Below are 59,887 nucleotides of genomic sequence, written 5' to 3'. Positions count from 1 at the left end.
TCTCCTCGAAAACTTGTATATTATACTAAATTTAAACATTAATGACATCATGAACATTTCCATGTGTGGTTTATGCAAATCGAACTTAAACTGTACGAAATTGTCCTACTGGGTTCTTAATATACTCTCCATGGTCTCTCAAAGGAAATATTAACCCGCCAGACCAAGACCTCGGTTTTGTGTCACAGTATATACTGGAAATAAACGGAGGTTATTATAGGAAAGGAAAATCAACTAAATACACTGGAACGTTTTACAAGGGGCGTATACATGCTGACATTATGTATACAACGACATATATTCTTTAAAATCACATGCTGTACACATTTTTACAAGGAGCATATACACATTGTCATCACATATACGACTCTACATATTAAGTCCTATGATGTAAAACAGACGGATTTTAAATATTTTTATTGAAAGTTAGTACCATTTGGTAAACTAGTAGATCTATCTTTTTCAAATTGAGAGAGAACTTACACTTGGTATATTAATCGATGTCTGTGTTTTGGATTTAGATATTGAGATGTTTAAATTCTGCTTGTGTTTTAATAGAAGGTAAAATAGTACAAATTTATAAAAGGCTTGAGAGATATCACTCTCTAAAAAATCGCAAACGAAATTGTGGATGTTGCTACTATCATGTATATGGTTTTTTAATATGACCTTCTGCTTATGGCGGGCCAATAATCTAGTTATGGTAAACTTACTATGCTCTTCTCAATTGACTCCATATGAATCAAATAATTTTCAAACTATTGACCATTATACCAGAAGGAGTTGACCGGCAAATCGCATCTTCGGACATCATATAGGTTTAGTATTTAAATTAACCTCAAATCTGTTACTCCACTTGTGAGTTATCGGGCGCACCGCCAATAAAACAGTTTTTTTTTTTGTACAAAGATACTTAAGGAGTTATTAATTTGATCCAAATTTCCCAAATCTGCATCAAATCCAAAAGAAAAAGTTTTCACTCCAAAATCTAGGTCTGGAGGTACTAAGCCCCCCCCTCAAAGGGTTACAATTTTGAAACTTCTTCAAGGATATTTCGTTATGGTATACCTCACATATTGTCCTTGTTTTGAGGGTATTAATCAACTGCTTACTTAGACTATAGTAGCATTTGTTGGCCAACACGTTCCTTCTCCGAATTTCAAAACTGCTGCCATTTTTTTTATTTATGGCGGTACCGAGGTTCCACAGTAGGTTCGAGTCTACTGGACGTCTTTCATGTTGATACCATCAGCTTGGTCTTTTCGCCATTTACTGCCAGACGCACATTGGTAGACTCCTTTTCAATTTGTTCAAAGGTGGTTGTTATCGCTCGCAATGTTCGACCCATTATGTCGATGTCATCGGCGTAGGCGAGTATCATATGCTGTTTGAGTGCAGAGTGCCATTTCTGTTCACCTTTGCCTCTTGTATGACCTTTTCCAGCAGGATGTTAAAAATATCACACGACAAACTGTCACCTTGTCTGAATCATTGTTCGGTATTGAAAAGCTCCGAGATGTCCTTTCCGACTTTAACTGCTGACATTGTACTTGCTAAAGTTACAGGAATGGCAAACACAGACATGGCTTTAAGCACCTCTGTGCGGATAGGGCTGCCGAATGCGGCTTTATATCGACGAATAGGTGGAATGTGTCGATATGTTTTTCTTGGGTCTTTTCCAAATCCTGGAAAAGACCCAGGTCTGATGCCGCATTGGTATGGTCCACAAATGTCATTGACCATTGGCTTCAGCTGTTCACACAATACGCTGGATAGCACTTTATATACGATGGGAACGAGACTAATTCCTCTGGCACATATCGTCTTGTCTCCTTTTTGTGCACGGGACACAGGTTGCTGAGGTTCAAATTATTGGGTATGCATTCCTCTAGTCAAATTGTAACCACCAGTTTGAATAGTTCGGCTGGTAACCCATTGGCACTTGTTGCTTTAATATTCTTCAACCGATTGATTGCTAAACTGACCTCATCTTGACTAGGTGGTATACACTCTATACCGTCATCTCTTATTGGTTCTGGGGTATCTTCTGCACCGCCACTATTTGCTACCAGATGCTTTGCAAAATGTTCCTTCCATATCCACAACATGCTAATTGAATCTGTCACCAGGTTTCCATCTTCATCTCTACAGGAGAATGTGCCTGCACCATAGCCTTCGGTTTGGTGTTTGCTCGTTGGTGAAATTTCTGGAGTTCATTCTGACTCCTTCTAAACCACGCTAATCATTGCAAAATATACGATTCGATACTTGTGCAATGGTTTGTCAGTACACCCCAATACACACCTGCAATTGCATTTGAGCTGAATGAAAGAGCCATAAGCAAAACAAAAAATACACTAATAAACATAACAACAACACTATGAGCATTAACAAGTTTAGTGCAATTTGTTGCACGTCCTTTTTATTGCTACAACTTTATAGACTATATTACACATACATGCACATAGTCACACATACATACATATGGGGATTTACAACATACAAAAACTTTCTATTTGCGGTAAATCACAATGAAAATGGTTTTGCATTTGTTTGTTCACGTTGTTGTTGTTGTAGTTTGATTCTCTGCTACTATTTGAGCATAACCAAAAGGACGTGGTTTTGTGATTGCGGTGTCCCTGGAAACCAGGAATTTGTTAATTCAATGGTCGTCATCATTTCGACAGCAAACTAAATACTCTTCGCAGGGTAACATCTACACAGACACATATGGATATATGTAAATGTGTTTTGGGGGGAATAAAAATTAACTTATGGAAATCGCTAACATATTTCGTGTAGCAATTTTTTTGTATTTTGATATGACTTCGAATTCGAAACAATTTTTTGGAGGTTGTTAGATAGTATTTGGATTTTTTTTAGGGATGGAGTTAATGAAATCCTGTTGTTGATTTTGTATGGCAATACTTGCAACAACTGCTATACTGGCATAGATCTATAGACAACATGTGCCCCCCATACCCCCACCATTCCTAGAATTCCAAAAATTTAGTATCGCAAAAAAAGTTATGTTTTTTGTGTGATTTTTGGTTTTATTTGTTATTGGGGAAGAGGTATCTATGCCAACTACAATAACAACAATAATAAGTGGGACTCCAAATAGCAACAACAACAACACGGAAACCAGACTAAAAAGGAAACAATGTGATACCAGAAAACGAGAAAACAAGGCGTTAAGTTCATAAAATCAGTTAAGAACTGACAAGTCCTCATTTTGAACTCGAACGGTTAACAACGAGTTCAAAACTTCGACGGTTACAACCAACTAACTAGCGAAACGGAAACGGTTTGAAATTTTTTGTATCATTTATTTGTGAGTGTGTGTGCAAATAAAACGGATATATGTTTGGAGAAAAATAACTGATATTTGAGAAAAAAAAAATACCAGAGAAAAAAAGTTTTTTTTATAAAAAATTAATTTGAATTAAAAAAAGTCAAGATTCCTATAGCATCCATTGGATATACGCAAAGGTTGGTTGATATTTTTAAACTGGGATACATAATTGAATAACAAAAATGTACACAATTTAATAAATGAATAAAAAAAGTCAGAATAACACATATTTTACATAATATCGCAAATTTATATTTTATGAATTTTTGCTGATTTCCTAGTAGGTCTGTCAAAGTATCTCTGAGATTTGTTAGGTCGAGGTATGGGAACGGAATGCTAATAAAGAATAAAAGAAATAAAAAACTGAAAAATAAAATAATTTCCAACATAATTTTCAAAATGTTGCTGACTGGGATGAACCTCTTGAAACCATCTCCATTACTTTTAAATACAAATGATTTGTGAGAAAAACATGTTAATTCCTTTTTGAAGAATTTTGCTAGCCATTGAGAAAAATATTGAAAATTGGAAATTTATAAAAAATTATAGAAAACTTCTAAAATACCAAAACGTGGATCTTCGCATCAACAAATCGTTTTTTACACCCCCCATAATTCACTTACAACACCTCGAAATGTTCACCGTGGAACTCTAAATTTATATATTCTTGGTATATATGGATTCACCCCCAAAATTTCGCTTTTTGGAGGATTTTGGGCATGCTTTTCAACCGAATTGCTTTTAATTTTAATTCCTATCTAAAAAGTCAATAATGGCCCACTTTTCGCCATAACTTCTATATAACATTACATTCTAATTCGTTATTTCAAGGTGTTTGGGCCAATGTGATTATAATTTTATATTTTTGATTCTTGGATGCCAAATTTTTCAAACGAAAATTGTCACGTTTGGGTATAGCCTCCACTGAACGGTACTCCAAATGTTCAGGAATAGTATTTTTTTTAACACAATTTTCCAAAAATAGGCGGGATCGGTATGTATATCTCCACCTCATTGTTCTTTACTTATTTGGCTGGCTTGTGACAGAACGGCGGTTCCATAAGGCGAGCTTAAAAAGTATTTCCAAGAGCATCGGTTTTGTACGCATCTCATGCAATTTCCGAGATAATTTCTTCAACTTGATCTTCCCATCGGATTGGTGGCTTTCCCTCTTCTGCGTGAACCATCACTTGGCTCGCTTTTATATGCCTTTTGAGTGGGGGAATCCTCATCCATTCTCACAACATGACCTAGCCAATGTGCGAGAATAGATGGTATAGCTCAAGGTTCATTCGACAACGATATTCACCGTAGCTGCTGCCTCATATGTTTGCGTAAGTAACCATGCTTCAGATGCATACATATAGTATGAGTTTGATCTGTTTATGAATAGCTTACTCAGACCATAGTACCATCTTTTGGCCAATACTATTCTTCAGATTTCAAAACTGCTGTCATTTTTTATTTACGGCTGTACCGAAGTAGATGAAATCTCTAACTACCTCAATGTGTAGTTTCAAGTTCCACAGCTGATCCGAGTCTTCGGGACGTCTTGAGCGTTGATATCATCAGCTTGTTCTTCTCGTCATTTACTGCTAGATCCACTTTGGCAGATTCCTTCTTAATTTGTTCAAAGGTGGCTGTTACCGCTCGCAATATTCGACCAATTATGTCGAAGTCAACCGCGTAGTCGGGTAAAATGTGTTGTTAGATGTACATAGTGTCATTTCTGTTCAACTTTCCCTCTCGTATGACCTTTTCCAGCAGGTCAGAACACAAACTGTCTGAATCCTCGTTCAATTTTGAAGGTCTCCGAGAGGTACTTTCCAACTTTAACTGCTGATCTAGTACCAGTTAAAGTTATCCTGCACAGCAGTATTAATATTGCAGGAATGTCGAACGCAGACATGATTTTAAACACCTCTAGCGGATTGGGCTGTCGAAGGCGGATTTATAGTCGACGAATAGGTGGAATATGTAGAATGTTTTTCTAGTGTCTTTTCCATGAAAATGTAGTCTATGGTGGATTTGCCAGGTCTACAGCCTCATTGGTGTGGTTCACATTGGCCATTGGCTTCAGTCGTTCACACAGCTCGCTGCGCTGGTAAGGAGACTTACTCCTCTATAGTTGCCACATATAGTCTTATCTCCTTATTTGTGCACGGCACAAAGGTTCTGAGGTTCCAATCATTGGGCATGCATTTCTCTAGCCAAATTGTACTAATGAACTGGTGCATGCTTTTTACCAGCATCTGACCACCAGTCTTGAATAGTTCGGCTGGTAACCCATCGACACCTGCTGCTTAATTAATCTACAGCCGATTTATTGCTATTCTAACCTCATTGTTTCAAAGAGGGTCGATCATTTTAAATTGAGAATAGGACTGCTCCTAAATAACTATTGAAAACGGATATTGCATGTTGGGCGCCACATAACAAATTTCTCTATTTACAAGGCATTATATTTATGCATTTATATGGTATATGAAAAGAAAACAGAGATTCAACGATTTTGAACCAATTTGAAGTATTTCGTTTTCTGAAATGCGTACATATAGCATGACAGAATCGACATAGACTTTTTATATGCCAAATTGTATGCTGATCAGTCATAGGTCATTTGAACCACATTTATATGAAATATAGCGAATATATATCCGATTGACCTATTCATATTAATTTCAAAAGGGTTCTTGGCTACGATAATAACAAGCCAAATTGGCACATCTGAGCTTGAAAAAACACGGTTTATGTTCTGAATGCGTCAGAAACAGTGACGTTCGATTTGATTTCAAGAAACCCATTTCAAATTTCAAACATCGACCAGGAGCTAAAAATCGACCATAAACCTGTTTTAAACTATTTACACAAAGCTGGATTCACACACCAAAAAACAGAAAAAAATAGGATCGATCGAATTTCCATCTGCGAAGACCTTTGCCCAACGGAATGAGATAGAGAAATATATCACATACGATAACTCTGTGCGAAAACGATCATGGTCAAAGAGCGGTGCTTCACCTCAAATGGTGACCAAACTAGGACTAACGGCCAGGAAGGTTCCGCTATGCATTTGGTCATGGCCAAACGCTAAATTCGATCTCTACTGTCAACAACTGGACCGTTTGAAGGTAGCAATTGACCAGGAACGGCCAGAATTGGCCAACAGGAGAGGTGCCGCGTTCCACCAGGACAACGCTAAGGCACACGCTTATCTACAGTGACTCGCCAAAAACTTCGGGAGCTTGGTTGGGAAGTTTTAATGCATTCTTCATACAGTCCGGACTTGGCCGCAAGCGATTATCATATTTTTCTTGCATTGCTGATAAAAATATTGTATCTAGGAAGGATTGTGAAAATCGAGTATTCGAGTTTTTTGCAAAAAGAGAGCAGGACTTCTATGAGAGATGCATTATGAAGTTACCTTTAAAATGGCAACAAAATAATACAACAAATTTGGCCCAAATCGGACATTCCAAAGCATGTCAAATAAAGTCCTATAGTTCATATAAAAAAGGATTGATTTTTCCCCAACCTAATATTAGACATTGATAAAAAACTATTTTTTACAGACCTTTAATTGGCTTGGATTTTTAAAAAACTATTTTTTACAGACCTTTAATATTTTTCAAACCAGTCTTTTTCAAATTATTTAGTATTAAATAATGTTTCCAAATGCCATTTTATTAGAACCTTTTTTGAATAATACCTAAGCGTGTAATTTAAAAAAATATATATTTTTCAAAGACAATAACTAAGCGGATTTTTAAGTATGTTTCGAGGAGACTTTTCATAATGGAGGATTTTTTATTAAAATATATATTTTCGAGATCCTTTCAGCAATAAACTCTAATAATTTTCGTAAATCGATTGAGAAAGAGAGGACCACATTATTACGATTTGTTTTTTTATGGTTTTTTATGGTCGTGCGGACTCGCATTACTAGATAGATTCAGCTAGTCTACATATGTCACTCGCTGGAGTGTAAAACGAATTTATGACGAATTTTTTGTGGCCTAACACTGCTGGTACCACCCTAATGTATAATATTGTCACAAGATTGTTGTATAGAAAATAATTACTTCGACCCTCCTAAAACGGATGTTGACAATCCACATAAGCAGTTCGTTCAACTTATTCAATATTCGATAGTAACTATTTCTGATTAATAGATTTATTTCACTGCCGTTTCTTATTAATAATAACTCATAAATAGATTGTTTATTATTTGAAATATAATAAAATAAATGTATTCATGTATATGTATGCATGTTGTTATGATATAACTAGGAAACCTAGCAGTAGTATGAGTTGCGTTTTTATGCTACAACAACATTATGACTCTCGCTTTTTTGTAATTTTGCACGAATTAATAAAATCAACAACAGCATATTTTTCCATAACCCTCCTGCAGCAGTAAATCATTTACAAGAACACAAAAACGGGGGGAGTTGAGGATATTCTGATGACGAGAACACGGTAACAGACGGTGTAATGCGTGTTACGACAACATAAAATCTATTTCCATTTCATCAAGCGGAAATCGAAGAAAAATCATATTTCGTTCATTTTTTGCTATGCATATTTGCTGCATATTATTTATTGATGTTGTTGTATTGTTATTATTTGTTGTTATTGTAATAATAATATTTATTGAGAATTCAATACAATGCTAACTAATAAATTGTAGTTACGGTTGAGGGGGAAGAATTGTATTATAGTTCGTTGTTGTGGTCGATTAGTACGAAAAAAAAAACAACAACAAAAACTCTATGGAGACCAATATTTATGTTGCACCTCCAGCCCCAATATGTATATGAGGTTGAGCGTGGTAACGCCATAATAGCAAACAAACAACCAAACAAATCTACATCGTCCTGTTACACATTTCATATTTGCAAAATTATTGAAATCTAATAACAAGTCGTCGTCATTCCATACTGGCGGCAAAGTTTTACCATACAACAACAGCAGCAGCAATTGTAAGTTTCAAAGTTATTACTATTTTTGTGGTTGTTGTTGTTGTTTGTTCAACGGAAGTGAAAATTGCTGGCAGTTGCTGGGTGAATTTGTGGGTTTCGGCTAAATAAGTTAATTGGAAAGGTAAATTTGAGAAGGAATCAATTTTATTTTTAATATTAAATTCATTAAAAAAATATTTTTAAGGACCCTCCATAGGCATTGATTTTTAAAACCAGTAAGGAAAGTAGTAAAGTCGGACGGGGCCGACTAGATGATACCCTTCACCACTACGGGTATATTAAAAAATGCATCCTAACAGAAGGGTCATTAATATGAAATTGGATGAACTAAAATATGTGACCTTTATCTAAATGTGAATCGACTTAGATCAATCCATAAACATGTCATTCGTTTGTTGCAATGGGACACAATTATGTAAATCGAGCCCAATTAACACGAAGTCGGTCGGAAATATATATGGGCTACATATGTACTTCTACACGCAATTACGCCATTCTATTATATAGACAAATATGAACGGATTTCAACGAAACTTGTCACAGGTTAGGTTAGACTAATTTATGCACGTTTTGTCCTTATGGATATATTTTGGGTCCTTGGGTCTTACTTAAAATCGGACGACACAATCGGTCTTAAAATCAGACAATTTTCAGGAAACTTTACACACATTCTAGACTCAATTCAGTACGTTATGTCAAATTAAAATTAAATCAGGCGAAAGTATATGAGAGCATTTACATTAAATCGGTCGAACATATATATGGGAGCTATATAAGTCTGAACCGATTTTCAAGAAATTGTACACACATCATTCTAGACTCAAATCAGTACGCTATGCCAAATTTCGTGCAAATCGATATATAGGGACTTTGACGCACCATTTATATTAAATCGGACGAATATATATATATATATATGGGAGCTATATCTAAATCTGAACCTATTTTCACGAGCATTTACATTAAATCGGTCGACTCAAGTCAGTACGCTATGCCAAATTTCATGCAAATCGAAAGATATACAGGGACTTTGGCGCACCATTTATATTAAATCGGACGAATATATATATGGGAGCTATATATAAATCTGAACCGATTTTTCCCAATTTTAATAGGGTTCGTCCTTGGGCCAAATAAATGAGTTGTGCCAAATTTCATCCAATTCGAATCAAAAATGCGACCTGTACTTTGTTTATTGAAGGACCTTTCACTATCGTGAACATTGTTTTAATTATTTTTCCAGAGCCGTTGATTTTTTATAAAAAATATTTTATGGATTTAAAAAAATATATATTTTCAAGTACATTTCATAAGCGTGGGTTTTGTAAACATATTTTTTAAAAATATTTCATAAGAGTGGATTTTTTTTTTTAATATTTTTCATGACCTTTCATAAGCACTGATTTTTTTTAAATATTTTAAGGACCTTTCAAACGATTTTTTTTAATATTTTAAGGACATTTCACAAGCGTGGATTTTTTAAAAAATATCAAGGACAGCTATCAAAATTTAATGTCGATAAAATACTAACCCTTTAATCCCTTTCTTACAGATGCAAGCGTACAGAGACAACTTCAAACAAACTCCTTGTCCATCGCTCCTGGATCAGCCTGGACCGCCTTCAACAAGACTGCCCTTTTCCAAGACAAATCGTAGTAGTCGGAATACAGCGACAAAAAACGATCATAACACAACAGGTTCGATAAACGGAGCTGCAACTACGCCCAGAATGTTAAGTCCAACACCGTCAGAAGATATGGGCACTTCGGCCCTATTACGGCAAAATCAAGAGCTGCGACAACGTTTAGCCGAGGAGGCGAATAGCTATCGACGTCGTTTGGATACCTATAAGCAGGCTCAACAGAATCAAACCACTCTGGTGAGTCGTTTACAATCGAAGATACAACAATATCGTCAGCGTTGTAACGATTTGGAAGAGCGTATGCAGGAAACTATTAAACCACCGACACCATGTCCAGCAGCGGCACCAAAAATTACCACCGGTCCCACGTCCAGTCAAGTTATGGTGAGTTATGATAGGTTTACATCGAAATTGAAATTGCTAATTAATAATTCAATTTAATAAAGTAGTCGAAGTCAAATTTCATAATAATTTCCAAAATAGAGAAATTGCTCTCGTATTCAATTTACTCAATCTGCCTGCTGCGAAAGATCTTTCTTCAGTAATTCGCTATTCCCAGCAAGTGTTACATAGTTAAATTTGATATATTTTCATTTTCAAATTTAGTTTCTCAAAATACTATTTTCTTCGTTTGTATTCCACAGTGTTCCACTTCATTGACCTTGGGCCACTCGAGTCAGCCTTGTTCATCTTCATTGGAGACACCACCCTCACCACCCACCTGTGGAGGGGGTCGTGAATTTGTTGTCCATGAAGATAGCGGTGAATTGTGTCGCAAACTAGAGGAGGAACATAAAAAATGTGAACAGCTGATGACTCAAAATAATGCCTTGCGACAACAGCTGATCGAATCGAATCGCACCAATGAAGCACTGACCAATGATTTACAAAAATTGACCAATGATTGGTCGAATTTACGTGATGAACTGTTGGTCAAAGAGGATGAGTTTAAGGAGGAAGAACAGGTGGGTAGAGATATTCGGAAAAAAGTCGCCATACATCTCGATTTTCCAAAAAATTCAAGTGTGCATTTTTTTTAAGAACCTACATACATTTTTTCAAGCTTGACTTTTTTAAAAACATTTTTAAATCACTCCACAAGCTTGTTTTTTAATATTTTTTCAAGACCCTTTAAATATTTTTGAAGACCTTAGTGGTGCTACCTTTTCCTTTAAATTATTTTCCTATCTGATCTATATTTTCTTCTTTTTCCCCTTTTTGTTTATTTTTATCCCGCAGGCTTTCAAAGACTATTACAACAGCGAACACAATCGCCTATTGAAAATGTGGCGTGAAATTGTTGCGGTCAAGCGTGCCTTTAAAGATATGCAAACAGCAATGCGTAACGAAGTCACCAAAATGGGTATGGAGGTAAACGGTGCCGTTAAGGACATCAATGCCACCTGTAACAACGTGGCCTTCAATCATCAACAAGCTAAACGGCAACTTGATGAACAACTGGCTCTAGCTAAACGCGAAAATGATGAGCTACAAAATCAATTAGCCACTTTAAAAGTTCAACATGAATCTGCTCGCCATGAAGTCATGGAACGCGATCAACGCCTACTTGAGCTAATGAATCAATTGAAAAAGCTGGAAGATCGTTGTGCCCAGGCGGAATCACAGGCAATGTTGGCATCACGTTACAATGATGAAATTGATCGTCTGAATAGTTCGATACGAGAAATAGCTCAAGCTGTGGTATTAGACGCCGAGATTGCGGATCGAGAGCAGGCGGAGGCAGCAACTCCGGGTGGCGATATGCAACATATGCACTTGTCACGTGACAGTGGTGGTGGCGGTGCATCATCTAGGGCTAAATCGCCGGGACGTTCATCGGCTAGAGCCTCTCAAGCCTTTGCTGAGGGTACCATCTCCGCGGTGCAGGCTGCCCTACACAAATACCAATTGGCTCTCCACGATATGCAGGTGAAATATCAAAACACCCAAGAGAATCTGACGGCCACCAAAACACAATTGGATACCAGTGAAGGGACCAAAGCACTGCTGACAACTAAAATACAACAATTAACCGAAAAGTTGGATGCAAGCAATTCAAAACTTTCAGAATTGCTGAAAGAACGCGATAGTTTGCAGAAGACGCTCGATGAGATCCGAGAACAAAAACAACAATCGGAACAGGGTAAAGCCGAAATAAATAATGCGGTAAGTGGGGTGTTAGAAATATTTTTTTGGAAAATTATGAGATGATGATGTTGTTGTTTTTTCTATTTTTAGTTTGAAAATCTGAGTGCAGATTTTGAAAAACTGCAATTCAATTATGGTAAACTGCAAAAGAAAATCGATGCCCTTGAGGAGGATAAGAAGGCGGTGGAATTGGAAATCCAAAGAATTCTAAAGGATAAAAATATCACCGAGTTGAATTTGAGGTAAGTTTACAGTTCCTATAAAATATCAAGAAGTATTTTGGTATTTTATGTAGAAGTTGGACAATCTAATTCACGGAGCGGATCGATCTTTCTAATTCCTTTTTAAAAAGTTCCTTCAAATATCTAGAGATCAAATAAACGAACAAGGAACCTAGTTCATATGGTTCCTTTATTGGAATAGTTCCAATGAACTAGTTCGTTCCGGAACTACCCAACTCTAATAGAAGCCCAATAGATTTTCTCATAGAAAGCCATTAAATCTTCTGATGAAGTCTTCGTATAAAAGCCAATCTTTCAAAAAAGTATTCGGAAAAATATTTTTAAATGCAATCGGAAGAAGTTATTCGAGTATATCAATAGACTCTTTTCTGTTCGCCTATAAAATTTACCTTCAGCTTGGCTTTACAGACTGAATTCACCCGCCTCTTACCTTACTTACGTACTTAGCTGGCTTGTGACAGAAGATTTGTTCCATTAGCCGAGCTTAAAAAATTATTTCAGGCGCGTCGGTCTTCTTCGAGTTTGAAAGTCCATACTCCGAGATGTTGTCTTCCACTAGATCTTTTAATCGAATTCGTGGCCTTTCCCTTCTACGTGAATCTCTGCAAATATGTGGTATATGGAACGTCAAAGCAAATCTATGGGACGATTTTTTTGAAGAATTTTTCTCTAAAATACTCAAGAGGTGAGTCATCCGCTTGCGCAAGTAACCATGATCCATACAACAGCACAGGTAGTATCAGCGTCTTGTAGGGTGTATGTTTGGTCTGGCAAGTTTTGATTGCTTACTTTGACCATTGTAGCATCTAACAACTTACGCGTTAATACCATCAGCTTGGTCTTCTCGCCATTTACTGCCAGACCCACTTTGACAGACTCCTTCTCAAATGTGTTCATCTGTTCCCTTCAGTTTGTCTAAAAAGACTTCCCTAAGTTCGTCTAAAAATACGCCCTTCAATCCGATTATAAAGACTCCCTTCAGTTCGTCTATAAAGACTTCCTTCAGTTCGTCAATAAAGACTCCCTTCAGTTCGTCTATAAATACTCACTTCACATTGTCATTCGTATAAAGACTTCATCCTTCAGCTCGCCTTTTTAAACTCCCTTCAATTCCACTTCTATCAGTTCCCTTCATTTTCCCTTCTAAAATTTTTCTATTTTTATTCAGAGCCGAAGAAGATCGTGGTAGCCGCCTGCGTGAAGAAACCATATCGCTGCGTGAAGAACTGAATCGTGTCAGCCTAAATCGTGATCTACTCGAACAGCAACGTATTGAATCGGAAAATTTAATTAACCTCCTGGAAAAACAAAAATCCGATTTAGAATATGATCTCGATAAAATTCTGCTGGAGAAATGTGATTTACAAGAACGTTTGGAAAAAGCATCCTCCAATAATTCCTCAGCCAGTGATGAACTTAAGAATATACAAACTACCCTGACTGAGGTCCAGGAGGAACGTAAAAAATTATCACAACAATTGCATGAGCAAAACAACGAACTGGCTGAGGTACGCAAAGAGCTTAGCAATTTGGATAAACTACGTTTGGAGCTGGAAACCGATAATTTGGGTTTTAGTGAAAAAGTCAAATGTCTGCAAATGGAAAAGGAAAAAATTCTCCAGGACTTGGCTTGTATAACTCGTGATCGTGGTGACATACACAATCAATTGACAGCGATGTGTCGTAAAAAGGAATCGCTTAATGAGGAACTAATGCGCACACGTCAAAGATTGGAACAGACCAGTGAGACAAATAATCGTTTGAATCGTAATCTTGAGGAAATGGTCAAGGATGTTGAGGAGAAACAGGTGGTGATTGATCTGCACGAAAAGGAAACACATCGTTTACAGGTAAGTTTCGAATCAATCACATTCAAAGAATCTATAATCTAATAACATTCACTCCTTCCCCAGGAAATGTTGGCTGCCTTGCGTTCCGAAAAGGAATCCCTCGATGCGGTTCTCTTCGATACCAATACCAATCTGGAAGCCACAGAAGAAAAACGTGCCCAATTGGAAAAAGAGCTGCAAGATGCGTTGGTCAGAGAGGAATCGATGAAAAATAACGCCGCTCGTCTGCAAAAAGAATTGGATCAATGTCAACGTCGTGCCCAAGACACGAAAACACAGCTTTTGAATGCTGCCCGTGAAGCAGAAAATGATTACAATCAAAAACTCAGTAATCTGAAATTAAATGCTGAAGAGGCTGCTAAGAAACATGCTGATGATATGCTTCAATTACGTAGTGCTCTGGAAAAGAGAATGCAACAAGCTTTGCAGGCCCTCCAAACGGCAAAAGATGATGAAATTGAAAAACAACAGGAACGCTTGGAGGGATTACAGGCCCATTTGGAAAGTTTGGTGCAGCAACATGAAGAGGCCTTAATTCGAGCGGAGAATGAGAAACAGCAGGCATTGTTGATAGGTGAGAATTTGCTTTTAGAGGTCCTTCCAGCACTTCTAAGAGATACCACTTAGAAATGCTATGGAATCCGAATCTATATACATCACCCCTATACAGTTCTTTATACTAACTATAGAGATTTTCTCTTCAGTACGACTTTAAAGACTCCCTTCAGCTCGTCTATAAAGACTCCCTTCAGCTCGTCTATAAAGACTCCCTTCAGCTCGTCTACAAAGACTCCCTTCAGCTCGTCTATAAAGACTCCCTTCAGCTCGTATATATAAAGACTCCCTTCAGCTCGTCTATAAAGACTCCCTTCAGCTCGTCTATAAAGACTCCCTTCAGCTCGTATATATAAAGACTCCCTTCAGCTCGTCTATAAAGACTCCCTTCAGCTCGTATATATAAAGACTCCCTTCAGCTCGTCTATAAAGACTCCCTTCAGCTCGTCTATAAAGACTCCCTTCAGCTCGTCTATAAAGACTCCCTTCAGCTCGTCTATAAAGACTCCCTTCAGCTCGTCTATAAAGACTCCCTTCAGCTCGTCTATAAAGACTCCCTTCAGCTCGTCTATAAAGAGCTCGTCTATAAAGACTCCCTTCAGCTCGTCTATAAAGACTCCCTTCAGCTCGTCTATAAAGACTCCCTTCAGCTCGTCTATAAAGACTCCCTTCAGCTCGTCTATAAAGACTCCCTTCAGCTCGTCTATAAAGACTCCCTTCAGCTCGTCTATAAAGACTCCCTTCAGCTCGTCTATAAAGACTCCCTTCAGCTCGTCTATAAAGACTTTCAGCTCGTCTATAAAGACTCCCTTCAGCTCGTCTATAAAGACTCCCTTCAGCTCGTCTATAAAGACTCCCTTCAGCTCGTCTATAAAGACTCCCTTCAGCTCGTCTATAAAGACTCCCTTCAGCTCGTCTATAAAGACTCCCTTCAGCTCGGCTATAGAGACTCCGTTCCGCTCGTCTATAAAGACTCCCTTCATAAAGACTCCCTTCAGCTCGTCTATAAAGACTCCCTTCAGCTCGTCTATAAAGACTCCCTTCAGCTCGTCTATAGAGACTCCCTTCAGCTCGTCTTCCTTCAGTCCGCCTATAAAGACACCATTCAGTGGGTCTATGAAGACTTCTACCCATAACCATTGGTATTAAATTTAGTACTAGTTAGTAATTTTCGTATAATTAGAGTACGAGAGTATTATATATCTCATAACTCCGCATAGCAATCATCACACTTATGGTATGCATTTTTTAAACCATTTAATCCCTTTATTTGTACTAAATTTAGTACCACTTTGTACTTGATGTACACTTTTAGTACCAATTTTCAGAACCTCCCTCTTTTCACAGCACTGAACACCAACAATGATCAAAATTCAATATTTTAGAGTTTACCCAAGACCATTGGTACTATATTTAGTACTAGTTAGTACTTTTCGAATAATTAGAATACGAATTTTCGAAAACGAATTTTAAACCACAACTAAACCATTTTTTATAGCAAAGGTATTAACATTATTAAATACGTCTTCCAGGGTGCATTCTTTGTATTCTATGGCCCTTTTACCTCATAACTCCGTTAGGTTCTCATTACACTCTGTAGCAACATTTGTCTGTAGGCATGTCGATATGTGATTTGTGCTATCCAACTTTTCTGAAATTTACTTATCAATAATAATCTTATACGGAAGTCGGAATTCTTTATTCAAGCCCAAATTCATTCACAGAATGCGTTCTGTGAATTTCCCAATCTACAGGGTGTTACGATTTCGTTCCTTCATTCCGATATTCGCACTTCAAGATCAAAAGTTCCGAAACTATTTTTGTCATTACTCTACTTCATCTAACGATCCCAATTCCTATTAATCTTCCTTCCAGCTCATCGTGACAAACAAGCCGTACAGGAGAAATTAGAAGCTGTTGCAAGAGAATTGAAAACGGAACAAGATGCCTTAGAGCGGGCAAAGAGAGAACACAATGCCCGTGATGAAAAACAACGTAACGCCATTGCCCAGCTAAAAGATGAATTGGTGGCGCTGCGTACCCGAGAAGAAGAACAAAAGTAAACAAAACTAAGCACATAACCTCAAAAACTACAATCCTCTAATAATTATTTCCCCTTTTGTTCTTTCCAGAATCAAACTTGAAGAATGTATACGAAAACAAGAAATCCAAATGAATGCCCTCAAAGAAGAACGGGATAATTTACAACGGCTAAGTGATGAATTAAAAATGGACATACGTTTGAAGGATGACAAAATGGAATCGTTGAATAGTGAACTGCAGGATACCATGCGTAAGGCTAAAGAGAGTAAGTGAAACATTTCGAATAAAAAAATCTTGAATATTTTTTTAAATTCTTTTTATTCTTTGCCAGACGAAGGTTACATTGAAAGTATGCGTAAAGATCTAACCGACACGAGACGCCAGTTGGCCGATAGCAATATCGAACGTGACAAGTATTCCACCAGCAATGAGGAACTACGTGATCATGTCAAACGTGTTGAGGGTGCCAAACGTGAACAAGCCCGTGCCATTGAGGAAGCTCTACAGAAAATAAGCAGTTTGGAAGATAGTAAAAATACACTGGAAATCGAACGTACCCGCCTCTCCACGGTACTCAAAGAAACCGAGAATAATCTTCAAAAGACTAGCCAAGAATTGAATACAACGAAAAATACTTTGCAAAAGACCCAAATGGAATTCGCCCAGAAAGATGAGGGCGGAAAAGAGTTACAAAATAAATTGGCTGCCGAAACGGAGCTCAAGGAACGTGCCACCCAAGAATTGAATCAAGTGAAAAAACAATTGGCAGATTTGGAGGCGAATTTGTGTGCCACTCGTCAAGAACTTGGTCGAGCTCGTTGTCATGCCAATCAAGAGGAACATCGTTTCCACAACCGCGAACAAGAGCTATTGGCCCGGTTGGAAGAGGCTCGCGGCCGGGAGAAACGTTTGGAAGATCAAAAACACAATTTGGAGGTATGTCTGGCCGACGCCACACAACAAATCCAAGAGCTAAAAGCTCGTCTGGGAGGTGCAGAGGGACGTATACGTGCCTTAGATGAACAGCTAGCCTGTGTGGAACAGCACAAACGTGAATGTGAACATAAATTAAGTTCCGTCATTCACACCCTACGTCGCATTGCCGGCATACAAATTGATGGTAGTGTCAATCTGTCCCACCGTCTTGTCAGCCCTTCGAGACGTTTCAGCCCTGTTCGCAGTGTCTCTGGTGGTGTAGCGCCCAGCTGCCATGATTTCGATCAACGTAGCACTTCCCATTGCCCAGATGGCCCCTCACTTGACATTGATCCCGATCTGATTCGCAAAGGAGTACGCTGCCTTATGCACCAAGTTGCCCAAATAGAACGCGAGAAAGATGATTTCAAAATGCAATTGATGACCACCAAGAAACAGCTGCAGGATGCCGCCGATCAGCAAATGAAATGCGATGCCAAAGTATCGAAACTGCAACAAATGATCCGACATTTACAACAGGAAAAGAGTAATCTGGACACCGAGCGCAGCATGAAAGTCTCCGCTTTGAATGCTCTCGAAGAGAAATTCCAAAAGAAGGTCGACGAATGTCAACAGCTGAGGGAGAAATTGGCCCAAACGGAAATGCAATTAAACTCCTGCAGCGAAGAGAACTCACAAAACGAAGAGCGTTTGGAGAAATGCCGACAGCATGGCGCCAAACTGGAAAATGAAAAACGCCACCTGCAAGAGGAATTGGCCAAACTGGAAGGCCGTGCCACAAAATTGGACTTGCAACGTGTTGCCTTGGAGGGCGATATTACACGTCTACAAATGGCCATGCAGGAAAAGGATTGTCACATTAGAGCTGCCCAAGAACGTTTGGATAATCAAAATAGAGCAATGGCGCAATTGGAAGATAGGTGTGCATCACTCAAATCATCCTTGGATCAAATGAAGGAACGGCTGCAAAAGGCCGCCGTCGTCGAAGCTGAACTAAGAGGTGAACTTAAAACTGCCAGTAAAGAAATATCCGAACAAGGTCACTGTTCTCAGGCCAATGAAGATAAACTTAAGCTTCTGCAAAAGTCCTTACAAACTGCCGAGAATGAGAAACGCATCTTAAGTGAACGTTTGGAAAAGGCCCAAGCTTCCATTAACGATCTGAGACGTGGCCAACAGGCCCAGTTGGATAGTGCTCAACGGCTACAAGATCAAGTTAATGATTTGGAAGTGAAAAACTCTGCCTTAGAATCGCAGCTCCGTATTGCAAAATGGAATCAAGAATCGGGCGATAAGAATCACAGCTCGAACAACCACAGCGAAGAGGATGAGCTGAGTCGCCAATTGAAATCATCACAGCGCGAAAAATCGGAGCTACGCAGCAAACTACAGGTGCTACAGGATAAAGTGAAACAATTGGAATCGGAAAGAAAGAGTAAATTTGCGGGTGATAGTGTTTTCGATAGATCAGAAAAATCGGCAATGGGTGGTTCCGGTGGTGGTGGTGGTCTTGGTCAGAGTTCACCATATTACGATGGCAATTATGATTCGAATCGTCTTGAAAGTAATACGACGGCCAATAGTAATTATCAAGCAAGTAGTAATTATCAACGTAAAAATTCTTCGGCACCGGGTGGTGGCAATAGCTTCAATTGTGGCCTAGATCACGCCGTTATTGAACAAGAAAATCGTGATTTACGTTTAAAGGTACGTCGCCTAGAGACCCTATTAGCTGAAAAGGAATCAGAGCTGGCCCGTTGCAAGGCACGTATACACGACAGCGCCAAATGTATGGATGGTTTGGATACGGAACGTTATCGCAGTGCCCAAATGCATGCTGAAAAGCTATTGGATGCCCGTGAACAAAGTCATCGTCAACAAGTGTTGCGTTTAGAAAACCAGGTATGATATGCAGATAACCACTATATATTGGGGGGTTTATACAATTTCAAGAAGGTAGAATAAAATACCAAATTACAGCGAAATCGAATGAAAAAATCACTAATTAGAAACCGTCATACCCATTTACTGCAAATTTGGTTCAAAAACTTGTTCAAAATCCTCATATTTTGAGGTTACCTTTATATGAGGGCTACCCCAAAAAATGGATCGATATTAATTATTTTTTGTGGAGAGATTTGGTAGCCAATAAGAAAACAAAGTGCCAAATTACAGCCAATTTGATTAAAAAACTTGTCCAAAATTCTCATGATCCGTATATTTGGAAATACCTTTGCATTGGGGCCACCCAAAAAAGTGGACCGTTATTGATATTTTTTAGTGTGGAGATTTGGTACCCAATAAGAACCCAATGTGCCAAATTACAGCCAATTTGATTGAAAACCTTGTTCAAAATCTTTAAGATCTGCATATTTTGAGGGTCTCTTTGTATAGGAGCTACCCAAAAAATTTAACCAATATTGATAATTTTTAGCGGGAATATTTGGTACCCAATAAAAACCAAATTACAACCAATTTGATCAAAAAACTTGTCCCATAAGCTTATGATCCGCATATTTTAAGGGTCCCTTTGTATGGGGGCTAACCGAAAAAAAATTGGCCGATATGTATCATTTTTAATGGAGAGATTTGGTAACCAATAAGAACAAAAAGTGCCAAATTACAGCCAATTTGATCGAAAAAACTTGTCAAAAATCTTCATGATCCGCATATTTTGGGGAAACCTTTGTATGGGAGCTACCCGAAAAAATGAACAGATTTTTATAAGAACACAAAGTGCCAATTTGATTGAAAAACTTGTCCAAAAAATTCATGACCCGCATATTTTGAGGTTACCTTTGTATGGGAACTACCCAAAAAATGGGCCGTTAATATTTTTTAGTGTGGAGATTTGGTACCCAATAGGAACCCAATGTGCCAAATTACACAGAATTTTGTAATTTTGAAAACTCCAAAATGCAGAAAATTGGTGGTATTGTTATATGGGGGCTATGCCTAAACATGAATCGATATAGCCCATATTCGACCTTGATGTGCCTGCAGACAAAAGACAAATTCTACATTTTTGGCGATCTATGTCAATTCGTTAAGAGGCTATACCCTTCATATATGGTGGAGGGCATACAAATCGATCTTTTATTATATCCATATTTGGCACAATCTTCCTATCGGAAGCATGGTAAAGTACTTACCAATTCCATTTTAACGACTCCCAAAATATTGCCCAGTGACAGTGCAAAGACTAAATATTTCCTTTTAATTCCATGATGGCTTAAAATCTGCTTCGAATTGAATTTTGTCATGACTTTTCATGCCCTTTTGATTGCTTGAACTTTCCCCATGAGGGTTTAGTTTCTCTAGGGTTGATATATGTGCCTTTTATATGAGGTATAATTTGGAATAGTTTGCTGGCTATTCAGAGAGTCAGTTCTTCTGAAATGGGATTCTCCTTCGAGCTGCAACATTTACTAATTGTTTTTGTTTTATTTCTCCCCTTTCGTAGATTTCAATGTTGCGCGAACAATTGGCCCAAGAGGCTAAACGCCGCCAGCAATATATTTTGCGCAGCTCCAAAGCAAATCGTGAAATGCAACATTTACGCAATACCCTGGGAGATTCTTTGCGACACGTTTCACAGCATCCGCTGGACCCAAATCTATTGGAAAGTGAATCTAGAAGGTAATCCCAAATAAAATAACAATAAAAATAATTAATATATATTTTTTAAATTAAAATATTTATGCTTACAGATTGGACAATGCCGTATCCATGAGTCTACCACCTTCAAGCTGTCGTGATTATGAACGCGATTAAAAACCATGTGGATAATTTAAACTGCCATATAACACCAAATTAATGACTCCTACAACAAAAATGCATTTATTTATATTTTTAAGATAAGACCAAAATATTTAAAATTAGTAAAAAATAAAAAGAGGAAAAAAGCATCACAAATTTTTATAGACATTTGCATTTGCACCCATGCAACAACATACATACCTACATACATATAAAATAATTAGTATAATAAGTTAGATGAATAGCATTTTTACGCAACCAAAATCACCACAAAACAATCGATCTCAAAACAAAACACACAAACAAATCATTTAACATACTAAATCAAAATAAATTAATAAAAAAAACTCATTACCAACAAAAATCATTTCATTATTTTTTCTTTGCAAAATCTCAAAAAGTGTTACAAACAGGAAATAGCTTATCATTGTCTGCCTAGAAAGACAATTGAATATAGTGTGTTCAATAAAGAAATATATCAAACTAATTTTGGACGTAAACATTAGCTAGCTAGCTGCAAAAAAAAAAAAATAGACACATTTATGTGACACTGTTACTGTTCTCCTTGTTTCGATAAAAAGAGAACAGCAAATATACAGTCAACTATATTTTTTTTAATTTAAAAAACAAAGGGCGACAGAAAGTAATAGTGGATCAACATCATCATTATTATCAAAGAAAATGCATTTACCCAACCAACACCACACACACACACATTAAAATATATTACTAAAATTTGATAAATAAAAAAAAAATTGAAATATATATTTAACAAATATTTCTCAAGTGTTTTATTTTTTATTTTCCTTTAACAAATCTTCTAAACATTTAACAACAATTTTCATATTGGCTTTTTGTTCCGACAACTTGGCCACCTCGCCGACAATGGCAAACAATGCCTTTGTCTTGCCACTTTGATATTGTTTAACAGCTTTGGCTTGATTCTCAATTGCCTGTTGGCAATATTTCTTAATGGTTTCGATGTCGGATATTTGTTCCAAATTATGTTTTTTTATGAGCTAAAAAGTAGGGAATTAAATTAAACAAATATTGATATACAAAATATTATTTAAAGCACTTACCTCATTCACTTCGGCGGTGTGATATTCATGCAACAATTCAATTAATTTCCTTGCAGCTTGTAAATTGATTTCTTCGGCATGTAAGGCCTTGAGTATGTCCTTTAAGCGATTATAGCTCAAATGGCTATATGAAAAATTATAAAAAAATCCGCAAACATTTAGTTCTTAAATTGTATCACAAAAAGGGATATTCAGTAAAGATTGTGACTTAAATTCCTAACTATAAATTTTCAAAGAATCAACCAAAAATTAATGTTAAGCTACCGGTTTCGAAATAATTAGGATAGTTCGTCTGAGTCTTTTCTGAAGATTGAAGTGCTAGTTTCCTGGGAAAACTTTCTAAAGGTCTGCTATAAGGGGAAATGCAAGTCGCCTCTGCTTCTCAATGTTGACAAATCTTGTTGAGGACGTATCTTGATACCATGCGCCATTTTACCATTGGCAAGATTCGTCAAATCACGCTCATTTATGTGTCCTAAATGTTGAAGCCACATATACACATCATGCATCTTTACTTTAGCCGAATTCGCTGATTGAACCGATTGTCGCAAAAAATATAGATTATCTTTTCTATCCTTTTTACATGCGATTTTATTTCCATCCAAGATTCTAGCTTCGTTTTTGTCAAAAATAACCTTGTATCCCTTGTCGGTTAACTTCGTGACGAACATCCGCTGTCCAAACACAATTCATTCGATATATCCATGCAATTAAAACCAGCAGCAATGATATTGAACATAGAATTTTCTTGGTTATTTTCTTTAACTTCACGCAAATTTGCACAATTGAAACATCCCTGATCTTTCCTACGTGTCTTGGCATTTCCCTCCGTTTTATTTTCCCTTGCAGATTTTTAATATTTGCCGTTGTTGTTTCCATATTTCTTCGGCTTGGCATATAATGCATTTTGCTCATCCCTTTCTGATTTTGATCGACGAGATTGGTCCTCTTCATATATATATTTTTAAAAATCTACCCCTAAAAATGACCCATTATATAGGAATATCTCACCTGAAAACATTTAAGATGTAGGTAATTTTTTAAAGATCCTATAGTGTCAAATGTCAGCTATTTTTAGCGAGTATACAATTTTTTTTGTATACTTGCTAAACAACCGAACATTCATAACTTTTCAAGTTTCCATTTCCTATCGCCACATAACATTTTTTATTAAAATTTGATTCTCGTTAAATATTGACTTACCACTCCTCTATATCGATATTAACTTTATTACAATAGGTAAGCAGATCGTTAATCAGGAAATTGGTAACAGTTTTTGTTGGTATGGCCGGCAAGTTCTTAATAATTTGTAAGAAATGTTCAAGTAGTATTGGTTCATTCTGAAATGAAGGAAAAGAAAATCTCGTATATTTTTCTTTGTTTTAAATATTTTACTTACCACCAATATAATAGCAACTTCCTGATTTAATTTATACTGTTCTACCAAATATTTACGCGTCTCTTCCGGTAATTCCGGCAATTGTTTTGCAATGGCGGGTACGGAAACCAACGAAGCTGGGTCATTTACATCGCACACTTCATCGATCATATTTAAATGTAATGGCGGTAGATTTGGTTCTGGCATGAAACGATAATCTTGTACAACTTCTTTGTCACGCATTGCAATGGTGCAACGTTTTTCAGCATCCCAAGAACGTGTTTCGTTTATGATCACACCACCCTGTGACACCACATCGAATTGGCGTTGTATTTCATAGCTAACTGCCTGTGAAATACTACGTACCGACCCTATATTTTTTACTTCAGTACGTGTTCCATAGGGTTCACCCTCCTGGTGTATGGAGATGTTGGCATCAACACGCAAGGCACCTTCTTCCATTTTGCAAGAGCATGTTTTCAAACGACGCAGTATCAATATTAATTCCTTAATTAAGGAGGCAGCCTCTTCGCCCGTCTCCAAATCGGGTGCAAATACCAATTCCATAAGTGGCAAACCGGCACGATTCAAATCAACAAGGCTACGTCGCATTTCATGATCATGCAGCGACTTGCCACTGTCTTGTTCCAATTGTAGTTGCAGCAATTGTACAGTCTTGTGATAGATTTTCTTACCCGGCACAATGACGGGAAATGTAATTTGGCCATTGTTGGCCAATGCTTTTCGTTGTTGGGTAATTTGATAACCAGCCTAAAACTATCGAATAAATACCCCGCTCGCATATCAACATTCGATTTCACTTACCGGCATATCAGCATAAAAATAATGCTTACGATCGAACATAGACACCTCGTTGATTTTACAGCCGAGTGCCAAGGCAGTTTTTATACCCAATTCCACACATTTACGATTCAGTACCGGCAAAGTTCCCGGTATCGAGGCATCAAAATACGATACAGCTGAGTTCAATGGGGCGCCAAATCCTGCAGCACTTCCTGAGAACAATTTTGATTCGCTGGATATTTGAGCATGTACCTCCAAACCCACCACACTTCTCCATTTCCTGGACAACAACTTTATTTCATTAATATTTTCAATTATTCAATTTGATCGATTTGGTATGTACCCTTTTAGTGACTTGGGAGCTATAGCTTGAGCGGAGTAAAGTCTTTTAGACCAATTTCCATTCAAGAAATTTAAGTTTTTCAACATTTTGCCGGTATGTTATGAAATGCTGCATGTACTCAGTATATGAAATTTGATTTGAATACCGGTATTTAAATTCCAATTTTTATCAGATTTTTTATGAATTATTTAATATTAGACATCTAAACAACTAGATTTTAGTTGCTAGATACTAATTTATTTAATATTTTATTAAAAAGTATTAAAAATATTTTTTATTTACAATTAGGGATCTTTACTCTTATTTTAAAATTAACTAAAATTAATTTAGGGGACTTTAAGCTTATTCCTGGCCATGAACATATATAGGGTTATGACATCAATAATTTATTTTGTATAATTTGGTAATAAAACATTTTATTCGACGCGGGTACAGAAAAAAAATTAAAAATACATTTACTGAAAAGTTTTTTTTATCAGCGTGACTTAAATTTTAGCAGAAACATTGTCATATTGTTCAAAATTAAATATTTTGAAAAAATGCCATACTGCTGCGACCAATGAACCCTTGTGTACATGTGTGCTTTAATAGTGTGTAGTAGACTTTTTATTACAACAAATAGTATTTTTAATTAAAATTGTATCTATTCTACTTCAACACACGCATATTTTATTTTATCCGACGGGGCGTACAAAAATATTCAACATCCCCACTTTGGCAAAATGTTCTGTACGGCCGTATTACCCAAAACCGCAAAAAATTGATAATTTATTAAATTAATCCAACTATTTTAAGTATCCATTCGAAATTTTTATATTTTCTGAATGTTTTGTTTTTATTTTCAAAAAAGAAAAAATGAAAAATACGTTCTTTCAAAGTTGAAATTGTTCAACTGTTCGTTGTACGTTCGACGTATTTCGGTAACATTCATAAAAATACATGTGTTCTACTTTTGTGGTGAAAAACGTCGAACGAGGCTGTTAAATGTATTATTTTCCTGACAACTTTGAAAATTAACAAAATTCATAATTCTTGATATTCGCTAGATAGAGATCTCGCTTGTGGGAAATTTCGCTTTCACATTCTCGGCTTATTCTGAATCAATAGGGAGAAGCAAAGAAATTCAGCGAAATTCGGATTCGATTTTTCGAAAAGGGTAATTGAAAGGATTCGTGTTGTCATTTTAATTTAATTTTGTAATAGTTTTCAATATTTTGTTTATTGGTTTTCTTTTTAAAAATTGTAACTTTTTATTGTTATTTAAATTCTTTAACAATATAAATGTGAAATATCAAGAATAAACTGTAAAATTCTTTTATAATTAAAATATAATTAAAAAATTGAAGTTTTAAAATATGACAACGGCATATGAAACAGCTGTTTATTGTTTTGATGCAATTTGGTGCAACAACTACAACAAATTACAAATGAAAAAACATTTTTTATGAAGGCAAAACCAGCATTGAACGATGTCCAAGGCACAACGGATAATGGGATGAAATCTGCGATTGAATTAAATTAATTCGCAGTTTATTTTAGTCGCAATGAATAAAATAAATATATACAAAATATATTATTTTTATATATAAACCATGCACGATTTATTATCTAAATGCAAATAACTCCTTTACCTGGTTCCGTCGCTCTTCTCAGTGAATCATTTAACTGAACAAATTGAACAGCATTCAATTGTTTGTTCTCCCATTCCCCTTTCTTACTTAACAATCGAACGACTGTCTCTCAGGCGATGTCCACCATTACACCTCATTCGTAAATATTTGTCTGTTCGCTTTGGGTAACTTCTTTATCAGACTTTCGTTCTTGCTCTTCCTATTTTGTAGCAGGTGGAACGTTTTTAATTTCGGTCGGATGATAACGATAAAAGGAAAAATTGGAAAAATTCTTTGTGAATAGGCTGGTCAAATTTACAAATAATCCAAGCTAATTTGTAAACCAGCAACTGAAGGAGACGGCAAAGAAAACATGCAAAATATTGGATGTCGTTTCTGATAGTCTGTCGGGCATTAAAATACGCTTAAAACAAAAACAACGTAGAGTGAAGAAGGTCGGTCGGTCGGTAAGGGAACACAAAACTCAATCGCATGCAAGTATAGTTGGTTGGATTTCGGATTCGAAGCGACAGCAAATGCTAAATGTGCTGCTGTTTTCAAAACGACGATATTTGCTTCCGTGCTGCTGAATTATTTCTGCGAACAATTCGATCACTGTTCGAGAAATAACCACTGGCAAATTTCTTCAGGCTGACCGGGAGGAAATTTGCACTTTTCTATCGGCTAGGGGAGAACGGCAAAACACCACGTCAAACTGGCAGCAACGAGAGAAGAATTTTGCAAAAAGAAAGGATCAAATTTCACATACACACAAGATTCGCCACTACTGCACTATTTTGGAACGGAGCAGGAGTCTGTCGAAACGTGAAAACAAGGCAACCGACTGGAGGACACGACAAACAATAATAGAAAAAAACAATGAAACAAGAGAAGGTATGTAGGGGGAGGAAGGAGCTGATGAAGATTTAGCTAGAACTTATGTCAAGGGCTGGGGTAGTAAAACCTTAAACTGGCAGGTAAATACTGGTCTGGTATTGCCACCGATCACCATTTCCTAATATTTTTCTGGTTGGGTTGACAAACAACAAGTTTATTGTTTGTGCAACAAGGTCTGAGGTTAAATGGCATAAAACTTGCATGACTATCTGATTATTATTATTGTTTACTTACTCTAGCCAGCCCATTCATTGTTTACTTGTGACGTATGTAAATGACTTCAGCAAGAAAATTTGTTTGTGCCAGCCAGCTAGATATTGATTCAGCATAGAATGAGTCGAGTGTCAATTGACCGAAAGGTCCAGAAGAAACGGGGAAATTTAGAACAGAATTTTACTAACTCGTTAAAGCCATTAATATAAAAATAACAACTTTTTAAGATTCTAAAATATAATTTTCATCTACCTTTTCCAGACTATAGACCAAACTGAAGCAGAAAAAGACGAAGACGTAGCATTAATAACAACTATAAAATCTGAAAACAACCACAACCATTACCCCGCCAATAGCATTCTAATTATACTAAAACCAATCCATAGAACGGCTGCCGGTCGTTACCATAACAAACCAAAACAGCTGGATCAGAAACTTAACGATACACAACAACAACAAAAAATCTCTAGACAACATCACTCTTGCAATAGACAACACTACTATTCCAGCAACAACAATAATAACATTGATTTATATCATCAGCAGATTTGTCTTCTAACGTAGATTCTCCTCTGCAGGATAGTAAAACCATTTATTTTACGATCCAAATATCCACCACACAACAACACACATTTACAGACCAAAAACCACAGCTAAATTTACAAACATTTTCTGTCACCCCTCCCCGTAACATCAATCGATTTTGAAGTTGTGATACAACACCCACAATGGAGTTGGATAAACTATTCCATGATTTAGAATCCAACCAAAATTATGAATGTGAAGAGGCCAAAAGGAAACTGGCGGAACATTTTACACAGAGTAAGTACATATCTCAGGATCCTCCGTATATATCTGCAAACTTTAAATTTTTCTCTTTTTTCATTTACAGTCAAAGATCAATGGCTTGTTCATAATTTAATGGAATATTATTTGAAGACTGGTTCCGTCCGTATTATTGAGGTATTAATCAAAGCTCAAGCTCCACATGATGGTTATATATTTGATCGTTTGGCCGATTGGCTGAAGACACCGGCCCAACGTGTTAATGCCTTAAATTTATTCTGTTTTGTTGTGCGTCGTCATCCGACCTGGCTGTTCAAAGTGGAAAAGCATCGCTTAATCAAGGATATGCTACATTGGTTGAAGCAATTGGAGGTACGGACAACCAATTCGAAAATATTCTAGACTAACTCAGACCTTCTTCTTACAGATTGAAAAAGAAATTGTACCTTTAATGAGTGCCCTATTGGCCATTATCACCCTACTACCGATCATACCCAATTTAGTACCGAATTTCCTTAACGATCTATTTGCCGTTTTCGCCCATTTGGCCTCATGGAATAGTCAACATCCTAGTCGTTTGTCCGAGGACAAATTGGTACACCTGCAGTTGGGTTTACAAATGTTGTTTCATCGTTTGTACGGCATGTTTCCGTGTAACTTCATGGCATTCCTAACGGATTTTATACGCCGTGAAAAGGGTGCTATTTTCCAGCATACCATTAAACCACTGTTGGAGACGGTACGTTTACATCCGATGTTGGTAACGGCCACAGTGGATTCGGAAATAAATTCCGAACGATGGAAAGAAATACAACCGCATGATGTTGTGGTGGAATGTATGCGTCTTTCCTTGCCGATGAAATATCAGGATTTAACATCGTCTGTGGCTACAACAACAACAGCAGCAGCCGCCGCCGTTCTGGCCTCGTCTAGTACTACGAACACAACCAGTACATTTCAACAACTAACCGCCTCGGCAACTACCTCATCGTCGTCATCATTGGGTCGCCATCAACAACAAAATCGTTTGGTTGGAGGCACACAATCACAATCTGGTATTTGGAGTCCTTATTACGAAATAATCAATTCCTCACATACCCCACTAACACCGACTCCGTATATGATGCCATCGGCATTAAATCAAGGCTCTTTGGGTGTCAGTGGTTGTTCTCCACCAGAAGCTGCGGTTGAAGCCACCCCGGAAACTACCCCCTTAAAAGACAACCGAGAATTGAAAAGACCCTCAATTGGTGGTACCACTGGAGTGGTTAATCCTTTGGCAGTAAGGGCTATATTTACCAACAGCCAGCCCTCATCTCCACATCGAGGAAAAGATACGGTCCAGCATCCATCAGTACAACACCACCATTATCAACATCAGCACTTTAATTTCCCTGAACTTGGCTCCTCAGGTGGGGGTGGCACCACCACTACCTTTGTGGAGCAGGAACTCAACACCCGGATCGTTACACGAGTGACCCGCTACGACCATAAGGTACAACAAATGTTGCACGATCGTAACAAATCCCAAAGTCCTTTCCAGACAATAGAAGCCCAGGCGGCAAAGATGGGTTTTCAAACGCCCACCGAATTTTGTCGCACTCCCGATGTGGACAATCACAGTGCGGCGGCGGCGGTTGGAAGTGGCGGCACAAATTCCCGTTACTATCAATCGAATTCGATTACCCCGCTCTCCGCACTCAACAGCGGTAGTGAGGCGGCGGCGGCATGTTGTGCTGTACCGATGTCATCGGCAGCCATGGATATACCTATTACCAAAGTATGTGATGAATGCAATGAAACCGATCAAACCCTGTGTACCGAAGGTGGCCTTCAAATGCCCACTAGTAATTCGATGCAGCTGCTGGCCAAAGGCATTAAGCGCCGCAATCGCATGACTAGCTATTGTTATAATGAAAAAAGTTGTGAGAAAATTGGTGTCAATGGCAACACATCCGGATCCGGTGATTCGTACAAAACCCTGCATAAGGTTCGTAGAACTAAATCCCTATCTTCGTTATATTTGGTATCCTCTAAGGCATCTCAAAGTTCCGGTGATATATCGGACAATAATGAAGACGATGGAGGTGGTCTGTCGACGGTGTCGGCATCGACGACATCGAAAACACTGGCAGCATCAGGGCCAAATTGCGAAAGGCCATTGCAAAAGTGTCCCAAAATGTTGGCCATTGATTCGGTGCTAAAGAATTCACTGCAAATGAAGGCAGCCCTTTGTGAAGAGAAGTCGGTACAGACATTGGAAGCAGTGCCTCTACCCAATCATGAGAACTCATTGTTGCAGATGTTGATCGAGACGAATGAGTTTCGCACGGCCTATGAGGCCAAGAGGCAAACGCCCAATGAAATTCTGGAACAATTCATTGCTCGTGGTCTGCGCAACAATAGCATGGACATTCTGGACAAGGAGCAGTTTCAATTGCTCTATCTACAGCTGCAGTATGAACGTTATCGCCGTGAAATACACGCTGAACGTAATCGCCGCCTAATGGGACGATCGCGGGATAAGCGATCGCTGGAAATGGAACGTGAACGTTTAAAGGAACAGTTGAAGGATTTCGAAATGAAAAACCGGGAGCTTAGCCAACAGCTGGACAAGACGAAAAAGGCCACTAACGAAAGGGAACGAGAATACCAGGAAGAGTTGTCGGCCCTGAAGACGAAATATCAAAATGAATTGGAACAGAATCGTTGCCTGCGACAGGCCAATGAAAACCTGCAAACGAAATTAACCGAAGAGCTGTCACAGCGTAAAGACATCAACTACGAAGTGGAAGCTCTGAGGGGTCAGGTATTCAGTTTGACAACGGAACTGCAGCATGCTCAGCAACAGGCTGAAGTGGGTATGCAGTGTCGTCAGGAGTTGGCACGTCTCGAAGCTGATTTCATTGTGATGGGCGAGGTTCAGATCAGATGTCGGGATAAGTTGGCGGAGATGGATAATTATCGGTCGCGTGATGAGGAACTACAAGTTCTGCAGGAGGCCTATAATTTGGAATTAAAGGGTAAGCGTCGTGACACGAGTGGTTTATCTAACTAACTGACCTGACTAACGATTTCCTTTCAATGCAGAACTGAAACACAGTCTGGATGATAAAACATCGCAATTAGATAGCGCTCGTCATAAAATTCAGGAATTACATTCACAATTGTTAAACAATGAAAAAGTAATAACTGAGCAAAAACGCCTTCTACGAGCTGTTAAAGATGAATACGAGGAGAGATTTAAAGTAAGTGGTGGAGGAATTCTATGCTTTTCTTATTTTTTAACCCCTTTTCTTTCTTCGACAGGCCTTAAACAAAAAATATGAAATACAAAAAACAATCATAATGCAAATGGAGGAAAAATTCATGATGACCTTGCACAAGCCATTGACGTTAGTAGCTCCGGCGCCAGCTTGTTCACCGGATACCGATAAAACAGGTGAGTGCGTTAAACATGTTTACAATTTTCCTTCTATACGTTTTCGTTGTTGTTATTGCAGACATTGCTTCCTCTGTGGAACGCAACTCGCCATTATCCACATCCTTGGCCTCTAGCGAAAGCCTGTCGACAAGTCTGCGTTCCTCGGAGCTACGCAACTTGCAACAGCTCTTGGAAAATCCCATAGCTGAGGTAACAAGTGGCATTAATATTGTTGATGGTCAGCGTCTGCCTCCACAAAGCTTGGATTTAGCCTCATCGGCTAATACGGCAACTAGTTTGCTAAACGATCCAAAGGAATTAAATTCGCCCGATGTTATGGCAGCAAGCACCAGCGGCGGCCACAATCGTTCTTTAACCATGACGACGCACATGCATCCACATCAACATTTGCAACCTCAGCAGCATCAGCAGTCGGCAACTCCATTGTCTTCATCAAAAATGTTACATGCAACAACTTCATCATCAATAGCAGGAGCAGGGAATCAGGAAAAATCACAGCAAAATCGTTGATCAAAAGACAAGACGACACGACGATGACAATAGTTTTTCGTTTGCACATTTTTGAGAAATGTGTTAACTTTTGGATTTAAAGTTTTTTTGTGATTTTGTTAAGAGACACACACAAATTAATCCACTAAATACTAGCAATGCTGCCTGCCCGTACACCATACTCCCTCTAAAAAAAAACAAAACTTTGCAACAAAATATTCCCCTTTTTTGTCTTACAAAACAACTTTTGTAATAAATCACACAATAATGCCAAGCAAATACCAATAACGAATCTTCTCTTATACGAACCGAAGCAAAACCGCAAACAACAACAACGACGTAATGACACTGGTGGTCAACAACAAACAACAAGTTTTAATAATCCGCAAATAAAACAGAACAAAAACATTTTTTACACCAAACAAAAAAAAAATAAGAATATCCACACCGGAGCCAACTAACAGCTAAAAGGAAGTGGACGAAATCGAATGCCTAAACCAAGCTTTTATCCTATATTCATCCCCCCATTATTCCTCCTCTGATATTCTCACACACACGAAAATGCTTTAATTAGTTCTATTACTCTATTTTTTCTAAATTCAAAATTTTTGTTCATTCTTTTTTTGTTTTTAGTATCAAAATAGAAATAGACCACAACAAATCACCCTTCTCAGATAATAATGTATAACAACCACAAACCAAACAACAAACCCACTTATCTTCTATCTACCCATAATATGTTATAAACAAAAACAACAAAAAGAAACTAACAAAACTAAGAAGAAGGAGAATCAATAAACTATATAATTATAAAAGAAAAAATCGAAAAAAAATCAACAACAACAATAAAGCAAATCAAAAGTCTACTTGTTTTGTTGGGATTTGTTTAAAGGGATAACTAGGCGATCTTATATTTAATATGTTGGTATCAAAGAGGTATAGTGGATATATGTGGAATCAGGTTGTATCATATGGACTTGGACCTACAGGGAAAATAAGTTCCATTGGCAATAGATGGAATATGCAAACCGTTTTGCACAATTTTCTCCCAGGTTATGCCAAAGGACAAGAGGACTCATAGCACCCCAGTTCATCTTCCGAGGGTTCCTATAAGGCTTCTGTTTTACTCTAGGGGTTACAATTTGGAGTAATATTATCCTATGATTCGAAAGGAGCATTTTCGAATACCTCACATTTTCTAAACCCAGAGTGGTTCATGTTTGTGACTGCAAACATCGCTGTGTTGCTTCTATTACATATTCTAAGATTATATCTAAGTATAAAATCGAATGAGGACTCACATCGTGGATTTGGTATCACTGTTTCTCCAGTGGAAATGCGGGGGAATGGCATCACAGCCAATGACCAGGTCACGAATATAGTTAATTTCCTCCAACAGGTTGCATACCTCCGGTCCGGGTGGGTCAGGCGCCTCATATGGAAGATAAATGGCAGAAAACTCTACGCGTTACACCTGTAGAGTCTAGCTGTCGTCATATTAACCAACCTCTGCCTTTTCTCCAGTTCCATAAGTGGTGGTGGGATCCATATTGAGGTTATCATTTCGCTCGGAATCGTTTGGACCGCAACAGCTGTCAGTTTACTACCTTCCCAATGACGATTAATGCTGTTAATTGTTCTCTTGAAGCAAATTAATCTACAACATGTTTAGCTGTTTATTGCCTGTTTTACCATATCCATCGTTCTGCTTTTCATCCAACCTTGGTGTTTTCTCCAGTTCCATAAGGGATGGTAGGATCATCACTGCGGTCATCACTCGATATTGATCTACTGCCTGAGCGACTGTCACTGTGTGAATACCATTCAGACCTGTTTGATAGGTTCCTTGATCAACATATAATTGTGTCCATGGAGGGGTAAGATCTTCGTCTATTCATCAGCACAGTCTCTACTTCAACGATCAGTAGCCTTAGAAGTCTCGAGACTTCACTGAACGCCAGGGATTGAGGTCATAGCACTTACCGGACAGGGGGCTCATGTTGGCGTTACATGGTCTTCGATTTGGTGTCATAGGTCTTTGGACCCTCTGCTCGCAAACTTTCTTGAGAACTGCAATAAAATCTGAAGGCAAACCATTTTATTCACCCACTTTCGATGACAGATTGTCAGGCAAAAAAAGCACTTATTGAAAATGAGAATGTTTGAATTAGCGGTTGCACAATTTACTGCGTTCTATTCTTCCAATGTAGCCATATTTATATGTAAAGAACATATGAGATGCCATATTGTTTATGTGGGTTGCCCTACATTTCCTTCTGTATTTCGTGCATAAGAGGTACACTGCTTTAAGACGAAGTTAAAAATAAAATCACCCCAGCATGGGTTATGTGTATGTACGTATGTATATTTTATGAATATTCACCCCTATTCCGTATGTCGTCGTCGACACGAAACGACGTCGAAGAGAGTCGTCTTTTGCAAATTGGTATTCCCTATGTCGTTGTCGACATTTATCGATAACTATTGAAACATTTTTGGTATTCCGTAACAATGTGTGACGACGACGATGTCGAAGATTTCTTCGTCATAGCTTTTGTTGACGACTGAAGCGTTTGAACATTTTTTTTATAAATTAAAAAAAAAAACATGACTGGACAAGAACATGATACATCATTCTAGAATCTATTCAATACTTAATGCAAAATAAAGTGTAAATAAAGAAAAATATATGGGATCTATATATAAATCTGTACCGATTTTGACCAATATCAACAGGAATCGTCTATGCGCCAAATAAAATTTCATCCCATTCGGATCATAATGGTGGCATGTAACTTGTTTAAAATAATACATGGATGGAGGGACATGCATAAATCGACTGAAAAATAATTCTATGTACATATATAATAAAAAGAAACTATGGGTCTATCTCGTTTCTTTTTGGTCATTGCAGACACATTTACCCTGTGCCACAGTGAGGTGACGGATACAAACTCATTTTTGCCCAAAAATATGCAACAATTTTTTTGTTTTTATTGATATTATCGATAAATAGTCGACATCGTCGCATGAGTGTTACAGAATACCAAATCAGTGTCGAAGTGATGTCGATGTCGATGCGAAGTGATGTCGAAAGAGAAACGTCGTCGACAACGACGACGACATACGGAATAGGGGTGATTATTTATTTGGAGTTGGCATAATATTTGGATAATATTTTGAAATCCTTTCATTTGTGTAAATGTTTTGCTTTTTATATTGAGATTGGGATAATTGTTATTGCGAATAATATGACCTTGTTCTATAATGGTTAAACATAATATTAATATTTTTTACTAAATGAACTTATAACTAATAATAATTATTACGATACAATTAATATTATACGAATAAACTTAACTTAAATGTGTATATAGTATATTATAACATTGCTCATTGCATGGAATCAGCTTCAAACAATATAATTACAATAAAATGAGATAATAATAGAAGTAGTAAACACATGAAAATAATAAAAAATATTAATACAATTTCGTCTTCGAGCTTAATGTGGTTACTATGTTGCCCAGCACATTGGGGATGGGTGCAATCGCATTGATCGCAATAGCTCAACTATTTTGGTTGTTCGGAATCACTAGATGACATTACCGGTGGCGTAGAACGACCATCTTGCTGTACTTGATGTTGATTTACCAAACGTTGTCTTTCCAAGTACATGGATACTTTTATATTGCGCACTTGATGATTATTTATCAGTTTTAAGAGGGCAATGACACCAATGCCCACATTTATGGCAAATGCACCCCAGGCACCAAACTGTAACAGAACAAAAAAAAACAACAAAAGAAGCATTTGATAAACTAAATTAATCATGTGGTACACTTCCCCAACTTACCTGTGCTGTTCCCATTTCAATGTAAAATCCAGAATTATCAATATTATCCGTATTGGCGTGAATAATATTTTGTCCGGCCGTAATCTCACATGTCGGAAAACGTTCAGTCATACCATCGCACCAGACAATGAAACCCAATGTTATCATTATCGAAGAAATAATGGACATGGCCAACATCCAAATACCCAGAACAACATCAACAAATAATGCCAAAAACGATTCTTCATCCTTCATGCGGGCATAACGATAAATTTGTACTGACGAGATGATAAACATGAAAATGCCTGTGACCAATGGGAAATTACAAAAGTCCGATGATGCCCATTTGGGATCGAACATGCCATCCTCCTCACGCCATTTGCCAGTGGTGAAAAGTAAACAATGGCCACTATATGTACGGAAATTGTGGGATATTAGTCATTGTTTTTGTTTTTTATCGCTCGATAATATATATCAGGGCTTACCAAAAGTCATGTATATTAAAGCTCAGTGGCACAACAACACAAAGGGACAAAATTAGTATAATTACATGCCCTGTTATTTGACTTAACAATAAGACATTGGCAAGAGCCATTGTGTACTACTTTTGCGGATATTTTTGATCAAAATTTAATAATTTCTTTCGAAAGTCACAACAAAACAAAAGAGGTCGTGAAAATTGCAATGAAGCAGCGACGCAGTGCAATCAGAGTCTGAACACAACCAGGGAGTCAGGAGTCAGCGGTATAATTTTTCGCCGGCGTGAAAACCAAACGAAAGAGTTAGAGCCATGGTATAATAATTACAAGGTAGGGCACAGTAGCAACTGATTACAATTTTTTCTCAAGGTGGAACAAGCCACCAAATCAAATCAAAATACATATATCGTGTATGCGTGTGTATTGTATTTTTTTGAATACAATGTCAATAAATTCAAAATAAATTGAAATATATTCAATTTTAATTGAAATGAAAATAACGTTTTTAACACGTTCGTCTGGAAGTAATTACTTTGTTATGGATGGTATTCCCTACTGGATTTTGGGAAGAAATCATAACCTTTCATTCATTTTTCGCGTTTTTAGTTTTGTGTAGAAAAAAGTCAAATAAACACAAACACTTGTTGCGTATATTTATTTTATTTTTGCCAGAAGAGGACACATGTGCATAGTTGCTTTTTTGTTATTCACCACAAGCTGCCCAACCTTGTAATTATTGTACCATGGTTAGAGCTGCCAATAAGAAACAGTAAACGACCGTCACTGACTCTAGACTCTCTGGTTATGTTTAGACTCTCAGAGAGCAATGTTTACCCTCTTATTGGCGACGGCGATGAATTCGCATTAAAGCATGCAAAACAAAAACCTTTGTTTTTGTCTCGACCATCTGTCAAATTTTTCCTTATAATATTTCACATGGTTGGCAACACTGCACATCGAATTCAAGTAGAAATTACGCTCTAAATGGACTACCTATTCATTGTGCCATGCGCAGTATCATTACAATGTGACGAAATTAATATAAACTCATGGTAGGCTATAGGTACATATAAATTACAATTTTTATATTGTGGCTTGTTATGCGAAATTAATATACAAATGATATGTTCCCGAAATTAGAATAAACTCACTTTTTACTACATATAAATTACGAATTTTTATATTGTGTTATCGTTAAAATAGTAAATTAATATACAAAATAAGTGACTGTGTGTGTAATGTTTTGAAAACTATAACAAAATATAATTTTACAACATATGTAAGAATAAACAGAACGACTTGTTGCATTTGTTTTCATTTATTCTGACATTATAGCCCACAAGGTAGATTTATTTTTTCCCTGCTTATATACCTTATATAATTGTACCATGGAATGACATATTTTCAAAAAATTGAATAAAATATATTTTCTAAAACGGCATTTACATAACAACTTTTTACTGGGTTAACCTACTCTATGAGGATTTATTACAAATGTATTCAATGGAATTGACAGTTGAAACCCACTGGGTTAATGGAATCCGGTACAATGTAAACGTACTGTAAAGCTGAACATTGCTCTCAAGATTCAACTATGGTAACTTCAAAATATTTATATATATAAATGATTTAGCAATTTTGGCCACTGAACACATGACATGCGTACATTTCATAGGAAGATTTTTTCATTTAAATTTTGAAAACAAAATGCTGTCAAAGGCAAATTTATGAAAAAAAGTTATAAACATGTGAATGCATAAGACTACCTTGTATAATTATTTTTATTTTTATATCTTTAAAAACTGGAGGCAGGTCCACTTTGTATTCGAATAGAAGGAATACGACCATAAACCATATGCGCGAGATAAACGAAATTTTCTTATATTTTGCGTTAGTCCGATAATAAAACACGTGGCAAGTTAAGCGAAAGCTTAACACATTTTGCCATTTTGTACTTTTTTAAGCCCGTAGGCGTGATTAACTCTTTAAATGCGTTTTTCTTGTGAGCCGTCCGAAGACGAACCGCCTTGTATAACTATGCCATGCTTATAAAGTAGGTTAACCCGGTAAAAAGTTCTAATGTAAATGATGTTTTATATTCAAATAATCTCTATTTTTGTTATTAATTGAATTAAAACAAATTTAAATATTTTATTCTATTTTGCGCTTTATATTCATTTGACGATATATTTTTTTTTTCATAGAATTTTTAACCACATCAATAATTATTTTCTTAAACATTTGTTGTACAACTAGTCGACACACTAATTACCCCTTTTGGGGAATTTAACTTTAACGCCGTCAAATTAGTGAATCATCTTTGAAATTGGTTGCCTTCATTCTGCTTTAGAGTCTAAACGCAACCAGAGAGTCACGAGTCAGCGTCATACTTTTTCGCCGGCGTGAAAACCAAACGAAAGAGTTGTTATACAAAATGCCGTATTTTTTGTTTCCTCGACCATTTTTTTTCATTTTATTATTAATTCTTTAAAAAACGTCCAAAATCTTTGAAAATATTTGTTTTTTTTTTTGTAACAGCACTGCCATATGTTTTGATATAAATTCTGATTGAAATTTGGTAGCACTGCTGATTTTTACCTAAAATATGGCAACTCAATTGAGAGCAAGAGAGAAAATTTGAGTATGACTCTGAGCAAAAATGAATTAAATCTATTCTAGCGTCAAACCGCTAGATGCGAACGTCAGCCGTCGCGATTTCCCGTTGCCTATAAGAAACACACGGCAAACGACTGTCGCTGACTCGAGACTCTATGGTTGCGTTTAGACTCTTATACCGTGGCTCTGGCATCTTTGCAGGTAAAAGCAAAAGCGACGCGATTTTAAACAATTGCTTTTTGAGAAAGAAATCTAAGAAAAAGTTGAAGAGAAACTTGTGATAATCGTTGCTGGCTGTGAACGCCAAAGAATTTGTTAATATTTGTGTAATTATTAAAAGAAACGGCGTCCTTAGCCACGTCAGTTCGCCATCGAATAAAATTCGTTTCGATGTAATTTTTTTCTTCATCAGACCCTTTTGTTCCGCTCCAAGACAGACGTGTCGTAAGTTTGGCAAAGACAAAAAAAAAAACAATCTAAAAGTAGTGAATTTATGTTACTGATTCATAAACTGCGAAAACAAATATGGATATAGATGATATATTATTGTTAATAGCAAAAGTCTTATGGAAATATTTTAAGTGAAATTACAAGTGCTGGAGAAAATTATGAATGGATTTAATGGATCCGAGAAAAGACACCACTTTGTTTGTTGTAATGACAAGGGTTGCCAAAGTGCAGTGCAATTGTTCGATTCTGGAAAGAATTATTGTGTGCTGAAATAAACAACAACAAGAACGATGTCATCGACGACGACGGCGGCAATTGCATGGTGGGACAAAGCAAATGCCATACGAACTGCGATATTTTTTATATTTTCCTTTGTTCAGGTTTCTTATATGTTGGTAACGTCGTTGTCTCCACTTTGGCAGTCCTCAAAAAAGTGGAAAAAGAACGAAAATTTGCATTAAATGCAACCCTACAATGGCCGGTTTTGCATTTTCCCTTTGGCTTAATTCTTAGTTTTCTTTAGCCTCTTCTTCTCACATGTTCATTCGTCATGTTTGCTGCAATAGTTTATATTAATTTGCCATGTGTTAGAAGAGTGCAAATATAGAGTACCGGTTTTCTCGTTATTTTTGCAACTCTTCTATCAGCCATCTTCGTCGTTGTCTTTCAAGAGTTTTTTTTTTGTCAAACGGAGAGACGACGACCAGTCATTTGTAGTGGAGTGAATTTTTGTTCTTGTGTGTTTTATATATTTTCGCTTTTAATAAATAGTTTTCAACTGCAAAATATCATTTTTGTACAAATTTCATTTCGGAATATGCAATGGACGTGCTGTTTGACATTTATAGAAGCAATATTTATGTAAGTAACAAATAAAAAAATGAAAAAATAAAAACCAATGAAAGAAAGAGTAGTGAGCAGTCGTCACACACAAAAACCCATACAAAACCAAAACGAACTAACCAACCAAACGAAGAAGAAGAATCAAGCAAAGAAAATGAACCAAACTGCTACTGAACAGTGGACGACGTTTTCCAGAGGCGCGTTTAAACATTTCCTTTATTTGCTTGTGTCATTTACAACAATGCTGTGTTGTGTTCGTACGAGTGCGCGCGTGTGTGTGTGAGTGTTTGCATGAAGCGCCAACTATAGAAAAGAAAAAAGACAACGAAAAACTTAACAAACAAAGAAAAGAAAATGAAAACCCAAAAATTGTAAATATTAATCTGCTGTCTGTGGTACAATGGATGGTTGGATGGATGGTCATATTATTCCACCTCCCGACCAAATGACAAAATAATGTTTTAATTACTTCTCCAGAGCGATGATGAATACTTGCATATATTTTCTTTTTTTTTGGTTTGGTGTGCATGTGTTGTATGGATTGAAGTGTGCGTGCGTGTGTTTGTGTGCCTGACTGCCTCCCTGCTTGCGAGTTGTGTTTGCGGATTTGTAAGACACAGCCAGCGTTTTAGCTGACTGACCCCTTTTTCGAATAGCAGCCGTAGCAGCATTAGCAAGCGTTGGTTAGTTTCAGAAGTTTTAAATTCTATACGTATCACTTTTGCTTTTTTGTTGTTGTTTCCTTATTCCAAGTTCATGACCTTATATATTTCACATTGGAAAAATTATGGCCTTGATAGAATGGATCCGTCGTTGGTTAGTTGCATTGATGGCAATGGTGGACATGGTGTTGTGGGGAGGTTTGAGCTTGAATTACTCTGTTTTATTTAGGTGGCACAGTTTTTGTTTCTTTGTTGTTTTTTTCTAACAATGACTACTTCAATGATGTGTAGAAAGAATTATCATCTTTTTGATGACATCCATCTTAAATCAATAGTTGTTGATTGTTTTTGTTGTTGTTGTAATGAAAAGAAAACTTATTTGATTTGATTTTGATAAAATGTATTCTTAATAACAATGTGTGATATTATCATCTCAGTTCAGAGAATATAAAGAGTTTTCCATTAGGTACTTGTAGGCTTGTGATAAATTACTCTTCAGAAAATAATGTGTAACCTCAATAAGGCGGAATTAGGGGGAGTTGGAAATCAACATGTAAATCCACACACCTCATCATCGTCTTCTCAGAAATTCTTTTATTGATTTGTATGTCACAAATTTCATGACAATGTCATTGTTCTTGGAAAAGATGCCGTTTTGTTGTTTCCTAACCTAAGATCAGTGATTTTTGAACCCAAATAGAAGAGGAGGAGAAAAAGACAGGCGTTTACACCAAGGAACTAGTAATTTACAACTCATATAAACTCTGTAGCGTTTTTCAGCCAGAAATCCTGGCAATCACAAAAGCTTACTGCCAACAACATAGGACCGGTGACTATATATGTCGATAGCATATTGAATTATGTTTGGGTACCAAGACACCGTGACATCATGGGTAATGAAAGAGCAGACGAATTAGCTAGACGAGAATCTCAATCTACAGATTTAGCAATTGATGGTTCAATCAAATCACCAATATGTCATCTTCATCGGGACTTTGAGGTGTTCTTCTACGAAAGAGCCTATGAACTTTGGCACAACGAACCTAGTTGCAATGTGTCAAGATCTATTTAGCCGACTCTGTCTAACAAAAGTGCACACACTCACTGTTGAACCTGAGCAAAATAAGAGTAATGACAGGTATCATTACTGGCAATGGCCAGGCATTTACCAGTAAATGGGACCATGATGCTACTGATTACTGTAGACTCTGCGTTGACGAGGAGGAGACGGAGACAATTGAGCATTTCCTGTGTCGCTGTCCAGTCCTGGCCCATTGAGGGATATGTACAACCTCCCATTGGCTACTTTATTGGCAAAATCCGTATAAGCTACTGCGAGATAGTCAAAAACAGATGAAAAACAGATCCTGGATGTAGAATTTCAAAAAATCATCTTACCATTCTCTCGCCGTTAAACTTCTTCGCTGTTGTCTCATAGTAAGAGGGAGATTAAAATCGTTATAGGGATTATAACAAGTCACATATACTCTGTAAGTGTCCATCGCTAATTGACAGAAGACATCGACTGTTTTTTAAATACGATATTGATAATTTAGCATTCTTCTCTGGAATAGATCCCAAGCAGATCCATAGCTTTGTTAATACTCTGACATGGCTAAAATAAATAGTTTTTCTACACTGTTTTTAAATTTCGTCTATCTCCGTCAATATTTTATTTGATTATTTGTGATCCAGTTCGTTAAACTTTAAGAAGAAGAGTAGCCTTGACGTTTGAGTTGTGATGGGACCTCATCGATTATTTATTTATCGAGGTCGATAAGATCCATCTCGATTTCATCATCGAGGGGGTTGGGCAGATTTCCAACAATTTATTTCATTTCGATATTATTAACATTTCTTTATTGATTTCTTCGACACTTCTTATAAGACAATTTTCATAGATAAAATTTACTAAATACTTGTTTTCTTTTTATTTTTATTTTCAGTAAACCTCCATAAAGTCCAAAAGAGCCTGACACAGATATATAGCAAACATATTTGCAAATAACAACAACAAAAATCATATATTTACTATTTAATGAAATACTAAAACAATTATTTTGTAAGTAAATTTTTATCAAGGCAAAAACAAAAAAAAAAAAAAAAAAATCCAACAGCAACGCGTGATTAACTTCGATAAAAAGAAACAATTTCTTTAAAAGAAGTACTAATTCCAAACAAACATAATTAATTAAACAAAATAATAGTTACCAAAACCTTCTTTTTCTCCAAGAGAAATATATAACAACTTAATAGAATAGCTGTTAAAGTTTTCAAAAAAAGAGACCCATTCAGAGCATAAATGTTAATGTAAACTTCAAACACTCCATAGAGCTGTAGTTGAAAAATTAAAAAAAAAGGAAAATAAATCTTTAAAAGGTGAAGAAAAAATATCTAACACTACTACTACTCTACCAATCTAGGCATCTAGAAATCGGATAAAACAAAAGATCGACACAACAGCTGCTGTGACATCCCGAGTTTGATGTGGTGATAATAGAAACCAAAACAAGGACAAACTTATTGCCGAGTACTACCGCCCCCCTCCCACAAACAAGCAAGCATACCCTCCAGATGTATAGTAATAGCAATCATAATCGTCACTGAAAAAAAGAAGACTCGAACGTCGTCTGCAAAGGACAGCAGAACTCAGCCACTATATATTACAAAAACAAACAAAAAACACGAGGTTGTATTACTTGTTTGGGATGCCCGGACTCTATAGTCGTTAAATCTCCAACAAAAACCAAACAAACAAACAAGGATCTAGTATTCAAGTTCATTAGTCGAAAACAAGAGAAAGAAGGAGAAGAAGAAGTAGTCGAAACTTACCAGTATCAATCAACATATTCTCTTTTTTATTATTATATACATGTATATAACACAGTTAGTAACTAAAGATAGTAGATGTTCGTCGTCTGTGCGTGTCGCCTATGTGTGTGCGAAAAGAAGTATATCATTCAAATCAATAACAAAATAGGAGCAATATCAACAAAAATCATTATTTATTGATTTATACATTCTCTACTATATATACATACATATATATGATATATAATAATTTTTTACAACAACTTCGTAATTTATTGTGAACTGAAAAGTTGTGTGGAAAGAATCGTAGCCGTAAAATCACCTGTTAATAACAAAACTACTTTATCCATTAGCTCCTAAAAAGGCAAACAACAAAACAAAGGCTGCTGTCCCTCTAGGAAACAACCAACAACAAATCAACCACAAAATAGGAAAAAATTAATATTAAAAAATAATAATCAATACACAACTACTACAACAACAAAACAGAAAAGCTCAGGGGAATTCAACAAAATCTAAGAAGTTGTAACATCATTTTTTAGGATAACAAAACTAAAAAAAAAACAAAAGGATAATCTAGCATAAGTAGATCTACGACCAGTTTGCCAACAAAATAGAAAAAACAAAATATTAGTAAAAGGAACAAACTCCTCAACGACGTGAAGCCGAAGCAACGCCAGAGAAGGAGATCACATTAGATAGAAATCTCATCATCAAATTTTAAGTCATTCATCCATCCATCCATCAACATACACACACTCCCACGCCACCATAATCCACTTTACTGAGGCCAATAGTCGCTAAAAAAACAAAACCCTCCCCCTGAACATCTGCCGTAGCCATAATGGACGAATCACAACCGAAAACGTTGTATGTAGGAAATTTGGATGCCAGCGTGTCGGAGGATTTATTAATTGCCCTATTTAGTCAAATGGGTACAGTGAAAAGTTGTAAAATTATACGAGAACCCGGTAATGATCCCTATGCATTCATTGAATATACCACATACCAAGCAGCCACAACAGCCTTAACAGCCATGAATAAGCGTCTCTTTCTTGACAAGGAAATAAAGGTTAGTAGTGTGTACAACAACAACAACCTTAGATATTTTTTAATAAAAGAATGTTTTTTTTCAATCTATTTTCTTTAGGTTAATTGGGCCACAAGTCCCGGCAATCAGCCCAAAACAGACATTAGCTCACATCATCATATCTTTGTTGGCGATCTAAGTCCTGAAATCGAAACTGAAACCTTGCGTGAAGCATTTGCTCCATTCGGAGAGATCTCTAACTGCCGCATTGTACGTGATCCCCAAACAATGAAATCCAGAGGCTATGCATTTGTCTCGTTCGTAAAGAAAGCCGAAGCCGAGAATGCAATACAAGCCATGAATGGCCAGTGGATCGGTTCACGATCGATACGTACCAATTGGTCGACACGAAAGCTGGCCCCACCGCGAGAGAACAGTAAAGCTAATACCGGCGGTGGAGGTGGTGGCGGTAATCTCAAATCGAACACCCGTCAAACCTTCGAAGAAGTCTACAATCAATCCAGTCCAATGAATACGACAGTCTATTGCGGTGGTTTCCCACCGAACGTGATTACCGACGATCTGATGCACAAACATTTCATGCAATTCGGTCAGATACAAGATGTACGTGTATTCAAGGACAAAGGCTTTGCGTTCATTAAATTTCTATCGAAAGAATCGGCAGCCAGAGCCATAGAACATACACACAATTCCGAGGTGCACGGCAGCAATGTGAAATGTTTCTGGGGCAAAGAGAATGGTGGTATTAATCCTGCTGTAGTTAATGATAATCCTATGAATAATATGGCCGCTGTATCAGCGGGAGCCGCAGCAGCTGCGGTAGCAGCAGGAGCTATGATGGGACCGGCTGGTATGCCAACAACACCACAGCAAGCAGCGGCTGCGGCAGCAGCAGCAAACGCTGCGGCAGCGGCTGGGGGTGCGATACCCGGGCAAATGATGACACAACAACAATTGGCAGCGGCTGCTGCAGCAGTTCAATATCCATATGCAGCGGCATATCAACAAATGGGCTATTGGTATCCACCAGCTGTAAGTAGTGAAGCTAATCATTAGTCTATAATTTAAGTTTGTATTTGGAACCTATGTGTTGGGAGGGTTTAACATCTTTGGTCCTATTTGGTCTCTGACTACAAAACATTGAACTACAACTGCCTAGATCTTTTCTAGAAGTCGGTAATCAATTCCACTAAAATTCAATTTATAAATAAGGAATCCAATCCTCGTAAGAATCCTGCATTGATTTTAATATTTTATTTTTCCAAAAAAAGGTTAACCAGTTCGTTATGAAATTATGTACCTCACTCAGACTCCGTTGGTAGTCTATCAATCAGATTCTGCCTAGTTATATTCTCCAGTATAATGTATTATAGATCTGAGTAACATTTCTTGTCGAGTAACCCCGTGTTGAAACCATATTTTAATTGTGTTCGCAATATTTTAATTGAGCTTTGCAAAATTTGCGCAAACATTTCAAATACTTATAGGAATACATTTAGGAATAGCTCCCAATTAACCGTACCGCCAAATTGTCGAAATTTTAAGGTCATTTTTCAACTGAAGCTAAAATCTTCTCGTAGAAAATGTTTTGATGTGGGCCCATGATTTTAATCTAATTTTCCAAATTGGTTCGGTTCAGATTTAAATATTGCTTCCATATAAAGTTTCGTTCGATTTTAAGTAAATGGTGCACCAAATTCCCAAAATTGGTCCGATTGAGACAAAGTTTTGTACAGAGTACTTAATTAGGTCTAGATTGTTATATGCCAAGTTTTGTTGAAATCGGTTCAGATTTAGATATAGCTCTCATATATAGTTTTCCAAACTCCCTCCCAATATTGGTCCGATTGAGACATAATTTTGCATAGTGTACTGAATTAAGTACAGATAATAAACCTCCTTGTGGAACATGTCATGTTCTCACGTCTTTTTTTGATTTGGTGTCTTTCAAAAAAACTTGTCATTAAGTCCTTCCAGAAATATTTGGAACTATCTCATATTTAAAAATAAGTTCGAAATTGTTTCAAATTTTTACTGGTGAATCAAATTTTTAAAGACGCTAGTTTAATTTTCCAAACGATGTGACTGTAGTGGTTTCACATTTATCAAGGAGAACGTAGTCCACGTCCTATTTTATGGTTTTTTTAAGGTCCTAATTGGATTTGGTTTGTCGCAAAAAATTGCCAGAAATGTTTCGAACTAATGCCATATGATTTTTAATGCGATTTGTTTTGTTTTTCAGGGTTATCCGGCAGCGCAAATGCAAACACAATATATGCAACAAGGCTATTATCCTTATGCCTATGCCGCAAGTACGCAACAGGCGGGAGGCATGGGTAAGTAAATTTGGTTAAAAAAACCTTAACATATTTCTCATCCACTGTGTGTATGTAAATTTTGTTACAGCCACCGGTTATAGAATGGTTCAACCAAATGTTGCCTGGGGTGTACCCGGAACAGTGGTTCCCGGTGTGACAGCGGCAGCAGCCACAGCAGCAGCAAATGGTTCACTGGGACCACAGATGATGTATAGTGCTGCATTGCCACAATATCAAACCCAATGAAGCTTTTAAACTGGCATGTTTTTTAAACAACAACTGCAACAACTTTGTTAAGTTCCAAACAACAACAACAGCAACAGAAAACAAGAAGACAACGCGCGATATATATTTAATAAGGAAGGAGTGCTGCACTCACTCTCACACACACCAACACACTGATGTACATTTGTTTGTTTGTGTGTGATGATAGTGATGGTGGTGAGGGTTGCAACAAATGATGATACTGCAGCTGCTGCTAATGAATTAACGTGATGTATAACTCTAATTATTAAGGATAAGATAGCGAACAACACAGCGAGAGAGATAGCGAAAGGCGAGAGAACAATTCATTTCAAGTTTTTGGTAGCAGTCCCAAACAAAATTTTCTATCCACACACTCTTTGGAACAACATGCAAACTGCTGTATACAACCGCCACTCCTCCCACCCCCCAACACTTCCTTCCGCCACATCTATACACTCACACACACACACCTGACCAGCAGCAGCATACGCATAAAATAATTGACATCTTCATGAATCTAAACTATTCCATTTGTATGTGAATGAGAGTGTGTGTGTGCTTGTAATGATCAACTCTAAAACCCAACAATCAATATATATATTTCTTATATATATAGTAAAATATGTGTGTGTGTGAGTAGTGAGTGCAAATATCACATACACACACGAAAAAAAATCTCTCGCTATATTCCTTGATTGTTTGCGAATAATACATGACAATATATGATTAAAAGACACAAACAACAACACATGTCACTCACTACCACTACCATACAAACACCACCTGCATATTTAATCACCCGTCCGCCACCGTCGCAGTAATCACATTTAACTCCATTTCAACATATTCCACTGTCTGTCATTTAACTCCAAATAGTCTTAAAAGGAGAGTCGAAAGAAAGAAAGAAAAAAATTGATAAGTAAAAATCTATTTCGTGTCAGAAGCAAAATAGATAATTTTGAGAAGACAACTCGACAAAAAAAAAAAAAAAGCCGACAACAACTGTTGGTGGGAACCTGTCGAAAGCTTATACTACCTTCAACTGCTCTCAGCCCATAAACCTTCAACTCCTCCTTCACACACCAACACACACATACACTCTCCATCATCCTACTAACGTAGAAATGTTGTCGTATATCTTGTAATATTCGCTTACAATCTCAAAACATAAAAAACCATAGAAGTTAGGTCGTTGTTAATTAAATTATATTTAAAATAAAACAAGAATAATTATAATAAAAAAACAAAAAAACAAAACAAATTGGAAAAAAAAATAATAATAAATAAAATAACTTTATTATAAAAAAACAAAGAAACTCAACAAACAAACCATAAATCATTAAGTGATTGACAGCAATGATGATGATGAGAAGGAAAAGAGTTAAATAAGAAATATATCCTATCACTTCGTCCTTTTTTGCCCCTGCCCTCGAAAGAAAAACAAACAAAGAAACAAATTGTCGTTATCGTCTCATTTCTTCTTTGCTTAGCAAATGGAAAATGAATATGTGAAAAGCAAAACAAAAGAAAAACCAAGAATACAATTTATTATTAACTAAACAAAAAAAAACATAAATTATTTTTTCTACAACAAAAAAACAAATCATATTTATGTATCAAAAAAAAAAATAAAATAAACAAAGCAACATTTGTGTGAGGCAACCAAAACACCAAGAATTCAATACGATTAACAAGATATGGCTAAAAACCATAGACGAAAATCTATTCTAACATTAAGAAACAACTCCAGAAAACCAGAAAAAAACCCAACAACCCCCAAACCAACCAACAAAGCGTTGGTTGTTGTTGGTATTTTGCCGAAAGCAAAAACAAAATGACTGGGATTTTAATCTCTTAAAAAATCCAAAAAAAAAAATCTATAATAATAATACAAAACGTATATAAATTTATTGTTGAAATAATGATGATAATTTATTTTATTAAAACAAAAAAAAAAAAAGTATATATATATATAAAACTTAGGATGAAGTTAGAAAGAAGATGAAGAAGAAAACAAACGATGACAAACAAACAAAAACAAATCGAAGCAAAAGCTCTCACTGATCCATAAAACAAACAACCAATCTTTATATTTAATAAACGCCATTTTTAGCGTTAAAAATATGAAAATAAAAAACTGAAATAGAAAACTAATTAAAAAAACAACAACAACAAAACGAAAAAATGAATGCGTTTTATGTATAAAAAAAGAACAAACAATAAAATAAAAAAATCAACTGAAACGTATTTATTTATTAATCTATAACATTAGAGTTTCTTTTTTATTTTGCATGGAAAATATGTATGTAACAAGATCAGAACATAATAGATAGACTGCTGCTACAGCACAATATTTTCTATTCGTTCCCACGGCGACAGTTGTATTAATAAAGTATCTATGATACGAAACGATATGGTTTGAACCTGGTCAGAAATGGATGTCAGCTCAGCGACAGCTATCTATCATCAATCGATTATGTGTACCATCCTAGCGTTCATACACCATTTTGTCAAGGACCAAAAAAAATTATTAGTCAACAAACTTTCAGTCTTCCGATCAATGTACTTTCCTATAAAACCAACAGGGTCAAAAATTGATGACATCTTCGTCCATAGGACGAATATGGAAATATCCGCAAACGAAGTCAATGGTCAACTAATGGTATCAACGCGCAGCATGTCCAGTAGACTGGAATCAAATGTGGAACTTGAAAACTACAGCTTTGGGGTATTCATAGATTTTATATACCACGATAGAGCCATTAACAAAATAAATGAGATCAGTTTTGAGATTCGGAGAAGGATATTGTTGATTGAAATACTACTATTTTACCATAGTAAGCAATTTATTTCAAGACACTGAAACTACCCGCGTTGTTGTATGGATCACAAAGGTATATAAAAGTGAGCCTACCGATGGCTCACGCAGAAGGTGAAGGCCACGAATTAGATGGAAAGATGAAGTTGGGTTACCTTTATGTAGGGGCTACCCAAAAAAATTTACCGATTTTGATAATTTTTAAGGTGGAGATTTGTTACCCAATAAAAACAAATTCGGCTGAAAACGTGCTAAAAGCCCCACAATACCTTTATGTGGAGGCCACCCGAAAAAAAATCGACCATTATAATTTTTAGCAGGAAGATTTTGCAACCAATTATAACCAAACATTCGAAATCACATTCAATTCGATCGAAAAACTCAAGATCCGCATATTGTGGGGATAACGTTTTATGGTCGCCACCCCCATAAAGTGGATCAATATTGATAATTTTTCGTAGAGAGCTTTCGTTGAGAGTTCCAAATATCGAATTACAACTATTTCCGTTAAGAAACGTGCACAAACTCTCCAAAATCCAAAAATGGGGGGGGGGGGGGTACATTTGTATGGGTGATCCCCAAAAAATGAACGTATTTTGATAATTTTTAGTGTCGAGATTTGGTAGCCAAAAAGAATACAAAGTGCCGAATGACAGGGAATTCGGTTGAAAAATGCCCTCAAAATCCCCAAAGTACCGATTACATAGGGGATACACGAAAAAATTTGAAAGTTGACAAATATTGATAATTTTTGGCAGGAAAATTCGGCAACCAATTATAACCAATCAGTCAATTTGATCGAAAAACTTGTCCGAGATCCGCATATTTTGGGGGACAAACGTTATATGGGGGCTACCCCAAAAAGTGGATCAATATTGATCATTTTTCTTAGAGAGCTTTTGTATCAATTGAAAATTCAAAATACCGAATTACAACCATTTCGGTTAAAAATATGCCCAAACTCTCCGAAATCCGAAAATTTGTGGTAACCTTTATTGGGGGATACGCGAAAAAATAAACGGATTTTGATATTTAGTGTGGAGAATTGTTACCCAATAAGGAACCAATGTGCCGAATTACAATGAATTCGGTTGAAAAATGACCAAAAATTGGGGGTACTATTATATGGGGGATACACGAAACAACAACAAATTTGAAAATTGACCAATGTTGATAATTTTTTTGCAGGAAGATTTGGCACCCAACTTATAACCAATCATTAAAAATTACAGTCAATTCGATCGAAAAACTTGTCCGAGATCGAGATAAAAACACTAACAATACCGCAAAACTCACGGCGAGAATTCGAATGTTTTCAATTTATCGCGAATAATAAAGTTACAATGAATGAACAAGCATTTTCAATCTCTCGCGAATGTTCGCTTCCGCTAGGTGAGGACTATGCTTATGGACCATTATCGAACTTGTCGTACTTGCAGACAAACGTATACTCTATGCTAAATTTTGGCAATCTATTTAAATCCATTTGGAGGCTAAGAGTGATTGCGCAACAGTCAGACGGACATGTCTAAATCGTCATAGAAAGAGTTCTGCAGGATGATGGTATATTTCCGCAATTATTTAAACACTACCATATCGTATTTTTATAAATTGTTCAAATTGTTGCTTCTAAAACATATCACAGTCGAACGTGATTATTTCACAATTTTCCCGAACCTTTTGTGGAATAAAAACATAATTATTATTTTCCGTGATATATTTCATATGGGGTTTATTGTGTTTTCTCTGCTTCAAAACACATTCACAGTAACGGCGTGATAACTTATATTTAAAAATAATAAAGAATGTCTTTCAAAGTGGTTGGTTTAACGTGAACAAATATTCTTATACCAATTCTTGCTTTCACGGCAACGAGGATTAACACACATGGGGCAGCGCATAAGGAATTTCGGATTTACCTTATCACCGTTCTTCAGGTGATCAGCCACAATGGTACTTAAGGCTTTGATAAACAACGGATGATCGTTCGGTGTGGCGGCACGGCGTATTTCTTCAACTCCAACCTAGAAAAATGGGAATTCAAAGAAATCGATTAGTAAGGACTGCCAATGATCTCTATGAGGAAAATGCAAACAAAATTAATTGACCAAAAACCTAAAGGTAATAAACAGAGCAAGTTGAACTCTTAGCCTTGTTAGGAATGACGATTTTTGCTACAACTGTATTTTCTGACAGCAATCAAATTTTTAATTATTTTAGAAGGTTAGCACCAACTAAAACATAATAAAGATTTAATTCTAGTCGATTGAGCAGAAACGTAAAAGTTATGAAACGGATTAATTGAGTTCTTAGCAATATTATCCTTGTTAGGACAGTAAAGTAAATCATCCAAGGCCCAAACCTTTCTAGAGAATTGTTAGAATTTGTATTTTGGTTTTACTCACCTCCTTGGCCAATTCATCACAATATTCAATATCCAGTTCATGCAGCGTTTCAATGTGTTCATTAACAAATGCAATTGGAACCAAAATGAAATTTTTCAGTCCTTGTTTTACATAACCCTAAATTGTGATAAAATCAACAACACAACAACAATAATAAAAAATACAAATTAAATTATTTCCATAAATATATGTCTCTCACCTTAATGGCATCATCTGTAGCTGGTGCCAACCATGGCAGTGGTCCCACTTTGGATTGCCATGCCAAACTATAGGGATTGCAATATCCCAGCTCTTGCATGACCATTTGTACGGAAGCACCAATTTCAGCTGGATAAGGATCGCCACGATTTACTGCCTTTAAGGGCAATGAATGGGCTGTGAACAATATAACCACATTTTTTCGTTTAGTTTCACAGAACTTATCCAATTCTTCGCGTATACGATCTGCAAATGTTTTCACCAGCAAAGGATTGCTGCCCCAACGGTCTATGACACTCCACTTAATGTTTGAGGGCAGGTTGCTGGAAAATAAAAAAAAAAAAAACAGTTATTAAAAAAACCCAATTTATTAGAGAAAACTCAAATTACTTACTTGTTTTTATAATATTGATAAATGGAATTAAAACTGGAACCGGATGTGGCACAGCTATACTGTGGATATTGTGAAAATAAGACCAAACGTTCTGGACCATCCCTTAAAAAAATAAAAATTATATTACATATTACGTTTATACTGTGTATGGCTGCCATGCATTGTGAAATTAAAATTTTCTTTCCAGTTCCTACATACTTCTCTATCTGTTGCAGTGTATTCTCCGTCAATGGATTGACGTAACGAAATCCAACGTAATGTTTATGTGGTGCCGTTTCCGGTGATATGCGATCCAATTCCTTGCACATTAATTCTCCCTGCAATTCGGTCCATTTCAATATCGGTGAACCGCCACCAATTTCTTTGTATTTCTTTTGTACTTCCGGTGTACGTCGCTGTGCAATCCATGGTCCCAATTTACTCTGTACCGGCAATTGGATCATATCACGATCGGTCATGATACGCAACAGATAATCATGAACCTGATCAGTGGTCTGAGGACCACCCATATTCAACATTAGCACAGCTGTCTTGGGTTTTACATCATTTCTAGCGATCGTACTGAAGTTGACCCACTTTGTGAAAGTCTTTGAAAGACCTTTGGACAATAACAAGAAGAGGGGAGCATTATTTAAATGAGGCATATTCGGTGTGCCCATTTAGGCATTACATTGCAATTTTACTTACCGGCAAATTGTTTTCCTTCTCTAGCCAATAACATTTTTTCTAATGAGTGCACAGTTGCTCGCTACGAAATCCCAAATACTAAATTAAAAACGTTCCCGGTGCAACCAGAGAGAGAGAGAATATCTGATAAAGAGGGAAACAAAGCGAACAGACAAATATTTACGAATGAGATGTGATGAACGTCGCATGAGAGAACCAATGGTTTTCCTAAACAGCTGATTTTCACACAAAAAGCAACATCAAAGGCGAGGTATAGTGAAAAGGCATCGCCGTTGCCTATAAGAGGGAAAAATTGTTATCGGAGGGCAACTGCGTCGCTTCATTGTTTTTTTTTTTTTTAATATTATCAGAAATATGTGTAAATGGCGCGAAATAGCTCTTGCAAATATATGTGTCGTGGTAAATTTTAGGCTGGAAGACATTGGGAATCCCTAAAAATTCTGAATAATGTGTGGTACCGTTTAACTTTAGTCTTTCCTACTTAGCTGGCTTGTGGAAGAACATTTGTTCCATAAGCCAAGCTTAAAAAAAAATATTTCCAGGTTTCGAAATGTTTTCTTCCACTTGATCTTTCCATCTAATTCGTGGCCTTACCCCTTCTGCGTGAGTCATCAGTTCGCTCGCTTTTATATGCCTTTTGTCCTGGGGCATCTTCATCCATTTGCACAACATAACCTAGCCATTGTAGTCGCTGCAGTTCGATAAGTCTGACATTGCCGATGTCCGAGAATAGATGGTACAACTTCATGGTTCATTTGACGGAGATATTCATTGTCAACGCATATCAGCCCACAGATCTTCCGGGAAAATTTTTCTCAAACACTCCAAGGGCTGTCTCATCTGTTTGCGCAAGTTTCCATGCTTCAGATACATATAACAGCGCGGGTAGTATCAGCGTCTTGTAGAGTGTGAGTTTGGTTTGGCGGGATGTGGTCTTGTTTCTAAACTGATGTCATTAGTTTTATTTATGGCCATACCGAGGTACATAAAATATTTAACTACCACGAAGCTGTAGTTTCCAAGTTCCACAGTTGGTCCGAGTCTAGTGGACGTCTTGCGCGTTGATACCATCAGCTTGGTCTTCTCGCCATTTATTGCCATACCTACGTTCACAAATTGGTCAAACTTGGCTGTTACCGCTCGCAATGTTCGACCCATTATATCGATGTCATCGGCGTAGGTGAGTAACAAGTGTTGTATGATGAACAGAATGTCATTTCTGTTCATCTTTGCTTCTCGTATGACCTTTTCCAGCAGAATTGTATAAATATCACTCGACAAACTGTCACCCTGTCTGAATACTCGCTCGGTATTAAAGGGCTTCGATAGGTCATTTCGGACTTTAACTGCGGACTATGTGTCAGTTAAAGTTATCCTCTATAGTCGTTATAATTTTGCAGGAATTCCGAACGCAAACATGGCTTTAAACTCATCTGGATATATAGGGCTGTCGAATGCGGTTTTATAGTCGACGAATAGGTGGAATGTATCGATGTGTTTTTCCAGGATTTGGCGCAGAGTGAAAATCTGGTCAGTTGTGGATTTGCCAGGTCTGAAGCCGCATAGCTTCAGTCGTTCACACATCACGTTGGATAACACATTATATCTTTTCTCCTTTTTTGTACACGGGACACAGAGTGCAGAGTCCAATAACTGAACATGCATTCCTGTAGACAAATTCTACTGATCAGCTGGTGCATGACCAGCATCTGACATTCAGTCTTAAATAGTTTGGCATTATTCTACACTTTTATAAATAAATAATACTGTGAACCGGATCGGTGACAAATGTAAATAATTACATGCAATGGTAACATGCTATTAAATTCCTTTTTAAGTACAAATCTCAGAAGTTAGTCTTAATTTAGATTAGGCGAGTTTACTTGCGGCAAGTCTTTGTTGGAGAGAGGGGCAAGGGGAATAGAAATGGAAAAAAATTGCTCGTACCGACAATTTTCTGGCAATTCGTTTTGTGTATTTCGTATTTGTTGATATTTTATATTTATTTAAATGTGAAAAACTATTGACATCAAATGAAAAAAGAAATATTTTCGAAACCGAATTGCCTTGTATAGACGCATGAAGCATGTTCAAAAGGGAACGATAATAATTGCCGCAAGTAAACTCGCCTAATATAAATCAGGACTTACCTCCATCTCTTAAATTTAAAATAAAAAACGGCATTTTTTATAAATTATAGGTTATTGATCTACGTAGGTAATAACTTTAAAAAATTGTAAAAATTATATATATGGAAAATATTTATAATTTTTATCTTCGATTATGTGTGAAAATACCCTATAAAAATTTGAATATTATTAAAAATTTTACAGCATTTTTATTCAAAAAAAGGTTTACATGTTTTATAAATTATAGCAACTTTTTACATGTTTTGCAACTTTTTACTCGAAAACCGTGCCTCAACCCACAAAACTAGTAAAACATTGAATCAAATTTAAGAGAGCACAAAACAAAATGGCGTTCTTTTTGTAAACTTTTTACTCAAGAAATTTGGCCGAGTAAAAATGGTAAACAGGTAAGTTAAACGGCATATACATTAGACCTTTTTATCGGGTTAACCTGCTGTATGAGGATTTATTTGACGTATACGCCATGATGTATCAAAACGAAAATATTTGTTTTTTCTCGATTATCTGTCAAATGTTTCCTTATAATATTTCACATGGTTGGCAACTTTGCACATCGAATTCAAGTAAAATTAACCACTTTGACAGTTGAGATATCAGCTGCGCTAAATGGACTACCTGTTTATTGTGGCATGATATACGCAAAGGAATTGACATTGAAAACCCACTGGGTTAACGTAATCCGGTTAAATGTAAAGGTACTATTAGTCAAACTGCAAAGACCTTGAGGTCCTTCCTGCGCCACTCTTTCTAAAATAATGCACAAAATAATTTTCATGTTGTCGCAATCTACTATAAGAGATTTCGGGTTGAATTTAAATACCCTTATCAATGAATATATTTCGAAGAGACGCACTTGTTCTAAAACCTCATGTTGAGCAGCGTTGTATGGTGGTAGAGAGGAATGACAAATTAATGAGGCTAAAGCTTTACTGGTGAAACTCTTTCCCTTTCCAGGAAAAATGCTACTTGCAAGAAGATTATAAACTTTTTCTTAGAGATTGGTGAGTTGTTCTTCAAGGAAAACATCTTATTTTTTTCTTCAGAAACCAAAATTGTTACCTTCTCAGAAGGTTTTGCACGAATAATAATATTGGGCCTCTCATTCTTTTCAACTCTATTATATTCTAAACTGCTTTCTACAACAAAATTAAAAAAAAAAGTTTTTCAATATCGGTATGGAGAAAATTTCCTGCTCAAGTTGTCTTTCATAGATATTAGGTTTCATCTTGTTGATTATGCCACAAGTATCCAGCAACATTAATTCTTTAGTAGTGTTGGCGGTTTATTTGGGATACCATTTGTATTTTGTTTTTGCAAAATAGTCAGGCTGAATCCCAGTTTGTTGTTTTTGTTGCTGTACACTAGCAACACCAACAAAGTCGTTGTGTGCATTTGTCGCGATGTGACAACACACAACAGTGGGAAAGGTGTGGTATTGTTTGTAAATGCCTTGTTAACCTCGAAGTGAGGCTCCAGCGAAATTCTCATGCAGTTTATGTCGTTGGTCAGCTAAGTACTTCGCTTTGTTACAAGAGACATTTGGGTATGAAAGGTTTTTTGTATAGAAGCAATAGCTTCTGGGGAGAATATCCCAACAAAAGACTAAGGGAACTGATGAGGATCAGTGGCGTGATCCGAAACTATAGTCTTCCCTGCCTTACCCCTCGGCAAACAATGCCATACATTCCCCACTAAAAAATTGTTGTTTTTTATAAAAACAACAAACTGGGATTCAGTCTGACTATTTTGGGGTTTCCATTATACATCTTGCTTTTTCGTGAAAATATACATATATATTTGTACATCCACGCAAACCTCGCTATGTTGTCGTTTTTTCTTAACATTTCAATATTACAAAATAATTTTTTGTATGCCATCAAAGTTCGTAAATTATATTAATTGTTTTTGATTGAACTGTATCTTCAAATTGGGATTTATTGAAATGAAATTGCGCTATGCCGGTGGCTGCTGTCGTTGATGATGGTGGCTAGTCACTTGTTGGCGATGGTGCTTCTTCAATTAGAATCAATTAGTCCATAAAAAATATTTTAAAATAAAAGAAAAATAGTCCGCTTGGAAACAACCGGCAGCTTATTAGAAGCGTCTGTAGCGTGCGTATGAATGTGCGTTAAATTTTCATCATTTATAAGACAAATTATTTAAAAGTTTTCTAACTTTTTCATTAGATTTTTATTAGAGATGTGGGCAATTAAATAGTCTTTTTATGATTAACCATAATATTCATAGTTGTCATGATCGATTGTAGGCTTTTTGATTGGGGATCAATTTGTAAGTATGAACGATGATAATAGAATAGAAAAAAATATGCATATGAATAATGAATGAATAATGATTTCAAAATCATAAATTTGATCAAATGGGTCCAAATATTTGTTTTTGCAAAATAGTCAGGCTTAATCCCAGTTTGTTGTTTTTATAAAAAACAACTATTTATTAGTGGGGAATGTATGGCATTGTCCGCCGAGGGGTAAGGCAGGGAAGACTATAGTTTCGGATCTCGCCACTGATCCTCATCAGTTCCCTTAGTTTTTTGTTGGGATATTCTCCCCAGAAGCTATTAATAACTTCTTTACAAAAAACCTTTCAAACCTTTCTTACGTTACCAGCGATACGACCCCAATGAGAAGTTCGTTTCGTTGGCGCCTGACTTCGTGGTCAACAAGGCATTTACAGACAACTACAATACATTTCCCACTGCTATGTGTCGTCACTTTGTGACGAATGCACATAACGTTGTTGTTGGTATTGCTAGTTAAGGCAATAAACCAAACAGTATGACCGTGCCTCGTCTACAACTTCAGTAGTGTTGGCGGGTTATTTGGGATACCATTTGTATTTTGTTTTTGCAAAATAGTCAGGCTTAATCCCAGTTTGTTGTTTTTGTTGACGTGGCACGGTCATACTGTTTGGTTTATTGCCTTAACTAGCAATACCAACAACAACGTTATGTGCATTCGTCACAAAGTGACGACACATAGCAGTGGGAAATGTATTGTAGTTGTCTGTAAATGCCTTGTTGACCACGAAGTCAGGCGCCAACGAAACGAACTTCTCATTGGGGTCGTATCGCTGGTAACGTAAGAACTTCGAATTGTCACAAGAGACATTTGGGTTTGAAAGGTTTTTTGTAAAGAAGCTATTAATAGCTTCTGGGGAGAATATCCCAACAAAAAACTAAGGGAACTGATGAGGATCAGTGGCGAGATCCGAAACTATAGTCTTCCCTGCCTTACCCCTCGGCGGACAATGCCATACATTCCCCACTAATAAATAGTTGTTTTTTATAAAAACAACAAACTGGGATTAAGCCTGACTATTTTGCAAAAACAAAATACAAATCGTAT

At 36.7% G+C, this 59,887-nt stretch overlaps 6 protein-coding genes and 1 long non-coding RNA gene across 7 annotated transcripts; 4 read left to right on the top strand and 3 right to left on the bottom strand.

Moving 5' to 3' along the window:
* Window positions 1–9,889: 9,889 nt before the first annotated feature.
* Window positions 9,890–21,527, top strand: LOC133332530 (rootletin). The gene is made up of 11 exons (XM_061540932.1): window positions 9,890–10,363; window positions 10,624–10,944; window positions 11,219–12,145; window positions 12,218–12,369; window positions 13,538–14,219; window positions 14,283–14,793; window positions 16,650–16,833; window positions 16,907–17,082; window positions 17,149–19,655; window positions 21,217–21,392; window positions 21,464–21,527. The coding sequence occupies exons 1-11, from the start codon at window positions 9,890–9,892 to the stop codon at window positions 21,525–21,527; spliced, it is 6,174 nt and encodes a 2,057-aa protein (XP_061396916.1).
* Window positions 21,528–22,303: 776 nt separating this feature from the next.
* On the bottom strand, window positions 22,304–25,205 carry LOC133332487 (glutamyl-tRNA(Gln) amidotransferase subunit B, mitochondrial). The gene is made up of 6 exons (XM_061540892.1): window positions 25,120–25,205; window positions 24,798–25,056; window positions 23,994–24,743; window positions 23,798–23,934; window positions 22,595–22,718; window positions 22,304–22,531 (listed from the first exon to the last, which is right to left on the bottom strand). The coding sequence occupies exons 1-6, from the start codon at window positions 25,203–25,205 to the stop codon at window positions 22,304–22,306; spliced, it is 1,584 nt and encodes a 527-aa protein (XP_061396876.1).
* A 3,362-nt stretch (window positions 25,206–28,567) lies between these two features.
* LOC133332477 (hamartin) lies at window positions 28,568–32,580 on the top strand. Its single transcript, XM_061540882.1, has 7 exons — window positions 28,568–28,661; window positions 28,732–28,997; window positions 29,053–30,712; window positions 30,761–31,648; window positions 31,716–31,873; window positions 31,935–32,067; window positions 32,129–32,580. The coding sequence occupies exons 1-7, from the start codon at window positions 28,568–28,570 to the stop codon at window positions 32,578–32,580; spliced, it is 3,651 nt and encodes a 1,216-aa protein (XP_061396866.1).
* Window positions 32,581–36,122: 3,542 nt separating this feature from the next.
* On the bottom strand, window positions 36,123–36,989 carry LOC133332395 (transmembrane protein 179). The gene is made up of 3 exons (XM_061540799.1): window positions 36,880–36,989; window positions 36,416–36,803; window positions 36,123–36,336 (listed from the first exon to the last, which is right to left on the bottom strand). The coding sequence occupies exons 1-3, from the start codon at window positions 36,987–36,989 to the stop codon at window positions 36,133–36,135; spliced, it is 702 nt and encodes a 233-aa protein (XP_061396783.1). The 3' UTR covers window positions 36,123–36,132.
* A 3,383-nt stretch (window positions 36,990–40,372) lies between these two features.
* LOC133332437 (uncharacterized) lies at window positions 40,373–43,507 on the top strand. The gene is made up of 2 exons (XR_009754424.1): window positions 40,373–40,800; window positions 43,391–43,507. It is a non-coding gene; the product is annotated as an uncharacterized LOC133332437 (long non-coding RNA).
* Window positions 43,508–45,096: 1,589 nt separating this feature from the next.
* On the top strand, window positions 45,097–47,913 carry LOC133332405 (nucleolysin TIAR). Its single transcript, XM_061540811.1, has 4 exons — window positions 45,097–45,327; window positions 45,406–46,338; window positions 47,549–47,642; window positions 47,713–47,913. Exons 1-4 carry the CDS (start codon window positions 45,100–45,102, stop codon window positions 47,868–47,870), a joined length of 1,413 nt encoding a protein of 470 aa, XP_061396795.1. The 5' UTR covers window positions 45,097–45,099; the 3' UTR covers window positions 47,871–47,913.
* Window positions 47,914–52,513: 4,600 nt separating this feature from the next.
* LOC133332466 (ferrochelatase, mitochondrial) lies at window positions 52,514–54,344 on the bottom strand. Its single transcript, XM_061540872.1, has 5 exons — window positions 53,884–54,344; window positions 53,686–53,787; window positions 53,293–53,614; window positions 53,094–53,210; window positions 52,514–52,712 (listed from the first exon to the last, which is right to left on the bottom strand). The coding sequence occupies exons 1-5, from the start codon at window positions 54,342–54,344 to the stop codon at window positions 52,515–52,517; spliced, it is 1,200 nt and encodes a 399-aa protein (XP_061396856.1). The 3' UTR covers window position 52,514.
* Between the last annotated feature and the right edge of the window lie 5,543 nt (window positions 54,345–59,887).

This window comes from Musca vetustissima, unplaced genomic scaffold (assembly GCF_032173495.1).
Source record: "Musca vetustissima isolate MV318-11 ecotype Yass unplaced genomic scaffold, APGP_CSIRO_Mvet_v1 utg6459, whole genome shotgun sequence".
NCBI lineage: Eukaryota > Metazoa > Arthropoda > Insecta > Diptera > Muscidae > Musca > Musca vetustissima.
Note: the sequence above shows the minus strand (reverse complement) of the source record. Positions and strands in the feature narration are given on the sequence as shown.

Coding starts and splice junctions, on each gene's coding strand:
- LOC133332487 (XM_061540892.1), bottom strand. CDS start 25,205: ATGTTGAAAAACTTAAATTTCTTGAATGGAAATTGGTCTAAAAGACTT. Junction 23,935..23,993: donor AAGTTGCTATTATATTGGTG/GTAAGTAAAATA, acceptor CCTTCATTTCAG/AATGAACCAATACTACTTGA. Junction 22,719..23,797: donor AATATCGATATAGAGGAGTG/GTAAGTCAATAT, acceptor TTTTTCATATAG/CCATTTGAGCTATAATCGCT.
- LOC133332466 (XM_061540872.1), bottom strand. CDS start 54,344: ATGGGCACACCGAATATGCCTCATTTAAATAATGCTCCCCTCTTCTTG. Junction 53,615..53,685: donor TATCAATATTATAAAAACAA/GTAAGTAATTTG, acceptor TTTATTTTCCAG/CAACCTGCCCTCAAACATTA. Junction 52,713..53,093: donor GTGATGAATTGGCCAAGGAG/GTGAGTAAAACC, acceptor CCATTTTTCTAG/GTTGGAGTTGAAGAAATACG.
- LOC133332405 (XM_061540811.1), top strand. CDS start 45,100: ATGGACGAATCACAACCGAAAACGTTGTATGTAGGAAATTTGGATGCC. Junction 46,339..47,548: donor GCTATTGGTATCCACCAGCT/GTAAGTAGTGAA, acceptor TTTGTTTTTCAG/GGTTATCCGGCAGCGCAAAT. Junction 47,643..47,712: donor GCAACAGGCGGGAGGCATGG/GTAAGTAAATTT, acceptor ATTTTGTTACAG/CCACCGGTTATAGAATGGTT.
- LOC133332395 (XM_061540799.1), bottom strand. CDS start 36,989: ATGGCTCTTGCCAATGTCTTATTGTTAAGTCAAATAACAGGGCATGTA. Junction 36,804..36,879: donor TTTAATATACATGACTTTTG/GTAAGCCCTGAT, acceptor CCGTACATATAG/TGGCCATTGTTTACTTTTCA. Junction 36,337..36,415: donor TTGAAATGGGAACAGCACAG/GTAAGTTGGGGA, acceptor GTTCTGTTACAG/TTTGGTGCCTGGGGTGCATT.
- LOC133332477 (XM_061540882.1), top strand. CDS start 28,568: ATGGAGTTGGATAAACTATTCCATGATTTAGAATCCAACCAAAATTAT. Junction 28,662..28,731: donor GGCGGAACATTTTACACAGA/GTAAGTACATAT, acceptor TTTCATTTACAG/TCAAAGATCAATGGCTTGTT. Junction 28,998..29,052: donor ATTGGTTGAAGCAATTGGAG/GTACGGACAACC, acceptor TTCTTCTTACAG/ATTGAAAAAGAAATTGTACC.
- LOC133332530 (XM_061540932.1), top strand. CDS start 9,890: ATGCAAGCGTACAGAGACAACTTCAAACAAACTCCTTGTCCATCGCTC. Junction 12,146..12,217: donor AAGCCGAAATAAATAATGCG/GTAAGTGGGGTG, acceptor TTCTATTTTTAG/TTTGAAAATCTGAGTGCAGA. Junction 12,370..13,537: donor ATCACCGAGTTGAATTTGAG/GTAAGTTTACAG, acceptor ATTTTTATTCAG/AGCCGAAGAAGATCGTGGTA.